Source organism: Podarcis raffonei, chromosome 6, assembly GCF_027172205.1.
Source record: "Podarcis raffonei isolate rPodRaf1 chromosome 6, rPodRaf1.pri, whole genome shotgun sequence".
NCBI lineage: Eukaryota > Metazoa > Chordata > Lepidosauria > Squamata > Lacertidae > Podarcis > Podarcis raffonei.
The window spans coordinates 53,738,394-53,809,628 of record NC_070607.1 but is presented as its reverse complement, the minus strand read 5'-3'; the positions used below and the strand labels follow the sequence as shown (position 1 = coordinate 53,809,628).

Below are 71,235 nucleotides of genomic sequence, written 5' to 3'. Positions count from 1 at the left end.
AGGGGGAACCCCAAAACAGCTGAGTGGGGATTGAACATGCCTAGTAGGCACAGAATGCTGACCAGGGGAATAGTGTGGAAATGGAATGGAATATCCTGAAAAAGGATACAGTTGTCTGGAAGCATGAACAAGAGCAAACCATGCTTCAACTTTTTGTTGCATGCTCTATTTGTGCTTTGACTCAAATGCAAACAGGCTTCATGTGTGAATGTTCCCTGGAAAGCTATAGCTTCACCACCTTTGTTTATTGCAGAGTAAAAGCCAAAGCCAATTCCTCGGCGTGGAGATGAAAGAACTGTTGGATGCCAGGGAAAGGGAAATACAGCATTTCCTCGATGTTCAAAAAGAGGTAAGGTTATCCATGTGACATGAGGAAACAGCACCATCTACTGGAAGCATCTCCTCTGGCTAAAACAAAAGCATCATCCACATGTAGGGTTGCCATATGTCCTCTTTTCCCAAGACACGTCCTCTTTTTCATGAGAATCTCCACAGCTTCAAGGTAAAAGTTGAAGTTGGCAAACGTGTCCCCTTTTTTGCCCTTCAAAATATGGCAACCCTACACACACAGCTGCTTGCAGTGTGGCTGAATATTTCTGATATAGTCAACATAATTCACCAACATCATGACCTCCTGGTGTTGTTGGACTACCAATCCCATCAAAGGATGGAAACTGTAGTCCAGCCATATCTGGGGACACTGCATTGCTTCCAGTTACTCAGGGACCGTGGCCTTGTTTCACTGAAAAATCTCTCACACTATTGTCCAGTAGTGATGTGTGGAAGTGAGAGCTGGACCATAAAGAAGGCTGATTGCCGAAGAATTTATGCTTTTGAATTATGGTGCTGGAGGAGACTCCTGAGAGTCCCATGGACTGCAAGAAGATCAAACCTATCCATTCTTAAGGAAATCAGCCCTGAGTGCTCACTGGAAGGACAGATCGTGAAGCTGAGGCTCCAATACTTTGGCCACCTCATGAGAAGAGAAGACTCCCTGGAAAAGACCCTGATGTTGGGAAAGATTGAGGGCACAAGGAGAAGGGGACGACAGAGGATGAGATGGTTGGACGGTGTTCTCAAAGCTACCAGCATGAGTTTGACCAAACTGCGGGAGGCAGTGGAAGACAGGAGTGCCTGGTGTGCTCTGGTCCATGGGGTCACGAAGAGTCGGACACGACTAAACGACTAAACAACAAAATTGTCCAGGCACAATAGGGTATGATGTTTGATACCCTGAGATAAGGCACTCCAGGAAGAAGAATCCTGGGAACTATAGTTTATGTTTCACAGAACTACCATTCCTAGCATCTTTAACAAACTACAGTTCCTAGGATTCTCCTTTCTGGAAGGGAGAGGAAATGTGCTTTCAATGTATGATGTGAATGCAGCACTTGTTAGCCTCTTTGTTTAGTCGTTTAGTCGTGTCTGCCTCTAGCCCTGGTCAAAATGGCTTCAGTCTCCAGTATGTGAGAGAGAAAGAAAGACAGAGAATGTGAATCAAATGCAAGGCAGATATTTTCAGCTGTTTCATTACTTTTCTACTGACCACCTGAAAGGAGTTTGAGAACCTCATGTCTAAGAGGCTTGCCCATTTTACTTGTAGAAGGGTCTAGCCCATGCAGAAAATAGAAATGTAATAAAGTAAATGAAATGAAATGTCAACCTCACATTTCCTGCAAGGTTCTTCCCCCATTTTTATCCTCACAAGAAGAACCCCATGAATGTAAGTTAGACTGAGAGACAGTGACTCTGTGAGCTTTGATGGGATGAGGGTTTGAATCCTGTTCTTCTTCTAGGTACTAGTCCAGCACCTTAACAACTACACTGCTAGTTTTCTTTTACTGCATTGAACACTTTCTATATTCCTTTCTCAGCTTGAGACACAGTTTCTCAGCCTTAGAGAAAAGCAGCACATGGCCAGTACCCAAACTCAGGAGCTCAAACAAACCAACAAGGCCCTTGAGGACCAGTTACAAAAAACCCTCAATCAGCTTCAAAAGACCCAAAGGCAACTGGATTTCATGAGGGGTAGAGTATCTCAGTTACACAAAGAAGAGAGGTGAGTCCTAACCACCACAGTGTCACCTTTTTTTGGGTGGGGAGGATACACTGGAGAGAACCCCTTTTGTAGCCTAACTTGTGGCAGCTATTTCATTTGAAGGCTTTCCAAGGTTCAATGAACTAGCTTTGATCTGGTGGAAAAGAGAGTGGCTTCCCCAGATACTGGGAACGAAGTGTTGCATCATCAGAACACCTACGGGCCCCTGACATCTGTTCATTCATTCCATTAGTCAGATTTGATGATGAGGTAAAAGCAGAATAGCTCAGCAGACTGGACTATTTGCTGCCCCTTGGAAAGGTTGGTGGTGGTTAGGCTATTTTGGCCATTGCTTCTGGCAGGGATACCTCTTCCTGAGGTATACCTCTCAAAAGATGTCACTTTTCCAAAAAAGCTACAGCATAAATTGAGTGGAGCAGTTCTGCTGTCCCTCACAGCCCCCTTGAGATAATATGCACTTCCTGCTTGCACTGTCCCACTTCCTGTTGGCACCATTGCATTTCCTGTTTGCATCCCACCATCCTCAATATATGCCATTACATGCATTGCGGCACTATTGCTGCTACTAGGCTTGTGCCCCTGCAGAAGCAACACATTTTAGTATACACATAGTGACCATGTATCCCTTCTTTCCTTGGCAGTGGCAGATCGCCAGAGGAAGTCTCTGTCAAGACTGCTCAAAGTCAGCAGGTATTTCTTCATTGTTCACCTTGCATCCTTTGTCACTCAGAACTGCCCCCCCCATGGAGTGCCACCATAATTAGCAGCCTAAGTGTTGCCCTGGAAAGGTGGCCTAGCTATGAGTACTGTATATTAATGCATCTGACATAGTACTTTCAACCAGCAGATAGGATTATGGGAGAATCTAAGCTCTCATGGGCCCTGGGGATAGTATCTAGCACCCTACATGTATAGTAGCACCATTAGAGAAATCCAGTTACATTAAATCAGGCTTTCCCAAGCATCTGTTAACCAATGCACATCTTTTCTTCTGAACCGAAATTGGAGGCACGCTCAAACTATCCAAAATGATTAATGCAACACAATCCTTGGGAAGTAAGGCCCCTTAAGTTCAAGGGTGTGTGTAGAGGATTGCAACCTTAGATCATGCTCCTGTGCACACTTACCTAGGAATAAGTCAATGAGGCTTCTATTGGAGTCTTTTATATCATAATTGATTTTATAAAACTTATATACCACTTGATTGTAGAAAAACCCCTCAAAGTGGTGTGTAGCCATGCATAGGGATTTACAGAGGGAAAAGAGACCAATTTTCATTAGAGGCTATCTCCCATATCTCTGCATGAGTCAGTGTTCTGGACATGCCTTCTGTGCACTGCAGATAGAGGCAAAATCAGAGCAGTGACTTGTGATGAGATTCAACAGGCAGCCTCTTCTAAGTGTGAGCGATTCAGTTGCATGTCTGTATCGGGACTGATCCAGTCTCTCCCCCCCCCCCCCCCACATGTGTGATTAGAAATAGGCAAGGCCAGTGCAGTAGATCATGCAGAGATTCAACAGGCATCCTCCCCCATAAGTGGATACTGAAATTGGTAGTAAGTGATCCTTATTTCTTTTTCTGCCTTTATCCCATTGTGATTCTTCTAAGGGTCATCTGAGTGCAAATGAGATGAGCTCCTCTGAATTGGTAGGCAAATTTGGATACAATCCGAGTGAGGATACAATGGACAGCTCTGCTCAGAAGTAAGTACCAAATACTTCTTTAATACATTTAAGTGAGGAATGCTAGTGGCAGCGGTCTTTGTTGAAGCTGGATCCATGCTCTGGCACTGAAGCAGTTACATTATTTCTGTCTGCAGCCCTGATATTCTCATGACCTTTCACATACAACGCACCCAGAAAGCCAAAAGCATGTTTGAAAAGTATCCTGCGGCCAAACAGATTAGATTAGATCAGATTTACCGTAATATTTGTATGCAGCTTTGCCAATGACAAAGCTGATCTCAGAGTGGTTCAACAACAATAAACAGAGCTTCCCCCACTGACATTCCATCATTAGACAATTAATAATAGTAATAATAATAATGTCCCACCACATTACCAAGACATTGCCATTAAAGGGTTGCCAGCCCCAAGGTGAACCTAGTACATTCATTTGTTTTGTCTGTCTAGCTCTTGAAGAATGCCTCAGAATTAACTCTGGCAGACTTTTTAGCTCTCCCCCATAAAATCAAAATACTGCTTATCAGTGGATTGTAAGGAAGACCTGTGGAAACAGACAGAGTTTAGAGTACGGTTGATCTTGAAGATTCTCATATTCTTTAGCGGTTTAATAAATGCCCTGTTACCTCATTTTTGTGGAATGACTCTTAGTTTACCAACATGTTTCTCTTTGGCCTTTTGCTATACATTACTGCTTTCATCCCTCACTGTGTTTATAAGAAGAAACATGCATGCTAGAAACAGATATACAGTGGTACCTAGGGTTAAGTACTTAATTCGTTCCGGAGGTCCATTCTTAACCTGAAACTGTTCTTAACCTGAAGCACCACTTTAGCTAATGGGGCCTCCTGTTGCCGCCGTGCTGCCAGAGCATGATTTCTGTTCTCATCCTGAAGCAAAGTTCTTAACCCGAGGAACTATTTCTGGGTTAGTAGAGTCTGTAACCTGAAGCGTATGTAACCTGAGGTACCACTGTACTCAGTTTTTACTCTGCGAAAGCAGCAAACATAAGAGCCCAGAAGTCTTGCTGGTGATTGAGTTAGCATTTCATAGGCCCATGAGATCTTGATGTTCTCCAGCAGGAATTGTCCCATTCTAAGGCCTTGTTTCTTACTTTCCTTATCTTGTACTGAATGAGTGCTGCTCTATCCATCATTTCCCCATAGGGCACCTGGTGGTGTGGCATCAATGGCCAAAGCCGACTCAGAATCTAGAACTACTAGAGTGATCTCCATTGAAGAGGATCCTTGGGTAGACTCCGTTGTAGAACCAGAAAAATATTTCCCACAGGAAGTCGTGGACCAAAGCTCTTTGCTTAGAGAGCTGAATGATGCCATAGCAGCAGTAAACAAGGTGTCTGAATCATCAAACAATCCACAAATAGATAACTTTGGTTTTCAGTTCTTGGGCCAAATTAAAGAGAAAGGAAATTCTCAGCAAAGAAAAATGCAGGAAAAAATAACTCCATATGATGCTAGCTCCAGAAACCGCGATCCACAGAAGAGAAGTGCTGAGGCTCTTTCTGGTCGAGCTTCATGGCAAAGAGATGCTCTACTTCAAGAAAGACTAACTTGTGCTCCGGAGGTGAAGAATGTAAACATCTCTGAGCCAAGAAGGGAAGTCAAAACTCTAGAGTCAAAGCAGAGAGGATGTATTCTTGTTCCTGAAGTGCAGTCTTCTGTTTATAAAGAGTTAACAAGTCCAGCCGGTGACTATAAAGAAGACTCGATGCAAGGAAAGACTCTCATTTTAGAACAGGCAATCCAACTTCACGAGCAAGTTTTAAAGTGCAGTGGTATCAGCCGGACTCAATGGCCACCTGCAGATTCTGAGCCGAGAGTGGTAAAGCAATCTCCAGAAATTAAAACATCAGAGAAAAAGATACCTGAGACTCAACACCCATCAGTGGAAGATACGCCGCCTGCTCATTCCTCACCCAGAATATTCTTACCCAAGTTGGATGAAGGATGTGAGCCAGAGATCTCCGTTTTCCAAAACCACCAGTTAGAGAATATGCTCCAACCAGAGATGCAAACACAAACCACGGAGGGTCCAGAAGTAACATTATCAGAAGACAAAAGAGAAGGATGCATGGATTTGCCAGGGTGTAGGAAGAACCAAGAGGTCAGGGTAGAAATGGATGAGGAAACAAATGTCAAAGCAGAAGCTGCAGACTATCCAGTGGATGTGGATGCAAAAGCAACTTCTAAAGACACCACAGCTGTTTTCTTTTGTCCAGACCACATGTATAATGTGCTCTTTGTTGGAGACTCTAATGTTGGCAAAACGTCTTTTTTGCACCGACTGCAAGATGATTCCTTCGATGCAAATATGACTGCGACTGTAGGTATGAATCAATCTTTCACCAGCAGGTAAAAAGAGACACTGTGTCGTCTCTCCCATAGGAGACAACTCCTAGGGGCCAAGATATTTGAGGGAGCCAGGACCCCCCAAATTGATGGGGATTGCCATTCAAATGGTGTGTGTGCAGTGCATCATGTGATCAGTTATGCAGGATGGGGCTTACGTGCCCCCCCCATATTTGATTCAAGTTGGCACCCCTGGTCTCTCCCCACCCCTAGGCTAGATGTGTTTTTATTTCTAAGGCTCCTAGCCCCATGGGGTGTGTTGTCTCTGTTCTAATCTCAGTGAGCATTTGTGTGTGGAGATAAACCTCCTCTTCCCATGCACTGTGTTTGAATCAAGAATTGGGCTCCCCGGTGCCCATCTCTAATTAAGAAAAAATAAGATAGCTAGTTGCCCATGTATTTTTACTCCAGTTTGGCCTATATTTTGGTATGATTAGGCCACTCTTGGACCTGCTTTCCATAAGGAGTGGCAGTGACCCTGAGCTCTATATACAATATAACACTCCAATATTAGAGATTGACCTGCATTTTTCTTATTGTTGGTATTATTTTGCTTGAAGTTATACTTTTGAAAAGAATATCACCAGAGATATTCCATTATTTTCCATAACTGAGCATGGTTTTCTTAAAAGAAAACATTCACTTGAAGGAAAGAGCATGGTTTTAGAATGAGAGGAACCAAGTGGGAGTTGAGCGACTGATTCTCTTGTAAGTCTGTTGCAGGCATCTGCATAACCAAAAGCAAATTAGAAGACATTGTTTTCCTGCCCTATTTGGGGCTGGGGAACACCACCCAGATCACTGTCTGCCTATGCAAGGTAATTGGTCCTAGGGTGCATTCTAAAGGCATGCAATGTCATCGCTTTGCTTAACCTAAGTAGGTATCGGTCCAGTCAGTGTCTAGATGGGTGATTGCCTGGGAACAATACACCCACTAACTTGGGTTCTGTGAAGACAGGTGAGATATAAATGTAACAGAATTGAAACAAATAAATAGTTCAAAGGATTTTTTTAAACTCTCCCTGTGTTAAAACAACTACCCCAAAACCCTTGCTAAGCTGGCAAATACACTGAGTCATACCAAGAATCAGCTCCAGCTTTTCAACAGCCCTTGGGCAAGATGTCCTTGGTGGGCTCTCTTCCCTGAGCTGGTCTACTTCCTTTGCTGTCCCATCTCCCTCTGGGCTCACATTTGTACAACCACCCAGAGAGAGAATGCAAAGCCAACTGAAGGATGCTGCTCTGCCTCCTCACTCCTGTCGCGTCATGCATGCTCAGAGAGGGGAGCGATAGGAAGGACTAGAAGTAGCAGGGCTAGTAGGAGGCTCTGGGGTGACAGTGATCCCCCTGCCAGGGTCTTGGCAGATGCCCAGCTACGCCTACTCCTGATGCCTGACCTCCTCTGTCCCACCATCAGTAAGTTAAATTTAACCAAATGGCCACAAGGGGTCCCAATCCCAATGTAACTTGAGCCATATAGAAATTCAAAGGACTGCAGCAGGAAGAGTATTTTTTATCTATAGGGCATTTCCAGCTCGTTTCCTCCTAGCGTGGCCTTTCGGTTTGAATGTTCTCCTTTTTTTATTTGTATGAAGGTTAGTCAACTCTAAAATGGAAGGAAGTCAAATCCATTACTCCGTGTCAGGTTTTACACCTGCAAAATTCAGATAATAAAACGGAACAAGTTTCTCAGTGTTCTGGTACCTTTGCTTTTATTTATTTTTTTTATAAAGCTTTTTATTAAAATTTCAAAAATTATATAAAAACATGACAAAACAAAAATACAAAAATACAAAAATAGAAACAGACAAAAATAGAGTCGAAAACACAAAAATAAAACAAGTATACTTTCTATCCCTTATTTTCTTATAACTTACTTCCCCGACTTCCTCATACCTCCCCTTTCTGTATTCCAATTTCCAATTTGTTAATTCAGCAAATCCTTTCCCTAAGTTTCAATTAATTTTTTAGCTTTCTTTTCTTTTTACTTATCCGTTACAGCTGAAAACCACATAAGTACTAAACCAACGTCATACTAGCATTCAAGGTACCTTTGCTTTTATTAATCTCCCCAAAATTCAGGGATGGAAGTGCTAGAGCCCTGCTGTGTTTTATTCTTATCAGTACAGTTCCAGCTTGAGCTTTTCAGCTCTTTGAAGTGGTTGGAGATGTGAAGTGAACTTGATTGTAAATGGCTCCAATGTATCCCTTAGGAATGGACTATCGGATCAAAAACCTCTTTGTGGATAACAAGTCCTTTGCTTTACGCCTGTGGGACACAGCCGGCCAAGAAAGGTAGTGTAAGGTGCTGCATCTAGAAAAAGAAAGAAAGAAATTATAAAAATGTTGCAGAAAAAGTACACATTTCTCCCCAAAACAGATACCACAGTATCACCAAGCAATTCTTCCGGAAGGCTGATGGAGTTGTATTGATGTATGACATCACCTCAGAACATAGCTTTGCAGAGGTGCGGTACTGGATGAATTGTATCCAGGTAAGGAGAGCAACTCTCTTCCGTTATTGGTTGGCTTTTGTTTTCCTTCCTTTAGCTCTTGGTGGTTGGGTGATTGCATTGTTGAGTTTGGACAATGCAGTCCTGTGTGTGTTTAATGAGAGGTAAGTCTCACTGTGCGGGTGGCACTGTGGGTTAAACCACAGAGCCTAGGGCTTGCTGATCAGAAGGTCAGTGGTTCAAATCCCCGTGACGGGTGAGCTCCCATTGCTCAGTCCCTGCTCCTGCCAACCTAGCAGTTCGAAAGCACAAAGTGCAAGTAGATAAATAGGTACCGCTCTGGCGGGAAGGTAAACGGCGTTTCCATGCGCTGCTCTGGTTCGCCAGAAGCAGCTTAGTTATGCTGGCCACATGACCCGGAAGCTGTACGCCGGCTCCCTCGGCTAGTAAAGCGAGATGAGCGCTGCAACCTCAGAGTCGTCCGCGACTGGACCTAACGGTCAGGGGTCCCTTTACCTTTACCTTTTAAGTCTCACTGCATTCAGTTATGTTTTCTTTCAGTAAAGGTGCTGAGGATTGCAGTCTTATCCACCTCTCTGTGGTGTTATTCCCATGCCATGGGCTTAGCCAAGGGGGGGCAAGGAGGGGCAGCTGCCCTCCCAAATCAATAAAAATACATAACTATCCGAGGTTCTGCCCCCCTACCAACAAAAGGCCTGCCTCCCTTAACAAAAGACCTGCCTCCCAAAAAACACCAAAAATCCTGGTTACGCCCATGTCCCGTGTGGCTACAACTGTGGACCTGATTAACAACAGTACATGCTGAGTCATCATGAGATACATTTGCTGACTCGTTCTTGTCATGGAAGTTGCAAACTAGAAAAATCCATACTGCTTTTTTTATTATCATGCTAGAAAGTGCATGATTGGTAATTAAAATAGCAAAGGGTCCATGATCATTAGGACTAATAGATGCTGGAAAAGCACAGATGCTGGAACATACATGAGTGCTTTTGCTTGGCTGGAATGTCTCACTGAACTACAGCAATGCTTTTTTTTTTTTTGCTTGTGTGGATGAAGGATGGAGAGTTTTGTGTGTGTAGAAACTTCTGGCTTTTGCATGGTTGGAATGTACCCTGCTATACAAAGGTAAGAGTCAGATCTGTTGCTATGCCCACTCTTGCCTCTGGCCACACCCACCGTGGCCATGCAGTCCCCAGAAGGTTACTCGGAAGGAAGTGTGGCCTTTGGGTTGAAAAGGGTTTCCCATCCCTGGGACAGAATGTTGAACTAGAATCAAATCCTGGGCAAGAAAATTCTTCCACCCATAAAATGGGGGCCATTCCTGGTCAGCCTGAGCTTCACAAGACTGTTATGAAGTTTTACTTACTTGATTTTTTTAGTCACTTTTCTACCACAGAGTGACCCAAAATGACTTAACGTTAAAACCAATTGAAAACATCTAATAATTTCTTTAAAAGCACATATTTTTAAACAGACGCAACTTACTGATCTCACTAAAAGAGGCCCTTAAAATTAAGAGCCAAGAGGTGGGTAAAGAGAAGAGTGTTTGCCTGGCACCTTTGCCTGGCACCTAAAGAAAAAGACAGCACTGAATAGAGCATTCCACAAGTAGGGCCACCATTGAAAAGGCCCAAGCTCATGTTGTTACTCCCCAAACCTCTTGTATAGGGGGCAGATGAAAAAGGGCTCAGATGATAACTGGGTTTATGCCAGGATGTGGCGAGAGGTGACCCTTGAGACCTGAGCAGCATTAGCCTTTATAGGTCAAAACCTGCACTTTGTATTGACCCTGGAAACAAATTGGTAGCCCGTGCAGTCCTGCTAGAATTAATGCTATATGTTTAGACTGTCTGCCCCAGAATTCTATACCACAGAATGGAAACTATACCATCTGCAGTTTCCAAACCACTGTTTAATGAAATATGGGAAAGCTTTTGCCTATTCTAAGAGATATGGCAACTCAGGTATCTAAAATATGGATGCAAAAATCAGTTGAGAGAAAAGGACCTCTCATATTTTCAATGTACTTTGGTTTCCTTAATTGTCAGGAACTAGGAAGGATTATTTTGCAGCCTATCCTATTTGTAGCCTCTGTAGAAATGCAGTAGACGGTCCTTTATTGCTGTCATTTTGGTTTCAGCTCATATTTGAAGAAGCATGTGTGTTTCTTCACAGGAAGGAGCAGAAGATGGAGTTGTCATCCTTCTGCTTGGTAACAAAACAGACTGTGCTGCAGAAAGAAGAGTCTCTTCAGAGGACGGTGCATACTTGGCTAAGGTCTACCCTTAAGCTTTCCTCTTATCTTTGTAATTCCTTCTCCCCTGAGTTTGGCAAACCAAAACAAAGTCAGAATAAATTAAAAGTAATATAATGTAGTGCTGCTTTTGAGGTTGATTGATTTAGGCCAGAGGCATAGGAAAAAATCAAATACACATATATGACTCATGTGTTCACCTATGGCTTGGAAGTGACCACAAAATCATAATGCTCTCTTCTTCTGATTGCTTTTTTTGCTTCTCCTAACTAAATCCAATTGTGCTTAACAACATCAGGATGTAGGAAGAGCCCTGCGGGATCAGGCCCCAAGCCCATTTAGTCCAGCTTCCTCTTTCCAACATTGGTCAACCAGGCGCCTGTAGGAAACCTACAAGGATATTAGCTTAGTAGAACTGTGCAGCTTGTGATCCTCACCAACTTAGTTGCAAGGATCATATGGATTCTTGATTACCAGTCGCAGCTGACAAAAACAACATTTTGAGGGCAAAAACCACCACACAGTTAAGAAACAAACTAACATGCATGGATTTTTACTGGGTGGGTGGAGTTGCCATTAAGATGGTGGTCAGGAGTCTTGGGACCTCATCAAGAGATTGATTCTCTGGTGTAGGTGAACACGTGGGGTTTGCAGGGCTCATTCCGTGTTTTTCTCCATAGGCAATGGCATGGGTGGGACAGAGACAGGCTGCCTTTTATATCTTTGTTAGGGACGCAGGTGGCTCTGTGGTCTAAACCACTGAGCCTCTTGGGCTTGCTGATCAGAAGGTCGGTGGTTCGAATCTGCTCAATGGTGTGAGCTCCCCTTGCTTTGTCCCGGCTTCTGTCAACCTAGCAGTTCTAAAGCATACCAGTGCAAGTAGATAAATAGGTACCGCTGCAGCGGGAAGGTAAATGGCATTTCCGTGTGCTCTGGTACTCATCAGGGTGTCCCGTTGCACCAGAAGAGGTTTAGTCATGACCCAGAAAGCTGTCTGACAAACGCCGGTTCCCTCGGCCTAAAAGCAAGTTGAGTGCCACACCCCATAGTTGCCTTGGACTTAACTGACCACAGGTCCTTTACCTTTACCTTATATCTTTTAAACCATGCACCTTTGTCTGAGTCTTGACTCTTTTATGAAGAGGTAGGATAACTTTGATGGAGAAGTTGATTGGACTAGTATTTTGCATTCCATGGGCATGGATCCTTCCCACTCCCCTGACAGCTCAACATAAGCCTTTGCCCAAATGTCATGAATAATTTGCTCTGTCTGTGGATATGCAGTAGCAAAATTTGCCAAGATAATTTGGTCAAAGATGAGATGTCAGGGGTAGGGTGGATCTCTACAGCAGGAATAGAGTCACGTTTGATCATGTTCATGGTAAAAATGTGTAGCTACGAGGTCAGGTGGTGGAGCTGAAAGTTGTTTTTTCCCCAATTAGGCATAATGCTTTTCAACTACCACTGCTTTAAAGGATGTGCATTTGTTTGTTTTGCTCTCATATTTTTTTTTGCCAGGAGTATGGACTCTCATTTAATGAATGCAGTGCTGCCTTAGGTCAGAATGTGACTGAATCCATGGTCAAATTGGTAAGGTAGGTAACTGGTGGCTCTTCAGCAAATAGCATGGACTTAGTGTGGCATGGGAGCTGCAGCAGATGGTGTGGTGGGGCTGTGTTATTCACCAGATCTCTGTACAGCTGAGTTGATTCAGCATACTGGGACTCGGAGGAGGAGGCGTGCACAGTGAGGATGGCATGGTGCAAACCTGCTGGCAGGAGTGCCAGATTGGCTCCACTAGTGTGTTTGCACCATGCCAAACATGCTGCCATCATGCCGCTTCCTCCTTCCATCCTGGTACAGTGCAGAGACTCAGCCAAATGGAGGTCCACTGCTGGACGGGAGTTGTTTTGTTTGCCATGAACAGCAGCACAGACAATAACCAATGTAGTCACACAGTCATTATAACAGCAATAGATGAGAACATCTTGAGGGGGGAATGTGATTTCCCAGGTACCAAATATAGAACATCAAACATTCTACAAAGGGATGATGCAGTAAATTATTATGCATAAGTTTTTCTTCCGGATAGGAATTTTGTAACACAAGAAATAGCCCATCCATATTTCAGTAAACGGTTTTTAAGGACTGCCTGAATGTGATTGAAATTGTACCTATGTTCACACAGAACACTAAACCTGGGTTTAGAGGTACATGGGTGACTCAGCTTCCACAAGCCCAAACACTGGCCTTACAGTGAAGCATTAGGAATGTAGGCTGTTAAACCTTTTGCACACCCCATTTAGTCCACTTGCAAAGTGCTCTTCTCATTCTACCCCTCTTCCGGTGAACAGACCACACACTGTTAAATAAATTTTAAATGCTTTATGAACACAACATTCCAAAGGTCAGATTCATGCATTTATGCAAGCAGCAGTAGGAGAACAAAGGCAGAATACAAATACGGTGTTCCAAATATGAGCTGTAAGCCTGGAGCTTGCTTAGATACATCTTCCTTAGCCAGTGACGTGGTGCAGAGAGAGAGGGAACAGGAAGAGAAGACTTCACTTCCTTCTTCATTGGAGAAGAGGGGGTGTAACCTAGCTGAGTCTAGGAAACTAAATCTGTGGTCTTTACCCCTTCTTGCACCAACTAGCAGTCATGCAGTTATGTTTGACTGCAATTTCCCACAAAACCATGCTTTAGCATTGTGTGAACACAGTGTGAGAGCTTCTGAAAACCCTCTAGACTTGAGCAAAATACTTAACATGTTTCCCTCTATGTTTATCATGTCAGGTTGCTGAAAACTCATGAAGATAAGTTCAAGCAGGAGATTTTGGAGCTTCCAGCACCATCTGGAAAGAAAAGAGGATGCTGCTCATAACCAAAAGGCAAAAGATGAGATGTTTAAAGCTAATGGCTTTCAACAGATCCTTGTGGCTGTTATGTGGTTAGACATATTTTGTTCCCCCTTGAGTCTGGTGCTCAGTCCACCTTATATAGCATGGGAACCTTGCCAATTCACATTGGCCAGATTTTACATTGGTGTCCCAAGGCAGCTTTCAAACCTTATATCCCTCCAGATCTGTTCTTTGCTCTGTAAACTTTCTTGACAACAGGCCAGAGAAGAATCTCTAGTTCATGCCAGTAATTTCCCCCTCCCAATACCAAGCTAGTTGCTATAAGCAATTATCTCCTGAAAGATGTGCCTTATTATGCCAATAATCAACAAACATATTCTGATTCTGAACAAATTAGTTGTTTGCTCCTTCTCTTTTCATTCTTATATAACTCTGTAAGCTTTGCATATTAATACACCTTCAATTCCTACGCTGTCATGGTTGGTAAATTATTTCTCAATGTTTTGTGTAGCATGATTTTGCTGTTAATAGCGGGGTGGTACTTGGAGTAAAGTATTAGAAGCTGATCTGAGGGCACAGGCAGGTTCATATAGGACGAAGCACTCACTAAAGCACATGGTCCTCAACAGTTTTACAAATATTTTAAAATAATAAGAATAATCAGTATAGATTCACTTTTAGAAAAAAATCTAAGTATGTGGTATTCAAGTTAAACAAGAACAGTTGCAAAGCTATAATGTTTTCAGCTGGAAAACTGTAATGCAGAGCTTTCCAAACTGTGTGTAGCAACACGTTAATGTGTCAGCTGCAGTATGTAGGTGTGTTGCACAAGCACTCTTATAAGGGGTTAGTTTAACCTCTGGTTTGCTAGCAAAACTGAATTACTGTGTCGTGAAATGATGCATGTCTAAAAAGTGTGTCACCAACATTAAAAGTTTGGAAAGCTCTACTGCAATGTTATAGTCAGATCCTCTGCTCCTTTCTACCACCCTTTGTTTTTCCAACATCCATGTATAGCTGGGGTGCTGCACATAGATGAAAAAGGTTTCTTGTAAATGCTATTTCAGTTATGCACAGAAGGCGGCACTTTTCTTGCTTCTAGCTACCCTTTTCCAAAGGGATATAGCAGAAGGTGACTGTCTTACAATTGCTTGATTTTCTCCGTAAGATGGCAGCAAACACAATTTAAAATTCACCATTGATTGTATTAACAAGGTTGGGTCAATCTGAATTTCTTCCAATTTGAATTTCTTGAAATCTGTAAACAACTTAAAAATCAACAACGGTGAAATTAGTTTTCTAATGAAAACAGCTGTTTATAAGCAAATTCCACAAGTATGAAGAAAATCCACATGCTAATCATAAATCAGCCTGTAAACAAGAACAAAACACTGTGTTCAGTGTCTGTTCAGAGATAATGACAATAATTGGAGCATAAATAGTGCCAAGTATGCTGCATTTTAAATATTGTTTTGCTTATAATAATAATTTGTCTCTCGATTCTGCTACAGCTTTGGACTTGCGTTTGCAGGCTCAAAGATTAAAATATCATACCATCTGACAGGAAACATCAGCTTAAAAAATATTCAGCTTTGTGACTCTAAAATATTTTTTGATGACAAGGGTGCTATTTTTGTGGTCATCATAGATTCCCAACTGGGAAGTGAAAATTCTGCAGAAATCTGGCCCTCAAATGAATACAAGGGGAAATGAATAATAAAGTAATTAAAAGAAATGTGAGGGGGCAGCCTTGGACCCTCCGTTGGAAAAATCCCTGGGATGGATTTTTTTAAAAAGTCTTCTGGCATGCACCCCCAACCCTAAGGCCAGGATAAAGATGTTAGGGCAGGGGTAGCAAACATGGTGCCCTCCAGATGTTGTTAGACTCGAGCTTCCATCAGCCCATTTAACAATCAAGGATAATGTGAGTTAGTACAACAATATCTGGAGGGCACCACATTGGCAATCCTTGTTAGAGGCTTGAACAGGCCACTGAACTCTTCATCCCCTCCCTGCCAACGCAATCTCTTTTTCTTTTTCCAAACTTTTCCCACTTAAACTAGAGCAAAGGAACTTCAGAGAGAGTACGCAATCTGAAACATGCTATCACTTATGGACTGAAAGAAAACAGAGGAGCTTTAGCATATTGTCTTAACTGGCCTAACAATTCTTGTGTTATCAACTGTTTGATGGTTTAACTGGTTAATTGTGTAATTATTATCACTGTACTCCCCCCCCTGCATTTCATTTCCCTTTGACCTCACTGTTTATAATTCCTCCCACCCCACCCCATAGCTGCAAGTCAAAATAACAATTTAAGCTTCCAATAAAATGGACTATAACCCATGCAAATGTATGCTATTGTGTTAAGTCTTTAAGATGCCACAAGCCCTATGGAAATCTCAAGATTCTGTACAGCACAGGAACATAAGGGCATAAGAAGAGTCAATGGCCCATCTTGTCCAGCATCCTGTTCTCACAGTTACCAACTAGATGCCTGTGGCAAACCAGCAAGCAGAATTTGAGCAGAAGAGCACTCATCCGTTGCGTGGCTTCCAGCAACTGGTATTTTGAAGCATTGCTGCTGCCTGACCATGAAAGCAGAGCATAGCCATTATGGCTAGTAGCCATTGATGGCTCCATGACTTTGTCTAATTGTCTTTTAAAGCCATCCAGGTTAGTGGCCATCACTGTCTCCTGGGGGAGCAAGTTCCATAGTTTGACTATGCACTGTGTGAAGAAGTACTTGAAACCACAGGTACTTGGGTTTTTATTTTATTTTTACGAACATATATATTTCTGCTTACTTAGGGATTCCTAGGAGTATATAGAAATCACTACCTTCTTTTTGGGTGCCCCTGTTTTCTTTGCAAATAGACATGCACTCAAGCGCCTAATGGAGGGAATGAGGATGATGGTTCTTAGCTATAGCCTACTTTCCTGGAATGACTGAATGAATGTTGAGGCAATCGCCAGGGAACCTGTTTGAAAATGTCATCTACCAACCCTGCTACACCGAGTCCAGGGCTGGCAATGAAGACTGCAGTTCTGTGGCTCTTACTACTTGGAAGTAAGCCCCACTGAATTCAGCAGACTTAACCTCCACATACAGTACAGTGGTACCTTGGGTTAAGTACTTAATTCGTTCTGGAGGTCCGTTCTTAACCTGAAACTGTTCTTAACCTGAAGACCACTTTAGCTAATGGGACCTCCCGCTGCCGCCGCGCTGTCGGAGCACGATTTCTGTTCTCATCCTGAAGCAAAGTTCTTAACCTGAGGCATTATTTCTGGGTTAGCGGAGTCTGTAACCTGAAGCATATGTAACCTGAAGCGTATGTAACCTGAGGTACCACTGTATTTTGCATTAGGTTTGGTCTCACAGAAGCCATCCTGGACGACATTCTTGTCAAGAAGACGAGGAGTGCAAGCCTATTTGTGTCTGCTCAGAACTAAGCCCCCCCCCCCATGAGTTCAATGTAACTTCCTCCCAGATATCTACCTATCCATCTGGGACGAAGCCTCTTCATTCACACCCTAGACCCGTCCTTCCCAACGTGGGGCACACCCCACACAGGGGGGCAATTTGATTTTTAAGGGGCGCAATTCGAGAATGCGTTAATGGACTTTTAGGCTTCCTCCACGTGAATAGGAGTTCACTTTTTGAATAATAAGAATTATATGTCAGAGGAGGGGGTGGGGATAAGGATTTTAGAGATGCTCAGAAAGGAACCACTGCCCTAGACAGATGATGCCAGCCAGCATCCCGCTGCCAGTCACTGTTGAGCAAAACGGGCTCGGCGGGTTCTGACTCAGCTGAGTCCGCTTCCTCGGGGCGCAAGCCCCGCTGACCGCCAGGGTGCGGCCTTCCTCACGAGTAAACGCCCACGTGACGGGGCTGCACCGCACAGCCGGAGGGCCGCTGACCACCAACTGGCGACCATGGGCGGTGGCTTCTTGAACAGCGGCGAGCTAGAGCCCCTGTCCGGAGAGGTGGGGCGGCTGTTCAGGCGCCTCCGAGCGAGGCGAAAGTGCTGCGGGGAATCTGCGGCCTCGCTCCCGTTCCGCAGCCCGGAAGCAGGAAGCGGCAGGCCCAGCCCTCCTCCTCGCCTGCACGGGGAGCGTCGCTCCCATGCTCGCTGCGCTCCGCCTCTCCAGTCTGGTGGGAGCCACCCGGGCGGCGGTTCATGGGGTGAGGAGGCGCGTGGGCGAGGGAGGGCCGCTTTCAAGTGAAGGCGGGAGAAGCCTCCGGGTGGGGGTGGGGTCTCTTGGCCGCTTGGTGGGGATGGGGGGGGGTCTCGTCGGGAGCCTGGGCATGACAGGGGAGAAGGGCAGCCCCAAAGGACTGTCCCAGGCCAGCTCCCCCCTTCGGGTGTGTGGGGGAGCAAAGGCCTCCATGCTCCTGTCAGTGGCCGGTGCTTTCCTCGCGCCCCACAGCTTGGAATGTCAGTGGCGGTCAGTGGAAGAGAAAAAAAGGGGTGTTTTAAGGGGTAGCAGTAAGTTCCATAAATTGTGGTCCAGCTCTCCCTTAAGTGGGTTCTAACACGTACGGTGTTTCCCAATTAGCTAAGTATTTTGGATCCCCTGTTTTTCGAAAGCCAAGTCACAGAACCCCTCCTTTTGTAATTGATAACCCCACGGTAGTTTTTGTTATATGAATGGTGCCACGGACCCCCTGGGTGGGTTACACGGATTCCCTGGGGTCTGCGGACTAGCAACTGGGAAGAACCACTGCCTAGCAGAAATCTGGAAGTTTGTGTTCGACATAAATAAGTCTGTGCTTTTGTCATTTGTGCATGTCGAGGATCATATTTCTTGCAGCTGGTGTTTACAATCTCACCAGTGTTACATAATCCCTGAAGGCGTATAGGGTTAGAATCTCAGGTATGTTGTTGATTTCATACAGGTGAATGAATGAATGCTAGAATGAGTTCCTGTGTCATTTATGCTGAGTCTTGTGAATGTTGGCAGTTTCATGAGACTTTTACAGTAAGTGATGAGGCTTTACCTCTTCATGCATATGCACATAAAGTAAAACAGGGCTGCATTATAGATTTGCAAAGTCAACCATGCAATGTAAATGCCATGCCCCATTTCAATTCAGACTCTGGAGTAGTGTCTCTAAGGCTTCAATCATGTGTTGTTGGGAGAAAGCCAAACAGCATGCCTTACTTCTGAGTAAAGTGTGCTGTTCCCCCTAACCCTAACCCTAACAAAGCTGTTCTAACCATTATGGGGTATTCTTACTTCTGAGTTATCTCTTTAAGTCTGAATTATCCCTTGGCTACAAAAATGTGAGACCAGAACAAATCTGAAGGTCATATTGTCCATCCCTCTCCATTGATGCAGCTCCTTATTCAATTAACAACGGTAGAGGTTAGAACGTGGTACATTAAAGAAGTCGACAGAAAGCAGTGTGTACATCTAGTGACTGAAATCTAGGTGGCTCAAGGGAGCCACAGATGATCTATAGTTTTTCTTTCTTTGCTACAGAGGGCAAGAAAAATCTTAGGTTCTCAAACCAGTCTCACTTGGAGAAAATTTGTTGCCCAAATCTAGATTCTAACTAGGCCTGTTGATGCAATTCTGTAAAATAGGAAATTGTACTAGATTTAATATCTAGCTGAAAACATATTAACTGATGTTTATGATGTATATAGTACCTTATGTAAGACAATTATGTGAACATATATTTAAAAAATCACTTTGTAAAGCATTATCTGGAGGCAATTGACTTAGAGCATGCCTGGATAGCTCAGGCGATTATAATGCCAAAGTTGCAGGTTCGATCCCTGTATGGGACAACTGCATTGCAGGGGGTTGGACTAGATGATCCTCCGGTTCCCTTCCTACGATTCTATGATTCTATGCCAGTTTCCTCATCTCCAACAAATTCAGAGGTTGATTTGACCCCACCCCCTTGTTCCCGATGTAGATCTTTATTCTTCCATTGTTTCTGATGTAGATCTTCACTCACTCTTTCTTCCTTGGGGTGGGACACACACCATTTTGTGGTTTGCCTTAGGTGCCAAAATGTACTGGGCTGGCCCTGCTTCTTTACACACTTCCTATTTTGGGGGGGGGGAATTGTGCTGGGTGTTTCGTTCCCAGGGCTGGAACACTGAATCCAACACAGGATCAGGAATCAGGTCTGACTGTGTGTATGAAGATCAGAGTTGCTGTTGCTGCTTGTTTGTTGTGGAGTGTTGGATCTCACAAGAAAGTCAGAATTCTAAAGCACATCTTTTGCTGGGAAAATGCTATAAAAACAATAGTAATACAGCTGTAAAACCATTGTGTCCTCCTGTTGATACATAGCTCATTTTGGACTCTCTCTCTTTACTTAGAAATTAAGCATTTTTCCCGCCAGTACATGATTGCATAGAGTCATCATACAGCAAGACCTTGAGGGGTACTTCAGGAATGGCTTGACCCTCTACATATTTTCTCCTTTCAGTATCCTCTTGTCACATTTTTAGTTGTACGTGGGATGGTTGGCCTTGATACTAAATTGTTGAGAGTTTCATAAATAACAGAGTACCCTTGCAGTAAAGAAATCGTGAATGAAAGGTTTGATAACTGAATGGTAGTTTGGTGCTAAAACGGATGTTTAACAAATGCTAAACTATAAGAAGGCTCAAAAGTTTACCTGTAAGTCTGCTTGTATATGTTGTTCTTGCTCTCCCTTGACCAGAAATAGGTTTTGTGAGTGAGATCCTCATTTGTAAAAAGTGGACCTTTTGTGAAATAGCTTTTGTGCTGCCTTGAGAAAATAAAACTTCATTGTGTATACCATATTTACTCAAGTCTAATGCACCATCGAATCTAACACGCACCTCAATTTTCGCAATGTAATTTGGCCAAAAAGGTGAGCATTAGATTCGAGTAAATACGGTGGTTTCTGTCTGTAAAAATCCAGCATTTGCTATGGCTTCCCATGTTTTCTTGGAAATTCACAAGCAGGGTGTGAAGGCAACCACTTCCTATTAGGTGCTACTCGTAGTTGTAGGACAAAGAGCCTTGGCCTAGCATGTTTGTAATGCCACAAGATTTTGTGGACTACAGTCCACTTCCTTAGATGTCTATGAAAGCTTTTACCAAAATTTGTTTGTGTACAATTGCATCTAACTAAGTCATTGCATGAGGAAAACAGTGAAACAGCTTCCACTGGTTTAATAGAAGTTCCTCTCCTTCTCCTACCCCCAGCTCCATCAGCTCTGGAGGGTTGGAGAACCCCCACCGTAGATGGAGGAGGGGGGAAGGAAAGAGAGAAGTTATATTGCATGAGTGACATTATTCCACTCGCACAGTGACTTCATCCCTCTCTGTGCCAATTCGTGCATTTTCAATGTAAACAACGATGATACTTTTATAGTAGTCATTATGTGTTTTACTTAGATGAACAAACTAGCCCTATTTTAGAATGTTTAAAATCAAGGATCTGGGTGGAGTTTAATGAGCTATGTTAATGAGACCTCACAGCCAGCTTTGCAATTTTAACACAAAGAAACCTTGCTTAGATTAGGAATTTGCTGTCCTCTCCTATGATCTTCTTTGAGGCACTGGAATATCTTGTTTCTTAATGTTTTGAATTTTCCTTAATAGGATTTTTCACCAGAGGACATGGAGCTTTCTGCCAGCGAACTCAGCATTTATGATAAACTCTCGGAGACCATTGACTTAGTGAGGCAGACTGGTTATCAGTGTGGTATGTCTGAAAAGGCCATTGAGAAATTCATCAGGCAACTCTTGGAAAAAAATGAGCCCCAAAGGGGACCCCCACGCTACCCTCTTTTGATGGTACTCTATAAGGTAAAGCATTTGTGGATGATCTTGTATGTGTGCATGTCCTTATACAAAGTGGACCACAGTTTGAGGTCAACCTAATGGAGTGAAACCTAACGGCCAGAATATATCAAGCGAGATAAAGGCTTGAATCACTGCAATGCCTTTCGTTACCATGCCTGTTGTCTGGCAGGAATGTTAGAAAGAACTGGCACACAGGGTCAAACCTTTGGTGCCTGGATGCCTGACCTAGTTTCGTTGCTGAAAGTCTGGCTGCATATTTTGGCCACTACTGTATTATTAAATGCACAGGGACCACATTATGCTACTGATGTATAGACAAGAGCATGTACTGAGCGATAATGCACTGCAAGTAACATCCCCTCATTGATAACCATATTCACTAGAGTATTTGAGCCTACATTCCTGCAACAGCTTTTGTCAGCAGGCAGTGACACTAAAGCAGGGATGGGGAAGGCCAATGGTCAGGGCTGATGGGAGCTGGAGTCCATCCACATCTGGAGGGCCCCAGGTTCCCCATCCTTGCTCTGTAACTTCATGTTGCAAGCTTTGGTGTCAAAGTGATGTAGCTCAGCAGATCATAACCTACATGATTACCTGAAAGGGACAGTTCTCACTCTGAACAAGTGCCTCTGACTAATCTAATGCTTTTCTTCTCTTGCAGGGCCTGGTTATGCTGGGGTTAGTTTTACTAACTGCGTACTTTATGATCCAGCCGCATACGCTTTCGCCACCTGAAACGACGCTCTCCAGAACCCATGCATGGGGCTCCCTCATTAGTCATATCCGACTGCTGCCTTTACCAATTACCAAGAAGTATATGCTGGAGAGTAAGAGAGTTATTTGCATATTTACTTAACCATAACATATTTGGGGTGTATTGGTGGTAGCACACATGATGATATGCTAAGACAATACATGCTAGGGAAAAATATTCAGTAATGATGCCCCTAGCTTTCATTGCAAAATAATACTGCTTTTTACAGGGAGCAAAATGAGAACTACTACCAAGGTCTATATGAGGTCTGCCTGGAGTAATCACTAATTAACTCATCGACATGCTCAAAGGCTTTGTTTTTGTGTTTACAACAAAGCTTAGCAAATTGCCTCCAGTGGGCATGTTCTGAGACATTACACTCTGCAGCATGGCAACCTGCTAGCATTTTTTTTTTAATGTTCTAAAACTGGTTCCAAACCAGTCACAAATGAGGATAGGCAGAGCCTAACGTTGTGAAGGAAAGTTTAGAAAGCACAGGGATGTTTGCTTATTGTTGGGAGAGCGGTTTAGTTTGTTCTGGATTTTTTGAGAGTGAAAACAAACCAGTTACTATTGGCCCCTTATTTAACAAACTCGTGCTTCATGAAATTGGCGCAGGATTGCATGTACACACAGATTGTACAAGATAATGTGTTGCAAAAGGGAGGTTCTGGGAAGCCAAATCGGACAAGGTGAGGTTTTTCTCTGCTGCTATTAAGTCTCCTCCTAGCATGAGCAGCTTGCCCCAGAGTGGAGTTTCCAGATTTTTGTTTTTCCTGGATGGCCTCTGGCTGCACAACTAACAGGTGCAGCTTTTCCTGGCATGCTTTACTTATCACACAGCTTTACATTTTTTGGAGGGCTGCCAGGAACAAAAATACTTTGGTAAATTTGTCCGCAGTTTAAACTGGACTCAGAAGGCTTGTATTCATTTTTTTAGCAGTTGCATCAGACTTTCACCCTTTACTGCCTCTCAGGATGCAGAGTTCCTGGCTTTACACCTCCTATATCAAGCACATATCCACAAACGATATCACCAGTTATCATTTTTTGTTATTCTAATACATTTAAAAATGTTAAAATCTTTAAGAATTGTTGTATGTTTTCCCACTTGGCTAAATATTTAAATCACCCATTTAGTTGCATTTGGCGTATTTCAACAATGTCCAAGCATATAGGAAGAGCCTGATCAGGATGCTGCTAATGGTAAAGTGACCATTAACTCTGGTATTGCCTGTAAAAACTGCTTGCAACATAATTCTGAGTTTTTCCACTAGTGCCCTAAAACATTCAAAGCAGCATTTGTACAGGATTACTCTTCGCTTAAGGTGGTGCTTTGAGTTCTGCATGGAACTTTGGTTCAGAGTTCAGTACCGGTAAATCTGATTTGAGCAGGTAGGCTATGAAAGGTAGTGGTGCAAATCTCTTCTGTTTATTTTTTTGCGGTAGTGATTGAAATGTACACGTCAGGAAATGTAGCAATCTCGGTCTTTGTCAACAGAAATGAGGAAGCCCCTCCAAGGAAACTCGGAATGAGACTAGTGTTTTGTAGCTGAACTTAGTATTCAGCTGCTGCAGGAAGGTTTCAGATCAGTTAACTCTGAGATAATAAACCACCAAGACTTAGCATAAACCAGACATGGGTGCGGGCAGAACTGTCTAAATTGCAGAAAGGTCATCACAACTGTGCTGCCTTCTCGGGCAGATTTGTTTAAAAACCTTATCATGTCTACATGTGTTGCTTTTTTTTGTTTTGTTAGCTCTCAGTTGAAGGAAATTGTATTTCTGGGAATGCTTGGCACACAAATGGTTGTTTTTCCTTTGTGACAGTTGAGAATAAACAAGGGGTGGGTAAGGCAGAAGATAGATTGGAATGTATTACTACTACTACTACTACAACTACTACTACTACAACTACTACTATTTATTACCTGCCCTTCACCCTAGGGTCCCAGAGTAGGTTGCAATTAAAATATAACATTAATATTAAAACACATTATCACACAATATTAAAAACCAGTTTAAAATGGGTAGTTTTCTAGCTGATTGGCAGTGGATTAACAAAGACTATCTCCAAAATTATTTATTTTTAGCCATAGCAATAACAAAACAACCCCTTCCACCTAAATTAGGTTGTTGAAATAAGGAAAGGTTACCAGAAATGAATTTCTATGTGTGAAAGGATCATGAGCAGAGATCAGTAGTGGTATTGAAACCAATTCCTCAGCTTAGAATGTATATGTTCGCAAAAACCCTTTCCTGCAGAAATAAACAAAGCCACATCCAATTTTTGTAATAGGTCCCTAAATCTATTGAAGATGATTTCCTGAAATCTCACACCCCTTTTAAAAATGGTGTGTGTGTGTGTTTAACCTTTCCCCCTCCAATCATGTCTCATTCAAAATCATACGGTTCAGCTGCTTCTACCTTTGCATAGATTGGGATGCATATTTGCAAGACTAAACAAGCATATGGAATCCCTTGGGTGGGGAGTTTTGACTGAAAAAAGGCCTAGCAGGGAAAGGGCTAAGCACTCCCTATGCTGCTCCTGTGTTTGAAATTGTAGCCTCCCAATAGTACTTTTCATCAAACATACATAGAACATTGGTGTTTGGATACACACAATTTATATGTGATGTGCAGTCTGCCACTCTCAAGTTTTAATCCTGGGCATAATCACTTCTAAGTAAGCTCTGATTTTGTACAATGAGACATACCCTAACAGGCATGCATAGGATTACAGACTGAATTGTTTCATGACTATTCTTACATGTACATAAGAGAGAGGATCCTTTTTTTGCTCAGATTTCCATACTGGGCTTCTATATGCTAAAGCAATGACTTTTCTAGCTCCCAAGTATAATAGCTTATCTGATACTATTTGCATTCTGTCAAAAGCAAATTGAGGGAATGCCATGGAGCCTTGCCACCTCATTCTATTAAGTATCTCAAGGCCTCAAAGGAAGATGAGGGCTTTAAGTGTAGTACAGTGGTACCTCGGGTTAAGTACTTAATTCGTTCCAGAGGCCTGTTCTTAACCTGAAACTGTTCTTAACCTGAAGCACCACTTTAGCTAATGGGGCCTCCTGCTGCTGGCGCGCCGCTGGAGCATGATTTGTGTACTCATCCTGAAGCAAAGTTCTTCACCCTCAGGTACTATTTCTGGGTTAGCAGAGTCTGTAACCTGAAGCATATGTAACCTGAAGTGTATGTAACCTGAGGTACCACTGTAGTTGGATGGGTCTCCTGACATATTTTTAAAGGAAAGACTGATGGACTGTGTAGTCGCAGCTGTTCACTGCTCTCTGATTTTTTCTAGCTTGGGGACTGTCATAGTTTCAGGAATCCTACATTCTGCAAAATCTCCCATCTTAAATTTAGCTCACTGCCGTGCCCTTGCATTAGTTGGTTGATTAGGTCCAGCCATGTAAGTCACTTCCTGCAACTCTTAAGCTGGGAAATGATAAAAGGGAGTAAAGGCTGCTGCCATATCAACGTGTGTTTCATAATGTACAATGCAAAGAGCAAATGTAACTAAGCAGCTTTGCTGGGATGGAGAAGAATCCTGTTTAGAGGCTGACTCAAGCTAGATGTCAAGCATCTTTGAAGAGCCGCTGTTTATATTTTCTGTTGTAATATCACATCAGTACATAATGAAAATGATTAGACATTAAAGGAATTGCTTTGGTAGCTTGAATTAGCTGGCAAATGAAAAGAGGAGGGAGCTCTTTGAAGAGAATCGCTCTTGTTTGCGAAGGCTATTGACAGCGATGGAAAACTTCTTCATCACTGTTGCAGTGAAGAGGAAAGAGGAAAATGTAGTGGGCACTTTATATTTCCTTTGCCTGGACTGATATGGTCACTGGAACTCAACATTCTAGAAACCCTTTCTCCCCCACTTCCAAGAGACTAGATCTGTCCTTCAATCACAGATTTAAATAATGAACTATATAATAATGTACTGGGTGAAACCCAAGATACGCAGGGCTATTTGGAGACATGATTACTCTTAGCACTAGGATGTGGTCCAGTGGGAAGCCCTCCATTTGTTCTTGGCACAGAGAAGTATCTTTAAAATGATGGTAGTGTGGAATTAGGCCAACATTCATTCGTCCCACATTTCTAAATTCCTTTGACATACCAAATCCAAGACTAGAAATGATTATGTTCTTTGCCAGGCATTTCTGCTTCTCTGAAATTGTTTGTAAAAACAGGTCAGACTCTTGGGCTCAGTTTTGGCTGTTTGCAGAGGTGCATGATGTAAAGTGGTGGGCGAAATTCCAGCAGGTCACTTTTAAGCTGGCATATGAGCCACAACTGCCTTGTTAGCAATGAACTGCAACTGAGGTCTGAAATAATATGATTGGAAGAAGCAGTGAGGAGTCTTTCTACATTTCAGAACCCTTGAGCACTACCTCCAAGCTGTAAATTATGAACAAGGGTGCGGTTAGCAAAAATGGTTCATTTGGGAAGATTTGCAGCAACAATATCTATCTTTTTGGCTCTCTAGCTTAGCGTGAGACATGCTTGACTTCCATCCAACATTCAGGGCCCTCTCAGGCTAAATCATGTCTTGGATAGTTTCAGTTGAGTCTGCTATAGAGCATGCACAAAGATTTCCTTTGCAGATTAGTGTTCTTTCCCACCAGAAAATACTGATTCCTCTAGAATGTTGTCCATTAACGTCAGCCCAGCTGCAGCATCCTTACACCATTATGAACTGAACTGTAACTGATGCCCCAGGGCTCTGAATCTCATTGTAAACATCTCATTTTATTATAATCTGAGGCCTAATAACAGGCACATGTGTTGGTACACATTTTTAAAGGTCCAGGCTGGCTTTGTACAGATGGGTGGTGCAAGTTCTTTTTAAACAATGACTTTATCTTGGCTATTCAGTAGTTGAACTGTTTGTTTGACATTTCTTATAGCAAACCAGCTCCATGTTATTTTGGGAATCTGGAAAGTGTAAAACTCTTTTGCATTTTTTTGCATTTAGGGTAGCATGTTATATATATATCTATATATCTGGCCACAAAAGATGGGTTTGTTGTGGGGGTGAACTGTTGGGGTTCACCCAGTGGCAAATAAGGTTTGCCATTCAAACACACATTCTAAGAGAGTTAGCTATTTTTAAAAAAATTCTTGAGCACTGCATTGTATAACTTGTTAAATTATTCTTTCAAGTTCACTAGACGTGCAGAATTGGGTATTTTAACGTACTGCTAATTGAAAACCTGTTTCCAACTCTTAGATGTAGAAACTAGCTATGAAAAGGTTTGCTTATATTTCTTGGTAACCCAAAGCAATTGAAAGAGGTATTAACATGATTTCCCAGGGGATCAAGGAACGGGGCTTCTATTCCATCACCATTCCGACCACTGTCTCTCCCACAGCATAGAACTGTGCAGGATACCCTTGTCTTACCCTCTTTGCATTCTTTTCTTTGAAAACATTGGGATTGAGAGGAGGCCAAAGAAAGTGCAGATTTAGGAGATGGAGTAAATGAAATAAGTAGTAATTCATTTATTTTGAACAAAAGGTTGATATTTGAATGTGAGTGCACATAGTCCTGGTGGTAATTCCACCTTGGTGGTGTTCAGCTTTGCAAAGTTGTGAAGAAGCAGTTTCTTCCTTGCTTCAGGATTGGTATGCTTATTATGTAAAACATGGTAGAGTGATGTGTCCCCTTCTTTCTCCCTCTCTCCATGCATTTACCGAGCATGTGCATTTCATAAAAAATCAGTTTTGACATCTGGTTTCCACTGAACCATGTCTGTTGTTCCAGCTGGGGTAATCTGAGGATGACAACACTAGAACTCTTGTGGCTTGAAATTTGAGGTTTTTTTAAATTGTGCATTTCTTTTTAATTAAATTCTAATGTTTGAGTTTTTCTGTTCATGCTGAAGCCCAGTTTCCAAGTTTTTATCTCCAATCTTAAACGCTAAAACTTCCCCCACAAAAAAATGGAAGTTATGATTTTGAAGTCACTGTTGAATACACATAGCACAAGACACTTTGAATCCTTGCCATAAAATTGACTTTGATAATTAATGGCTATAACACTTAATATCCCTTTGAGGTGGTCATAACAGGAGCACCTTTCAGCTCTTTCTGCTGAGTCATGATATGCCATGATATTCTTAGAACCTCTGGTGACAGATAGAAATAAGAGAGGAGGATGACGGATGAGGTCTCCCCTAAGACTGTGGCTAAGCTAGAAACTGGGAGGTGGGGGACAGACCTGTATCAGTTCAGTGCTTCAAAGCGCAATCCGCTGTTAATTGGAGGTTAAGTCCAATTAAGCTTACTCCAAGAGAAGTGTGCATAGGATTGTTTTCTTAATCTCCCCAGTCTTTTACTCTCAAATGTGAAGGACTCGTACTATCCAGGTCTCTGCAAGTTAGTTTTGGTGACTTGCAGATGCAAAATTGAGTCTCGCTATGTTTTTTCTTAAATGTCTAAATGAAGTCAGAGCCTGTGCTGCTACTTTTAAATGAATCAAAATAATGGTTTGCTTTCCCTGACTAAACCTATTTTTAGTTTTATTCCGATATACATATTTCTCCTTGTAGAAAAAAACAAGTCTGTTGCAATGAGTAGCTTTATATTTTACCGCCACTGTTTCTCTCTTTCCTTGTAGAGTGCTAAGTTGTAAGACAGAGCAGCAATAGCAATGAGGGTAGCAATTGTGAGTATTGTATGGCCATGTTTTGGGATTGAGGATGTCTGCTAAGCAGGGAAAAATCACTTCTGCTTGGAGTAATGTTGGCTGCTGCAGAGCATGGTACAACTGGTGGGGTTTTTTTGGGCTAGTGCAGGTTATTAATGGTTTATGCTTTAAAGGATCTTAGCATCATTTTGAACGTGTGCACCTGCATAAATCCAAGGGAGGCAGCCACATTGCCTGTAGTGATCTCATCTGTTAGTGGAGAACTTTACTCTTCCTGAATCAAATAAATAATTTGGCACAGGATAGCCCAGTACAGGCATGACACTTCTACCTAGTCATGCCAAGAAATGGTGCAGCCTGTTACCAAAGCTATACAGGGCGGATGCATGTTACAGATTTTGTGGGTTGGATAATCAAAGTGTGAGCCAACCCTTAGAGACCATGTGGAGTTGCTGAGCTTACTCAGCTCCTGGTGTGCAAAAACGTTCTAAACGTGATGTTACTTGAGTTTATTTGTAGTATGATTTAACCTATATGGCATGAAAGATAAATATTTTTTTAAAAAAATGAATGTATGATATCAGTGTAACCACACACGCTATTCACCTAATATTTATGGACAAAATGTCCAGTTCTGGTTTGTCTGTCCAGTTTCTATCATTCTGGGGAAAGTTCTTCACACACTTGAGGATCAAAAGGCCAACTTTACACACGCAGTGGGCTGTACGTGCCAGAGAATTTTTTGAACATTTTGAAACATAGCCACTTTTGCTATATCTCATACCGCTTTTGAAACTCTCTTTAAATTTCGAAAGCAATTTGGCATGTACCACAGGGCGCTGTTATTTGCGTATTGTTGGTCTAAAATCCCCTTTGTGGACTAGCTTGTCTGGGCTAGTTGGTTGGTTTTCAGATATTTACATCCCACACATAGGCAGACCCCTGTGGTGGGTAGAAAAGAATATATAAAACACAACAATAAGGGAGCAGCAACTTAAGACGAGCACAGCTTAAAACCACATCCACAGCCAAAAAACAAAACCAGTGACAAGAGCCAACTTGGAAATAGGAAGGGGTGGAGGTGACAACAATTCCAGCTCTGTGTGCCAAAGGCACATTGAAATGAAACAGTCAACTAGGCCTTGAAATGTCAACCAAAGAAGCCTCCCAGGACAGAAAGTTCCCCTGCCTGGGGACAATAACTCTAAAGTCTCTGACTTGCATACCCAGCAGCTGCACGTCTGTCGGTGGTGGTGGAGCAGTATTTCCATTGAAGACCTAAGCGCGTAGGAGATGATGATCCTTTAAGTATTCTGGTCCCAAATTATAAAGGCAATGACAAACATCTTGAGGCTTGGAAACTGACTGGATGCTCCAAAAAGCCACCACCAACAAATTTATTTATATCCCTCCTTTTCCCCTGATGGTGCTTAAGATTTGATAAATTTAGTTACATATATAAAATCTATTAAAACCATACCAATAATTACAAAACAGCACAGCGCCAGCCCTTTAATTAAAAGCAGTCTGTTCCCAGTCAGAACGTGTTTGGGCTAGTTGGTTAGTCCTTACTTTTGAGTGTTTTGCAGTTAACCAGCCAACCTAGGAGGTGTGATAGGTCCATCTTCTCCAGGAAAGGGCCCAGCCAGTGGCCAGTTGTGAGTTCTCTGGATCTAGTCTGTTGTGTCTTAACTTCCCAACTCCCTTAGCTCTTTGGGGTCCATCTTTCCTATCAAATTAGCTTCTTAGCATGCCAAAAGTTCTTACTGCATGCGAAGTGATTTGAAGTGACTGAAAGATTAAAATGGTGATTATATGGATAAAAAAAAAATTAAAAGTGCCTGGTGGTTTGTATGGACAGCCAAGAGAAACAGTTGGTAATGATACAGTACTCTGACCTCAGGACTGAGTGACAGGCTGACTCCCATATGAAGTTGCTGAGCCTCCAAGGAGAGATGCAGAAACTGCTCCTGTCTACACTTCTGGTCAGTAGGGGGAAAACAGCAACACAATTGTGATGCTCAGTGCAGTAGTGAGAAGAACCAGGGAGGAGCAAAGTGTCTGTGAGCTCCTCTCCAAGAGCATGGACATTTATGCTGAGCTAGGGTTTGGCTTAATGTGACGTGTGAACCTGGCCAAAGTGGGACTCTGCTGTCTAATGAGGATCAAAATACCCTCCTTGGTGTTTTGGCACACAAATATACTGCTTAGTAACAGCACAACAGAATCTTCCTCCTTTAGTGGATTTTAAATGATGTGGGTCTCCGTATTCCCTGCCAGATAAATGCAGAATTGCGTTATTTCAGCTTCGCTATCTCTTTGTCATGGCAACAGCAGCTCATTTATAATAACTTCTATGTTAGTCGAAACGAAATAAAAAAAAATCCTTCCAGTAGCACCTTAGAGACCAACTAAGTTTGTTATTGGTATGAGCTTTCGTGTGCATGCACGCTTCTATGTTAGTCTCAGCTTTGCAAATCTCTTGTGTGTGCCTGGTCTTTTTAGACTGGCAGGCAAAGATATACACATCACTGCAAGTTACATGAATTAAGCGTTGGAAATAGCATGCCTATTTTTAAGAGTTGAGAAGGAGAGCCTTCCCAGATATGTGGTATCTTAAGCTGCTTGTTTCAAGGATCTATGTTGCAGTCTTGGTGGGGAGGCGATCCTACTGATGAGAGCCTGTATGCATATTTGTTGGCCCACTGCTTGTAGTTGCAAAAGGATTGCTCTCTGCAAGCAGACTTGTGAAAGTAGGGACTGGTGGTGGGGACACATCTAGAACTGGGTGCTGGCCCTGGAATCAAGCACAATTGCTCTTGAAACCTTAACATACATGTTTTAGCTACAGCATTCCAGCTTGAATATTCTTTTTTGAGAATTTACGAACTGGCTATGCTACAAACAGATCAAGGCCTGCTACACTTAAAGGCCAAATACACCTTGAGTGTGCGCACAGACAGACTGATAATCTGAAAGGAATCCAGAGGAGTATAACTGAGGGTAGTAGAGGAGAGAAGACTACTGCATCAAGCTCCAGTTCAGTCCTCTTCTACACTCCTGTGTTTGCATTGCCTCTGCTCTTTGCTCAGTCTGTTATTCTTCCATGTCACCCTTCAGTCTCTCTCCACATCCAGGCTAGCCTGCTGCCCTCCCTCCCTTTTCCCACTGCACTTTTTATGCAAGTCACACACTTTCTGGTGTACAAAGGAACACCCTCAACAATAAATCTCAGATTGATTAAACAATTTTTTTTAAGCCCACTTGGAATACTTGAGTGGGTTATTCATGGCAAACAAAAACCTCCTGAATCATGCAATTGAGAATGCAAATACCCAGAATTGGCTGCAAAGATAAATTGGGCTCTGTTTGGTGGATGTGATTAATGCACAGCCATACAGATTGCTCTGTGCTTCTATATCTTGCGATGCTAAACATCTCAGTCTTTCAAACTGGGTAAACCTCCTGAAATGGCTTCAAAGACTTTAAAGGCATCAGAAGCATTTTAACGGTCCTCCTTTTCCATGAATTTTGTATTGTCTTCTGTTAGGATGTACTGAAGGATGTTAGGATGTACTCAAAGGAAGCATTGTTGATCACTTGTTACAGAAGGTGATCCTTGAGATCAGGAGTGGGGATCCCCAGGCCTAGGGCCAATGCAGCAGCCCCCCAGCCTCTCTGTCTATTGGGAAGCCATCCCTCTGGCTAATAATATTACCGACCCTGATTTGCGCCCTTCCTGAGTGCATTTGCCTGGCTAGAATGTGCTCTTGAACTCTGATAATGATTTTAGGATAGAGAGGAGTGTGCAAGTGTGTGTAGAACCTATCCTATTGTACGAAAGTAAAATTCAAATTAATTGCTCTGTCCCTTTTTACCTCTGGCCGCACCCACCAATACCATGTGGCCCCCTGAAGGGCTATCATTTGCAACCTCTTTTTCTTAATTCTTTTTGCCCCACTGGATCTCTCTCTCTCTGTATAAGAGATTTTCTGTCATTTAGCCTCTGTGCAGTTGGGAGGTGCACATCGAAGCAGTTGTTCTTGCTTACTAAAACATCAAGAATTTGTATGCGTGCTTAAGAAGAATACAATGTTGTTATCAAGTATCTTTTTAAGAAGGCTCTGATGCAAGTTTTCCAGTAACAAACAAGTCATATTGTGATCTTTCTAGAACACATCCCAGAGGTAACACATGAAACACAGCATTCAGTCAGATACTGCAAGCTTTCCTGTGATCCTCGGATGAAGGGTGGTACAGAAATTTGATAAATAATGATGATAATGAACAAGCCATAAAGAATTAACCACTGTGCTTTCTTCTGTCTCTTGAGAGAATCCCTTTCTCAAAAGTGTAATGATGAAAAAACTCCTCTCTTTTCTTCTCCTGAGATGTCATTCTGTATAACATGATTACAGTTACCTATTTGCAAAAGGAGGAGAGAGACCCTGGTGGGAAATAAGCCACCATCTCTTCATTTCCCCCCAATAAGGGGTCATATGTTAACCATCACTTCCAAGCTACAACAACAAAAAGTCTAACCAATAAAAGACAAAGCCTTACTTATCTTGTTGTATTATACGGTATTGTAAAATGACCATTTAAGCTAAGTCTCTCTAATCAAAGGAGATTGATTCCCCAAAGGGAGTGCTGAAATTTGATTTCCATTGAGGCCAGGCAAATTGCTTATGCCCTGTTTTTCCTATTAAAATTAGAAACAGAATGCCTGATCCTCAAATATAATTTGCCCGTAATTTAAATCACACGCTCCTGTTACGTAAGAATGCTAGAAGAGCCCTGTTGGTTCAGACCAAAGGCCCATCTTCCCAGTGTCCTTTTTCCCCATAGTGGCCAGCCAGATGCCTATGGTAAGCCTGCTAGCAGGACCATATCGTGACAGTGCTTTCTCTGCTTGTGATTCCCAGCAACTGCTGGTATTCAGAGGCATATAGCCTTGGATACTGGAGGTAGTACACAGCCATCATAGCTAGTGGTCAATGATAGCCTTATTTGCTGTGAATTTGTCTAATCACCTTTTAAGCTATCAGTTTGGTAGCCTTCTATGTGCTTTGTGAATAAGTTCTTCCTCCTGTCTATCCTGAACTTCCATCCTTCAGCTTCATTGGATTACTCCAGCTTCTAGTGTGATGAGAGAGGGAGAAAGGCTTTTCTCTATCTACTTCCTTCACACCATGCATACTTTTATGTTGTATGATATCACCCCCTTACTTGCATTTTTCTAAACTAAAAAAGGCCAAATGTTGGACTTTGGATGATAATTCTGGTTACCCTTTTCTGAATCTTTTCCAGCCCCGTGATAATAGTATTTTAGATGCCTCTGCACCATAAGTTTGTCAATATTGCAATGCTCTTAAACCTTTTTATTTTCAGTTCTTTTAACACGGAGTTTGCTTTTTTCACAGCTGCCATTTTCACTGAGGTCTCATTTCTGGTCATTCACCACCAGATCAGACCCTATTGGCATATATGTGAAGACAGGGATTTTTTGCACTAGTGTGCATCAATTACACTTGCTTACATTTGCCATTTTAATGCCCGTTCATCCAGTTGGAAAATATCATTTTGGATCTGCTCACAATTCCTTTTTGTTTGTGCTACCCTGAACAATTTGGTGTCACCAGCAAACTTGGCCACCTCACTGCTCACCCCTAACTTTAGGTTGTTTATGAAGAAGTTAAAAAGCACAGGGTTAAGCAGGGCTTTTTTTCTAGAAAAAGAGGTGGTAGAACTTGTTGACCTATTTTAAGGGGGAATACCCCCCCCCCAAAGTTGTTGAGCAACTTTATCAAAAGCTTTTTGGCAGTCCAAGTACACAATATCTACAATCTCTCCTATCCATATGCTTGCTGACGCTGTTGGATAACACTCCAAGGTTAGTTACATGGAATTTACCTTTGTGGAAGCCATGCTAGTCCTTTATTAGGAAGAGCCACTTACTACATTTGAGTAGCAAGTATGTATCCCTCTTAATGATGTACCTAATGTTATGCATTGCCATCTGGGGGTGTTCCGGGGGGGGGGCGCTCATTCTGAGACAGAACTGTGAAATGCACCATTTGTTTGCTCTTGAATGGGTTGACAGGTGTTGCCCATATCAAGTTTAAAGATTCCTTTTCAATGAATTATCTCATGATAGTCCATGGCAATGACAAGTGTAATGTTTGGAATCTGTTGCTGTTTGCTTAAGTGAATTCTTGGGGCTCACAAACCACTTATATCCTTTTGCTTCAAAGAGTGTCAAGACTGGTGGGGCTTGGATTGTAGACAGAATGTGTCTCAGACTGCCAACTGCTCCTGCTCTGTGAAGAACCATGTGGCTGCTGCTGACCTAGGGCAGCTATCAGAAAAACTACTGCAAACTCAGCCTCTCTTCATCAAGGTAACTTCACAGTGTGGGATGCCTGTCAGAATGTGGCCTACTCCTTGGTTGTACGAGAAAACACAACTCATAAAAATACCATTCCATCTCCTCTCTTTTTCACAAGACAGGACAGTATCGGTCTTATGCTGAAATGAAGCATTTTCAGTCTCTGTACCCTGGATTGACAGATTTCATCATACTGGAGGAATCAGCTGAGAGATGGACCAGTCATCCAGGGCAAGGAGTTCACATTTTCTGGTGAGTTTGAGCTATTCACTGAAGTTGCACACACACACACTTTCTTGAACTTGACCCAAGTGAACTTTCTGGGATGTGTCTTCCAAAGGGCTGGGTGGCTGGTGAAGAATACTAGAAAGGATGATACGGATTTGCTGTTTTTGTAGCTGTCTTATTCTAATATGTAATGTATCATCTTGACCCAAATGGAAAATTGGTGTGCTCAATTTTATTTCCTTTATATATTTATTACACTTATAACCCCACCTTTCCTTCAAGGAGCTTAAGGTAGTGTACGTAAGTTCTCCTTGCCATTTTATCACAACAACCCTGTGAGGTAGGTTAGGCTGAAAATGAGTGACTGGCCAAGGTCACCCAGTGAGCTTCACGGCTGAGTGGGGATTTGAACCCTGGTCTCCCAGGTCCTAGTCAGACACTCTAACCACTACACCAGACCAGCAATCAAATTTATAATGTGGCATTTTGGCACATGTGCCTTGGGATTCTGAGAGGGCCTTTTGTGGTAGGTTTCCTTAAGCATTTAAAAATACCAGCAGATTTCTTTCCAAACATGTTTTGACGGAAAGTTTGGTGTGTGTGTTGCGGAGGTGAAATACACAGAAAAATACAATGGAGTTGGGATGTGAAACTCAACAAAACTATTTTGGTTTCCCCGGTGAAATTCTGCCTCTTAGATGCCTGTATCTTCCCCCAAATGCAGGGGCAGCAGAGGTCCAGTTCACATTGTGCAGGTTACAGACTTTGCAGAAGCCTCTACAGTGCATGCAAGTGGTGCCACCAATACATGCCACTACTTACAGGCCTTTAAAAAGGCCAACTACAGCACTGAGTAACTAATGGATTCAGAGAAGCCCATATTTGGCTGGAATTTGTTCAACCCCCAGACTTTCTGCAGAAATCTCTCCCTACCCCTGCAATTTAGAGTATTTTATTCCAAAAAATGCTGGGTGCTGGTTTTGCCAATTCTTGTTTAAAATGTTGTCTAACAGCCCCATACATTCAGGTTACAGACTCCACTAACCCAGAAATAGTACCTCGGGTTAAGAACTTTGTTTCAGGATGAGAACAGAAATTGCGTGGCGGTGCGGTGGCAGAGGGAGGCCCCATTAGCTAAAGTTGTACCTCAGGTTAAGAACGATTTCAGGTTAAGAATGGACCTCCAGAACAAATTAAGTTCTTAACCCGAGGTACCACTGTACTGAATTGCTCCAGTGTTGAGTATGTGTGTGTGAGAGAATAAAGGGCTCTTCAGTTGCTTGGAGATAAATTCTCAAAGGGAACAACATCACCTAAGTCACTTTATTTAAACTGCTCACTTCAGAGGCTGCTGCTCAGAGGTTGCCAAAGAAACTAGCATGCAGCAACAACTTAAGGCTAAAATCTTAAACCGAAGCGAATGTGTGCATAGATACAGGACCTAAAGATTTTAGGCTTTGAGTCATATTTGGGCACTTCATAATTGTGGGACACGGTGTTGTCTCTCATTCAGTGCTGTTCTTACTTTATGAACTTGTGCTAGACAGTTTGGGTGCAGAATATCAAGCTGTGAATCATGACGGATCCCCACACTGGGATTTCTAAAATGCGTCCCTGCCCTCCCTTTTCTTGGAATGGTGAATAGGCTAGGATTCCCAAACTCTTTCCCATGTGGTTTTAGTTAATGTTTGACTAGGTGACGCCTTCCTTTCTTTCCCTTCATCAGCATTTTATTAAATGAACTTGACATTTAAATATATATATATATTGTTGTTGCATCAGCATCTTTGTTCCCTGAGCATATTGTTTTCTTGGGAGGTGATAGGTGATCTGAACTCATCCCAAGGGGTCCCTGTCTCTAGTTCAAGCTCTGGGAAAATCACATTCTTATGCTTTTCCCCGCTTTTTGGTCACTTTTGCAAAATGGAGGCAATAATAGTGATTCAGGATGACAGAGGTGGATATCTTTTGAAGGGACTTGGCAGCAATGTAAGATGCTAAGCACAGTCTGGTTCTCTAAAATGCCCCATAGGCAAAATCCTCTGAATAAAACTCGGATTCTGCAGGAGATTTTCCCCATCTTCTCTTCACTGCTGCTTCCAAAGACTATTTCTCTGAAAAGCTGTTTTCTCATCCACAACTCAAGACTTCAGGATAAGGTGAGCATTTTAATGCTTCTTGAAATATTTTTTGTGCCGCTTCTCCGAAAGTTCAAAGCAGTTTACATCACAATAAAATGCACACCAAGAACCCAAAAATGAAAGAAAAAAAGGCACCTAAACATCAGCAGAAAATGTTTCCCCAGACAATGGCAGGGTCCCCTTTCTTCGGGGGGAATGCATGCACAATTTTCTGCAGTTGTCCCAATGTGCCTTAAGCTTAGCAGTCTCAGATAAATGGTGGTGGTGATCACTACTTGTCCACATTTCTCCCTAAAAGTGCACATGTAGGTTGCGGCAGTAGCATTGAGCACCTAGTCCATTCTAAAAGGCAAAGTGCTTCAGATGGTAGTTATGGGAAACAGCTCTGTGGTAGTCTGCTCTTCTGCATCTTTGTGTCACCTGGGTTAATTCGGCAGGGAAATGTTCCTTCATTCTCTTGCTTTCCAATAAAGCTCTGAAAGGGCATGGGATAATTTGAAGCTTCTTCATCTTCATGTTTTTCAGACATACAGACTGCAGAGCACCTTTGTGGTTGGAAGTGGTCAGCTTACCTTGAATGTTATCCCTTCTCCGTTGTGCAGAGAACATTGCAAAACAGTGATAGTGGAGCTGGAAGCCGGGGATATTGGTAAATACAAATACAGATGATGTGACACTGCAGCAAATGTTGCATTCTGGGAGCTGTTCATTGCATCCCATTGTACCTTATACTCTGGAAAAAGGCAAGCAGCGGCTTGCGGCTCATGATTATGCCCTGCTAAATGTTCTAATCTTTATTATGCAGCAGAGGAGAAAATGTATTCCACACCCTGTCTTTTGGGGGGGAAATATGAACTCTGAATACACAATGTGGTATTCTGAATTGGCTTTTCCCAACCTGGAAGGATGCCTCGTCATTGTGGGAAGCTTGAGATCAGCGCTTTGTAGCAGTGAAAAGCCAAATAACTGTTTAGGGTAAAGGGCATGATATATTGCGTAACGTCGCTACGCCACTAAGCAAACCCATCTTGATATAGAACACTAGACTTAACATTTGCTACATTTCAAAGAAGAGAGTGTAGAAGTGGGAAAGGAACAGAGAAGGGCTCAGGTGTAAAGAGGTGTGCTAGCAAAATAATTATGGTGATCTACTCTAGTAACAATGAAGGAGTTTTGTGGCACCTTAAAGATTTAGAAATGTGGGGTGGAATCCTTTGCACTCATCCCTTTAGCACAACAGAACATTCCCCTGTCTTCTGCACATGCCCAGAATCCTCTCCAAATGTGCTGTAGAGGGTTGGGGAAACAGACTTAGGGAGCACTAGGGGAGGAAAGGGGGAAATTCTGTTGCACAGGTGTAAATCCTTATGCTAACAGAACGAATTACTTAGCACTACTTTGGATACAATCCATATTGTGTCATGGAAATTCATAGGACAGGATCCATCTTCACTAGGTGCATCTAGTGAAGTGATTTCTGGCTATGAAAGCATGTACCACAATACATTCATTAGTTTTTTACGGTACCGTGGAAGTCTCTGTAAAACTTTAGGGTTCTGAAAAAATAGAAGAACTGACCTGTATGACTTGATGCAGTACATGTTTTTAATCTTTAAGATGCTCTTTTATCAATAGTGCGGGGCAGGAGAAATATATAGAATGCCTTTCTTCGCTGTTAGGCCTAAGGAACAGTCAGAGAGGATTTTTTTTTTAAGGGAAATTCTGTTTCTAATTTAATTTCTATGGGATGGAGTGAAGCCTTCAAGTCTAAGGGTTGCACCCAACATTGCCATTGCAGTTGTGCCATGGAACTTCCCACTCTTTTTCCTGCCGTCCCTTCCGGATCCTCCAAATCTGCTTCAGAGGAACCCTCTAAAGCAGGGGTGTCAAACTCAAATTCATCGGGGGCCGCATCAGCAGTTTGGTCACCCTCAAAGGGCCGGTTGTATCTGTAGGACTATGTGTCCACTCTTTATTATCTCCCCACCCCAACCCATGTACAGTGGATCTAGCAACCTCATCTATAAAGTGCTGGCAAGGTGATACCGCTGTTCTGCAGTATTATATTTTTTGTTTGCATAGTCCTACAATGTGTTTTTAATCTTATAAAGCAAAAGTGTACACTCAGCATCTCTTAACCAACCCGCTTTTAATTGTAACCTGAGCATGCACCATGTTGCTGAAGAATACACATAATGCACAGGTGGTATCAGTCCAGCAATTTCCTACAAAGCCTCAGCAAATTGGAAACATAGGTGAAGGACGAACAAGAAACTGGCCAGTATTGCCCCCATGGACCTGCAGAGCACCTTCACTTATAGCCAGTTATGGCCATGTAAATCTGAGTTGCTAAATGGGAGATTAAAAGGGCACTCTGAGGAGCTTCCAATTTAGCAAAAAGACACCCTCCTTTCTGCAATTGCGTTCCGCCAAAGGACAAAATGAACCTGCCCATTTTGCGGGGCACAGGGAACTTCAGCCCACCCCACGTCTCTCGGATCCATTGGGATCGGGTACTTCATCCACCCGCAAGGGAGCTGGCCAAGGCAGAAGCAAGGCGCTCCCCGCTGCCCCGGCCAAGAGAGGCTTCCCCAGCCCTTGCAACCGGTCGGGCGGCTGCGGCGGCTGACCCACTCGCGGCTCCCCAAGGTCACTTGCCCGCCGCCGGTCCCGAAAAAAGGAAGGCTAAGCGGGTCTGCCAGCCCTGCCTGCTAAGAACCAAACCTGCTGCCCCTCCGTTCCGCTTTTGGTCTCTTCCGGGAGAAGCGGGAGGTGGAAATGCGGCTCCTCACCAAGGCTCGCGCGCGTACTCCTCCATCTTGGCTCCCAGCTTCCGTACCTAACGCGCTCGCTCAGCCGGCTGCCGGCATGCGAGTCATGTGGGTCCCCACACCTCCGCTTCCCCGCGAGACTCCTCTGAGCGCAGCCATTGGTCGTCTGGCTTCCAGGAGCTGAGCCAATAGGAATGAGGAGAAGGGGGGAAAGAGAGCGACACACTGTAGGGAAAAAAAAGCAAGAATAAAAGGTGAAGGCTGTCGGCCGGCGGTGGCTACACGGGCCACAGGACGAGGTCTGGCGGGCCGGATTTGGCCCGCGGGCCTTGTGTTTGACACCCGTGCTCTAAAGGTTCCTCTGAAGATTGGGGAACCCTCAGGAGCAGATTTTGGAGGTACGTAGGAAGTGGAGAGGAAGGGACATCCTTTTCTGTGAGCAGAACTCCACACACACAGCATTGGATACAATCCTAACAGTATAAGCACGTTTTGAAAGGTAAGCTCAGTTCATAGACAAGACTGTCAATAGCATTGTCTTTACAAAGAATAGTAATGCAGATCACTTTTCCAATGTTTTCTCATTTTTCTCCCTAAAGGCTTTGCAAATGTGGATTATTGGACAACAGGCTTTAACTCCAGGGGATCAGAACCTACTGTTGTTTGTGATGGATCTGCCAGTTAAAAACTGTCGAGAGGTGCCTTTTGCTGAGTAAGAGCACTCGGGATCCAAGGCGAAGGAAATGGAACACAAAAGATTTAAGGATGGTTAGCCACCATTTCCAAGGATGTATCTTTACCCCATTGTGTGCACCTGCAGTGAAGGAAGGAATACACTTTAGAAGGGCATCTTCTCTTGAGCTTCAATATAACTTTGGCCTTTCCTTCAAACATCTTGGTAGGAGTTGGAGGTGCCCCCCCTTCCTTGTGTGTAGATTTCTCCTTGAAAGCAGATGTGTTCTGGTGTGGGGTGAGGGTGGAATTGCTCTTTTGACACACTGTACAAGTGTGCAATGCACTCTACAAGTTTCTTTTTCCAACTCTTCCCTAGTGTTGAGATACGCATTCTTGCTGCTTTCTTGGCCTGGGTCAGTTTAGTGCCAGATCCAAGATTTTTTTCAAAATGACTAATAGTTGCATCAAGCAGCCAAATTTGCTAGAGGGTTTCTTCTTTTTTTTTTTAACATTTCAGAACATGCCAAGCACTACTCTTCTGAAAACTAGGTCTTTTTGAGCTGTATAGGTTGGACTACTTTGGTCTCTCATTTAATCACTGCCTAGGAAATTAAAACTTTTTGTGCGTATTTTGCTTGAACACTGTCCAGCTCTTGTTTCAAAGATGCTGATGGGTGGATGCTTTTGCGGGCAAGATTGGAACAAACAGATTCTTAAGGCTTGTGCCATGAATAATCTTGCCCTCTTCTTTCCCCCTATGTTTTGTTAGTGTTTTCTCATGTCTTAATCCATGGTTTTGAATACATGTTGATTATTCTTGAGCTCCTTCCAAGCTTTGTGCGTTTCCTCTTGCTGCTCATGGGCTCATCTGTGCCTTTAGAGAGGATCAGTTTCAAGCATGTGCTGTCTACATTTGTAGTAGTGCTTCCCAGGAGTGAATCTTTTAGGTTCCTGCTGCGTTAAGACAATTTGCAGATGTGTGAGGTTGAAGTCGGATCCCAGTAATGAGGGCTGGGGCATACAATTTAGCATGTTTTATGTGCTATTGGGGATTATTTTGTTTCAACCAAGTTAACAATGCAACTTTCCACGTGAAAAGTAAAAAAAAAAAAGTTAATTTGTAAATATAGGTCAATTTTAAGGAAGAGAGTCAAGCAATCTCTCTATCTTTGCTAGAAGATAAAGTGGGATATATTAATTTTATGATAATAGCAATTAAGGGCCCCTAACCGGGTCCCATTCTACTTGATTTTCTGCAAATATGCAGATTGCATCTTCCCCACCTTTTTTCTGTATATATTCTATTTTGGAAACATGCATAAACTGATTTGCAGTCTTAAGTGGGAGATGCATATGACAGTGAACTTAGCTGTATGTGTGTTTAAAAGATCAGTATATAAATAAGAGGCAGCACTATAGAGACTTGGGTTTTTGGAGGGTTGGCATTTAATCTGCCTCATTCTTTAGTGTTTCACTTAACCAGATGGTGAACCTTCCTCCCACCTCCCTTTTCTGCGTAGAGGAAATTCTCACACTTTTTATTAACCTACTTGAAGTCCATAAAGAAAAACAACAACTCTACATTAGAGCCCCAGAATCATTTTAAGCAGGTTTTTGATAATAGCAAGTTGAGTAGGAAAACCGTACTTTGTTTAATTCTAATGAAAAAGCAGAGGGATTTAATTGAGCAATTACAGAACAACATGTTCATATAAGTTGAAAAGGACCACATTCACATAAGTTAATAGAAGTTTCGCGACATCATCGTTTTACTCTCCTGGCACCTCTGCTGCTGGGATTTACACACTGAAGCTAGCAGGTATCGAAATTCTTATGTACCAGCTTTTAACCAAGGGTTATTGTAGATTTACACAGAGTACAGTTTGCCCTGAACTGTGGTGTGTTGGCATCCCCCCCCCCTTTCAAGTAATTCAAATAGCAACAAATCCAAAGTAGAATTTTACATGATGGAAGATACAGAGATTGATCAACACTTACATGAACAAAGCTTTGATAGTGAAATGCCTGTATTTTAGGGAATTGTGTTAGTGATGCTAACTGCTTAATAGTTGGCAGAGGGTGGGGAAGAATCAGTGTTTCAGTCAACTCGGGGTCTCTAGAGAGGAATAGTTTTAAAGGCCAGTTTATACATACATGTGCTGCACAAGTGTTCCCATAAAAATGCTTTCTCTTTCCCAACCTCAAATGCCAGTCAGGAAAGAGTCTCTTGGCCGAAGATAATGAATTTGTCCTGCATACGGACTGGCTTTCCACGTGCTCTTGGTCTTTGCATAGGTTTCCAGATCTTTGTCTAGGAGGTGCTATGCACATGTCCAAGCCTCATTCCCTCTGGAGTTTACATCATTTGTTTTCAAACTTCCAGTACATTTTCTCCTTCTCTTTCACAAGCTGCAAGGAATTAAAACAAGTAATTGCCCAACAAGAATCAGAGCTCCAAGTTCTCTGATTTTCAACTGATTAAGAGCATTCAATTAGATCAGAGTTTCTCTTGTCTGGTTTTTGGAGTGCAAGCTACCATTCTGAAGCGTTTTTAAGCACCTGTTACCATCCTTTTCGGCAATGGCTAAAGAAGTTGTGTTGGCACCTTTTTGCATTTATGGTTGGAGAACATGGAAAAGAATTTTTGCCTAGATCAGGTTCATTGCGAACTAAAACTTAGCGCCTGTGACTAATTATCTAATGATGCAAATATTAAGCGTAAGAAACCTCTTCTGGAGACAAGTCAGCCTCAACAAAGTAAAACTCTCAAAGTCATTGGTGTTTGTGATGCACAATCAGAATGGAATAGTTTCCAAAAGTCTGCAGGAAGCATGTGCTGAGAACCCTTGGAAGTTGGACAAATTCCAAACGCCGTTGCTATTTGTGATGAAATGTTCTGGTGACACACTTTTTTAAAAGAGAAGCTCAGCAAGGAATAAATGCAAATATTGGCTCTCACTATTTTTCACACCCTTTGAATCCTATATATTGCTTCTGTTGCATGCCATTAATTCTTTCCTGAAGAAAATGTTTTTGGTTCCTTCTGTGATCTTAGCAGTGTACCTTGGCCTGCTTTGCTCTTTTCATCTTCTGAAGAAGCAAACTGTCTCATCTGCTGTGCTGCAATATTTACAGAGATCAATGACTGTCTGAAATTACAGCACATTCCTAAATCCTGTGACTAAAATCCTAAGGAGGGGCTCGTCATGGCGCCATGGGTTGGCAGGTTTAGTTGTTAACGTTGACAAGCCAAGATATGAAGATCATTTGCCAGCTTCTTAGTAATAAAGATTTTTCCTTATGAGCAAATCAGATCGCCTTGGTGAACTGAAGTGACGTGACATAGAATCATAGAATTGTGGAGCTGGAAGGGACCCCAAGGGCCATCTAGTCCAACCCTCTGCAATGCAGCCGTCTCAACTAGATAATACATGGCAGATGTATTATCCAACCTCTGCTTAGAAACCTCCAAGGAAGTAATGTTCACCACCTCTCGTGGGAGCCCTCTTCACTGTTGAGCAGCTCTTACTGTCAGAAAGTTCCTCCTCCTCTTTAGTCAGAATCTCTCTCCTCTTATGTCCAACATGCCCCTCCTCTACATGCCCAACTCTCTCAACCACTCTGCGTAAGGCATGGTTTCCAGACCCTTGATCATCTTGGTCCCCCCTTCCCCCCGCACACATTCCATAATGTCAGTATCCTCCTTACGTTGTGCTCAGAACTGGACACAGTACTCCAGGTGTGGTCTGACCAAAGCAGAATAGAGCGGGACTATTACTTCCCTTGATCGGGACACTCTGCTTCTGTTGATGCAACCTAGAATAGCATTAGCTTTTTTGCTGCTGCATCACACTGTTGACTCATGTTGAGCTTGTGGTCTACGAAGATCCCTAGATCCTTTTCACATGTACTACTGGCAATCCAAGTGTCCCTCACCTCATATTTGTGCACCTGGTTCTTGTCCTGCATAAGTGTAGAACCTTATGCAGTCCCTATTGAAATTCATTTTGTCAGTTTGGGCCCCATTCCCCAATCTGTTAAGGTGATGTTGAATCCCAGTTCTATCTTCAGCGCCATTGGCTACCCATCCCAGGGTGGTGTCATCTGCAAATTTGATGAGCATCCCCTCAATACCTTCATCCAAGTAATGGCAGGAAGAAGTGAATGGGGTGGAGAGAAGCTTATTGGTCATAAGGCATTCAAATAAAGGCTTTCCCAGTTGCCTAGGAACACCTATTTCCATGGACATCTATTGTTTAAATTGGTGTGATTCCCTCCCACCCACCCCCCTCGGCAACCTTCAGACTTAGTTTCAAAAAGCCCTGTGCAATTTTTCTGAAGCAAAGTAGAGCATTCTTAGTCTTTTTCAACAATGATAGAGAGAGCAGAACCCTTCCTGATGCAGAATGGGAGAAAATATTTTGTGTGTGTGTGTGTGTCTGTGTGTGTGTGTTTTTAAGGTATCTGGAGAGTTTTAGATTTGAAAGGGAAGGGGCAAGCCCATTTCATTAAGACTTGTTATGAATTGGGCTTGCAGGATCAGGCCTTCCTTGAACCACTGTTCTGCCAGATGATGAGCATCCTTAGGATTCATTAGCTACACTGGCGTCTCTGGGCTCCCTGGGCCCACAAAGAACAAATCACAAGTGTCAAGAAATTCAGCTGCTTTGTAACCAGTGAATGGCAGGCATTAGCATCTCAGAGTATTGGGCTCTTTTTCTTTGTTTATCTTATGTAGGGAAATGTATAGTTTGATGAAGCCTGAAAATGATGGCTTTTAAAAAGGAAACTATGTAATTTGCTCTTTCATTGAATGTGGGAAATGCTGGGCTTTCCTGTTGTATTTGAGACTTGAACAAATGACTCTTTATTTTTTATTAATGTTTTTTTGTCTGTTCAGGGAATATGGGTAAAATGGCTCACTGTTAAACATTATAATGGCTCAGGGGTAACAGGGAAAGTAACTGTATGTACACATACAGTTTTGGACAAGCGTATACACCAAATTATGGAACTCTGTGTTTCTAATAAAAGAATGTAAATATGCAATTTTATGAACAATTATAGATTAATATATTGCAACCATTTGTAAATACTTGGGAAATGCCTGTAAATAATGTAAATATGTCAGATTTGTATGTTTGTGGGTGGGGTCAATTTCTACTTTTTGCAATTAAATACAGCTGTTGATGCACTTTCCCCCATATGGCTCTTTTTGTTTATTAAAGACACAGTGTCACTAAAAGCCACTGTTTTCTTTGTCCTCCTTCATAGATTAATGAAATCTGTGTGTGGGGATATGTTTTTTAGGAATCTCAAATACACCCTTCCGTGCAGTTCTGAAAAGACAGCATTTCTGCCAATAAATAAATACACAATTTATTTTCCAAGGAAACATAAATCTGGAAAACAAAGCCAAGTTACATTAGCTTGCCTAATTTTGATTGTAGTGTTTGGCTCTGTAGAACTTGGGGATAGTGTTCTTAAAGTTTGGGGTCAAAAAGAAGAAAGGGGGAGAAGTGCAGGTGATATAGTGAAGACAGACACATTTGAATATTAGAGTGGAACACAAGGGGAAAAGATGGTTTCAAAAGCAGGGGCCCTCTTTGAAGAGACAGCTTGAAATCACGGGTAAGTGCCATTCTGATATCATTTAGTTTTTAGATTTTGATTTCCTATTTGTGTGCTACTTTTGTATGACTTGCTTTTGTACCATTTTGGAAAACTGAACAGAGCACGAGAAATGATGGGAGGAATTTCTTCAATTTCAGTTTCAGATCTGAGGGAATATCCATAGAGAGGAGGAAAATAATATATCAATGGTATGTGACCTCAGTGAAAGTAAATGCATTTTTTAAAAAACAAACCCCAAATGCTTTCAAACGTTGGAAATGTTATAATGATTACACCAAATTTATCTCAGGTTGATCCTTGGGTAGAAGGTGGTGTCCTTCAAAGAACAAGTATTTGACTTGCATTTGATGTGTTTTCTTTTGAGCCTTTGTTAGGATGGCTGACAAATGGCGTCTAAATTATTGCAAAATGTGTTTATGGCAAAATTTAGAAAGTGGCATCAGTACCCACTGTTAAGGGGAAACAATAAAGTCCTGTGACATCTTAAAGCAGGAGTGGCTAAACAACCAGATGTTGCTGAGACTCTTAATTTCCATCAGCCCCAACAGCATTGCCATTGGACAGGGATAATGGGATTTGTAGCTCAACAGCATCTGGAATGCCAGAGGTTAGCCACCTGCCTTTAAGACTAACACATTTTTTTTAATGGCATATAAGGTTTCAAGGACTTGAGTTCACTTCACCAGATGCATGAAATGTTATCCTTAGTTGACAAGTACATGTACACATGATTTGAAGATGGAAGGGGAATGGTCAGCTGTAAACAGAGTCATCAGAGGGAAACAAAATGCAAAATAAAAATAAAAATGCAGAGCGTTACAATTATGCTACAGTGCAAATAGATATAAAATTATTAGACTGACCATTTCTAGTAGTGATACAGACATCCTGCCATTGTGGAAGAAGACCTGCTACAGTCAGGCCATGGGTGTTAGAGCTGACCTCGATAAGTCATAATTCAGTAGTTTTATAATGGAGTCTCCCCTTGGCAGTTCTTCAGATCAAGAATGGCCTCCAGTAACCGTCTGGAAATCGTTGCTGTTAAAGAATAGCTGATTTGAAGTTTTAGGTATAGCCGAAATGAGTAAGCTATTGGATAAGGTGTAGGAAAGGACTAGTTGTGTTATTTCGGTTGGTTTTCTGGAAAAGTGAGACACACATGTTTATGTCAGGCATGAGGAACTGCTGGCCAAGATAGGCCCACCAGGAGAACTTGTTTGATTCACAAGATCATTTCCCCCTAGCACTCCCAAGAGTTCTTCTTCAAGTGGGGCTTGCATTCAGTGCCTTTAAAATTTGGAGCCAGGTGCAAGCTCTGTTGGGATCGACTCCACTCAGGACCTCCCAGGTGGAGCCCATCCCTGTGGCAGCGATTGTCTTTTGTAGACATGGCTTGAATCCAAGCTGCGCCTATAAAGGAAGAAAAGAAAGACTCAGAGGCGCAATCTGGATTCCTTTCCTTTGAAGTTCCCCCTCCTTCTGCATTTTTTATTTATTTAACAAATTTTAAATGCCGCTTGATTGTAATAAATCCTCTAAGCAGTTTATGGGAAATATTCAGGTTATCAGTAAAAACAGTTAATTTTAATAATCTTTAAATGTTTTTAACAGCAAGCAAGCAAGCAAGCAAGCAAGCAAGCAAGCAAGCAAGCAAGCAAGCAAGCAAGCAAATAAATAAATAAATAAATAGATAGATAGATAGATAGATAGATAGATAGATAGATAGATAGAAGCATATCTATGGGCCTGGATAAGCTTGCTTAAACGAATGTTTTATGCAGGTGCTAAAAATGATGTCAATAGGCAGGGAGTTCCACAGCGTAGGTCGTGCCACACTAACAGACTGATTTCCTACAACTGTGGAATGAGTATAGCGTGGCAGCGGTAACAGTGCCATTTCCACAAATGGAGCGGTTGAGTGAGCATATATGGGGTAAGTAAACTGCAAGTAAACTGATCCCAACCTGTTGAGGGCTTCCTATACTAAAGGAACACCTTGAACTTGGCCAGTTACAAATCGGCAACCAGTCCAGATCTCTTAAGCCACTTGATGTCATGGGGCCTGTCAGAGAATAGATAGGCGGGCATTTCGACCCACTTGTCACAGTGACCTGCAGGGGTAGCAGAGCCATCCAGTTACCCCGGTTGATGTAATGGAACTTTTGGTTGTCATGGCATCCAATAGGAGAGATGCTTGTGTAGGAAATGAAAGCTAAGAGAATAGAACCTCAACTATTTAGATGTTTTATAGACATAAAACATGACATTGAATTGTGCTGCAAGACAATAAGATACAAATTCTAGGGCGTTCTTGTTGGTCCAGAGAAGTCAAGAGGCATATTGTCTCATGATGCACTATCTCAAGCTCCTAACCTGCCAACAAAGATACTCTTCTGCAGCATTCTAAGCTTGAGCATTATGAAGGTATTAATTAAGGTCATCACTAAGTTGAATCAGATGTACATTATTACAGGCTTCATGTGAATAGCGTGTTGGAACTTTAGTGCAGCCTGAATCTGACTCTGTTTTAGAGATCAAACTTGGAAAACCTAGAACACATTCACTTGTTAGTAAAAGGAGCTTAAACACATTGCACATGCTCCTCCTGGAAGCACCCTCTCCTGTGGATCCAACTGTGAAGGAGCAGCAGAACCCCCACCATCCAATATTCTCTCCCTATCCCATGTTTGGTTTCCTCGGGGCTATAGTGCTGATCTCTAGCACTAGGTAAAATTTTCCTGTCCTAGGTTTTGACTGTGCATAGGGCCATGGTTGCTGTAAATTTCTACGTACACTGAAAGCTCATACCACACTTCTATATACTGCTTCCCCACCTCCGAAGAAAAGCTCCCATCCAATTGCTAGGGAGTCCTCTTGCTTATTGTAGTAACTGGGGCACTGAGTATTGACCATGTGTGCCCCACGTGTCATCTCTCCCATATTTGCTTGGAAATGCTTTTAACTACCTTGTTTGGGCCAGGCTTTGAATGACCCATTTTGCATGAAGGAGGGAGGGGGAGAGAGAAATGGACAAATGTCTGACTTTTATGGTTCTCCAGTGATTAGGGTATGTTGAACTATGCCTGTATAATTTCTTCAAGGCCACTCCCAACATGTGCAGGTTATCCTTGCGGTTCTGAAGCTCCAGTGAGACTCGAGCATCTCCACTGATTGTTGCACATAACTTGTACATGGAGCAATATACAGTGGTACCTCAGGTTAAGAACTTACTTCGTTCTGGAGGTCTGTTCTTAACCTGAAACTGTTCTTACCCTGAAGTACCACTTTAGCTAATGGGGCCTCCTGCTGCTGCTGCGCCGCCACTGCATGATTTCTGTTCTCATCCTGAAGCAAAGTTCTTAACCCGAGGTAATATTTCTGGGTTAGCGGAGTCTGTAACCTGAAGCATATGTAACCGAGGTACCACTGTACTGAAATACATACTGTAGAAAGATAAAAAGAGTGATGTGTTATTTAGATCGCAGTCAAAATAATGTTTAGAGCTTGGGCATTTAATGCATCTAAAAACAGCATTATTATTATTATTATTATTATTATTTGCCTTGATACAATATCAAGCTATTGGATGAAGCTACCATGCATCTGGATTAGCCCACATCTGCCCACTGTGAGTTCTTGGCATCCTTCTGAAACATCTGGCTTTGGTTGTCCTTTGAGGGGATATGATAGCTGCATCCCAGCACTGAGCCAGTAGGACAGTTCATATGTTCCTAACGTTTTATGTGCAGAAATACAGGGCCTCACTGCATGCCTGTCATCTTGGCTCCTAGTCTACAATGTGTCAAAATGCGAAGCACATGCAGCTGTTACGTAGCCACATTTGTTTTTCCCCAGTTACAACCGGGCTTGTTATAGTTGGACCATACATTTCTATGCTAAAGCACTTAATAATAATGAGAGCCACATTTTCATGCGCTTACCTAATATTTGTCTAGCAGGCTCCGTAGAAGACAAGTTCGTCAGTCTGTGGGTGGGAAGTCGATCTATCTTCTAGAATTTGGTGTAACAAATATCAGTTCCAAAACAAACAGTTCTGGATAGGACCCTGAAATGGGGGTGGGGGGACCCAACCCAACCTTCCCAAACCAATTTTCGTTATTGTTCAGAACAATAGCATAGGCAGTGTTAATATTATCCAGATGCATAGAAATGTTTCAATTAAACCACAGTCAGATATAATATAGGGACGCCGGTGGCGCTGTGGGTAAAACCTCAGCGCCTAGGACTTGCCGATCGTCAGGTCGGCGGTTTGAATCCCCGCGGCGGGGTGCGCTCCCGTTGCTCGGTCCCAGCGCCTGCCAACCTAGCAGTTCGAAAGCACCCCTGGGTGCAAGTAGATAAATAGGGACCACTTACTAGCAGGAAGGTAAACGGCGTTTCCGTGTGCTGCGCTGGCTCGCCAGATGCGGCTTGTCATGCTGGCCACGTGACCCGGAAGTGTCTTCGGACAGCCCTGGCCCCCGGCCTCTTAAGCGAGATGGGCGCGCAACCCCAGAGTCGGACACGACTGGCCCGTACGGGCAGGGGTACCTTTACCTTTTACAGATGTAATATTGTGCTGAGTTGATGTACTGTGTTTGTTGTGATCTGCTCTATGACTGTTCTATGGAAGAAGGTGGGATATTAATCCAATAAATGATAATTTGGGAATCTGCAGCCTCAAGAGAAATGGGTGAAGTGCAGGTGCTGCCGGGCAATTGGATTCCTAGGTCGGGGGATGAAATAGAGGAGAGGGTGGCAGCCTGGAAGCAAGATGGTTTGAGTACATAACGCCAGTTCTGGCCTGACTGCACTGGCTGCCAGTTAGTTTCTGGGCCCAGTTGAAAGTCTATATGACCTATAAAGCCTTAAACAACTTGGGACCGCAATGCCTCAAGGACTGCCTCTCCACATATGAACCAACCTAGACCCTGCGATCATCATCTGAGGCCCTTCTTCCTGTGTGTCCTCAGTGAGGAGTCCAGAGGGTGGCAACATGAGAATGGGCCTTTTCTGCAGTGGCTCCCCATTTGTGGAATGCTCTCCCCTGGCAGGCACGCCTGGTGCCTTCATTACATATCTTTAGGTGCCAGGCAAAAGCATTGCTCTTTTTCCAGACCTTTGGCTAATTAAGCAACCTATGGCCTTTATTTTTTTCTCCGTAAATTTTCTTTATTTTCATTAATTGTACATATATACAATCTAGATTACATAAGTTAGTTATAACATTGCTGTTACCAAAATCATATACATAATACAAACTTATTTGGAGCTCCGCCGAGCCTTGGACTTCCCTTCGCTTCATTGGTAAGTATCAGATAGTATCAAAAGTTACGTGTTTTATCTACTTTACATACTTGTCAAACACTGTTAGAGTTATTCTATTCCTGCCAGAGTCGTCAAAGTTCTATACTTATCTCTTATATATACCAGATATTTATTCCAATTTTCATGAAACCTCTGATCGTCTTGGTCTCTTAGTCTTCCTGTTAATCTAGCTAGTTCAACATAATTTAACATCTTAATCTGCCAGTCATTTATGGAAGGTATTAATTCCGTTTTCCAGTTTTGGGCTAACATGGTTCTAGCGGCCGTTGTGGCATATAAAAATAAATTTTTATCCTCTTTTTTGATTTCTTTATCAACTATTCCTAATAGGAAGGCTTCAGGTTTTTTGGGAAAAGTATACTTAAAAATTTTTTTAAGTTCATTATAAATCAGTTCCCAAAAGCCTTTTACTTTACTGCATGTCCACCACATATGATATAATTCACCATCTCCCTTACCACATTTCCAGCATTTCTTAGTCTTCAGTTTATAGATCTTAGCTAGCTTCACTGGTGTAAGGTACCATCTATAAATCATCTTCCAAAGGTTCTCCCTTAATGCCATACACGCTGTAAATTTGATATTTACGTTCCACAATTCTTGCCACTTTACAAAATCGATGTTATAACCAATGTCTATGGCCCACTTTATCATGGCCTCCTTCACCTCTTCGTCTTTTGTATACCATTCTAATAAGAGGTCATACGTCCTTGATAATAATTTACTTTTACCTTCTATGATTTCCACATTGAATTTAGATTTTTTGTCTTCAAAACCTAGCTTCCTTTTGTCTTCTTTTAATAGATCATTCACTTGGTGGTACTGCAGCCACCCCGTGAGCACATTCTTTACCTCTTCGTAAGGTTTAAGTTTTACACCCTGTTCTGTTTTATTAATAAGATCTTCGTAGGTAGCTTTTTCCCTTTCCATGTTAGTTTTTTTAACAGTTAGAACATTTATTGGTGAGATCCACCATGGCGTTTTCTTTTCCAGCAAATTCTTATTTCTTTCCCATACTTGGAATAAAGGTCCTCTAATTATATGATTAAGGAAGCCTCTATGAACTTTTACCTTTTCGTACCACAGGTACGAGTGCCACCCGTACCTGTTGTCAAAGCCCTCTAAGTCCAGAATATCGGTATTCTCTAGCTTTATCCATTCTCTCACCCACGTTAGGCAGGCCGCTTCATAGTATAAACTCAAATCTGGTAAAGAGAAACCCCCTCTTTCTTTTTTATCTACCAATATTTTCATTTTAATTCGTGGTCTCTTTCCCTGCCAGATGAATCTCGCTAGGGTCCTTTGCCATTCTTTGCACTGTTTTAATCCTTTCAGAACTGGTATGGTTTGGAATAGAAATAGCATTCTTGGTAGAACGTTCATTTTGATAACTGAAATCCTCCCTAAGAAGGAAAGTTTTAATCTCTCCCAGATTTCTAGATCTTTTTTGATACCCTTCCAGGTAACCTCGTAATTGTCTTTATATAGGTTTATATTTTTCGCTGTAATCCACACTCCTAGATACTTTACCTTCTTCGCAACCATGATTCCCGTCCTTTGTTCTAAGTCTGTTATATCTTCCTTGGTTATATTTTTTGTTATCATTTTAGTTTTATTCCTGTTAAGCTTAAAACCTGCCACTTCTCCAAATTCTTCTAATTTCTGTAGGGCTTCTGGTAAACTATTCTTAGGGTCTTCCAAAGTTAGTATCAAGTCATCTGCAAATGCTTTTATTTTGAATTCCTTGCTTCCTATCTTAATTCCTTTAACTCCCGGTGATTCCCTTAATTTTTTGTTAAACACTTCTAATACTGTTATAAATAACAAAGGGGATAAAGGACAGCCTTGCCTAGTTCCTTTGGCAATATCAAATACCTCCGATGTACTATTATTTATTATAAGTTTGGCTTTCTGCTCTTGATAAATAGCCTCAATACCTCTTCCAAAACCTTCACCAATTCCCATCATTTTTAAATTTTCCATCATAAAACGCCAGGAGACGTTGTCAAATGCCTTCTCGGCATCAATGAAAACCAACGCCGCCTGCTTGTCTATTCTACTGTCCAAATATTCGATAATATCTATCACGTTTCTTATATTATCTTTTAGTTGTCTCCCCGGAAGGAAACCCGTTTGGTCTTTATGGATTCTTTTATTTAAGACTTTTTTTAACCTTTCCGCCAATATGTCTGCGAACAGCTTATAGTCATTATTTAATAATGAAATAGGTCTATAATTCTTTACCTCTAAGCTGTCCGCGTCCTTTTTGGGGATTAAGGTAATATATGCTTCTTTCCAGGTGTTTGGAATTCTCCCTTCCTTTAATACATTATTCATAACTTCGCATAGCACTGGCGAAAGTTGGTCACTTAACATTTTGTAATATTTAGTTGAGATACCGTCTGGCCCTGGCGCTTTTCCTATTTTCATTTTTTTTATTGCATTCCTGATTTCTTCCTCCATAATTGCCCGGTTTAAGTATTCTCTTTCTTCAATCGTAATCTGCTGTAGTTGGTATTTTTTCAAATAGTCTTCTATCTCTTTATCTGTCTCTTTTCCTCTTTTATATAAATCCTTATAGTATCTCTGAAATATTTTCTTTATCTCTTTCGGATCCTCCACTGTCCTTTCTCCAACCCTTATCTTACATATCGTATTTTGTTTTTTCCTCTCTTTTATTTGCCATGCTAAATATTTCCCCATCTTATTTGCTGATTCAAAGTTCTTTTGTTTCAACATTTTAATCCTCCATTCAATCTCCTGGTTCACTATCATAGAGAATTGGACTTGTAGCATCCTTATATTTTTTTTTTGGTGTTTCTTGCTCTTCCTTTTTTTCTTTTTTTTTTCTAATTCTCTCCTCTATTTTTTTATTAATTAAGACAAATAGAAATAAAGGATGAAAAAGGGGGTGGGAACGCCAGCTGAAAGGAGACCATCAAGACAGGAAAATGGAAAAGAAGGAAAGGAAATTAAAGATTATGATAATTTGATGGCTGAAATAAGGAAAGAATTTAAAAATAATGAACAGTATATTGAGAAAAAACTAAGGGAAGTACAGGTTTCTGTGAATAAGAGATTAGAGGAGGTGGTGGGAGAATTAACAGGAAAAGTAAAAGACTTATCCCAGAGATCCAAAGTGTTGGAAGACTCAATGAAAAGGGTTCAAAAGGACACCAAAGAAAACAGGAAAGATGTGGATAGGATCAAGATGGAGGTGAAGGAGATAAATAAAATACAGGAAGAGTTATTGGACAGTGTGGCGATGACTCAAATGAGACAGAAGCAATCAAACCTGAAATTTAGGGGGATCCCAGAGGAACCAAATGAAAATATACGAGCTAAGATGGTTAGAGAATTAGCAGTTTGGTTAGATATGAAGGAAGAAGACTTAGGATACACAGTTGCAAATATTTTTCGGATAAAAACAAAATCAGCCAAAGCCAGAGGGAAGAAACTGCCAGGAGATGTCCTGGTTATGTTTAACTCACTGGATATAAGAAATGAAATATTAAAACTAAACTATAATCAAAAACTATGTGTTGAAGGAAAGTCAATTATCATATTTAAAGAGATTCCTTCAAGATTTCTTCGCAAGAGAGATATCTATAAAAAATTAACTAACCAATTGAAGAAGAACGGGATCCAGTATAGATGGGAATTCCCGGAAGGGATTTCTTTCTATTTTAAAGAAAAAAGATTTAAACTAACCAGCCCTCTGGAATTGAATAAATTTGCAAGAAGATACGAGAAGGAACTGGGAAGGATGGAAGGGAGGGAACCAGAAGGGGATCAGACGGGGGAAGAGAGGGGTGGAGGTGAAGGAAGCGGAGAGGAAGAAGGGGAGGAAAGCCTAGACGAAGAAAAAGAGGAAGAAGAGACAGATAACAAAGAACAGTAGAACCAACTTAGACTCGACTACTTACTGACTGTACACTAAAAATGACCTTAAAAATTATTTCATGGAATGTGAATGGGCTAAACAATAAAAATAAAAGAAATCAAATTGCTCATGTATTGCTTAAAAAGAACCTTGATGTAATTTGTTTTCAAGAAACTCACATAAAAAAAAAAACACAAAAGAATTCTAAGTAATAAGAGATTAGGATTGGATTTTGTAACATCAGATAATGTCAAGAAAAGAGGAGTGGTATTATATGTAAAAGAAAAACTTGATCCAAAATTAATTTATAAAGATGAAGAGGGGAGAATGATAGTTGTACAGATCACCCATCAAGGAGAAAAGATAAATGTGGTGGGGATATATGCTCCCAATGACAAAAAGTCAATATTTTATTCTGAATTAGGCAATAAATTGTTAGAATGGATGGACCAACATTTGATATTGATGGGAGACTTTAACGGAGTAGTTTCCCCAAACATGGACAGATCAACAAAAAAAGAGGAAGTGAGGGAGGGCAAACTACCGAAAACCTTCTTCGAGTTAGTGGAAAATTTGGGACTAATTGACGCTTGGAGATTTAAAAACCCCACGTTAAAACAATTTACCTTCTTTTCAAATCCAAACCAAAGTTGGGGGAGAATAGATCTTATGTGGATCTCGAAGGAACTGACACAGAGAGTAATTAGGGCAGAAATTCACCCACAAACTCTATCTGACCATAACCCAGTCTACATGGAGATAAAAGGAAAAGATTTTAGATCACTAAGATGGAGAATGAATGAAAATTTATTCAACGACCATAAGATAGTAAACAAAGCAAAAGAGACAATCGAGGAATACTTTAAGTGGAATTTGAATAAAGAAACTCCCCTAGAAACGGTGTGGGATGCGGGGAAGGCCGTCATGAGGGGCTTCTTAATTCAGGAAAATAGCATTTTAAGAAAGAAAAAAGAGAAAAAGAAAGAAGAAATCCTACTGCAGCTCATGGAGAATGAAAGACAGTTAACTATTAAACCAGGGGATGAATTATCAAAGCAACCTATGGCCTTTAAACTGTGTTTGTGTGGGTATTGTTTTAGTTTTTTACTATATTGGGTAGTTTTGTGTTTTTGTATTTTAACCTACCCTGTGAGCCTCTGATGAAGAGCGGTATAGAATAATAATAATAATAATAATAATAATAATAATAATAATAATAATAACAAATTTCAAACTGGGCTTTTCAGAGTGTCACTTCTGCTCTGATTGAAGTCACCTCATTTGTTTTTCTGCATTCCTCTTTTTTCTCTCCATCGCTACTGGAATACTTGCTCACCTGCTTGTTTATCCCCTTCGGCGCATTCACTCACATTACAGTGTCCTGATGAAGTGCTGCAAGCAAGGATTTAAGCGGCTCTTTTTGGTTCTCCGGTTTCTTTTCTGCTGCTAATGAGTTTTCAAAATGTTTCCTGAGCTGTTTTCACTCTGAATATTTCCTTCTAGGTTATATTGGCCAATAAACTTGGTGCAATTTGTTAGTAGTACTATATTGGCGCTGTAACTCTCCCATCGGTTTGACTTCACCCTTGAACACACACTCTTCCATTGCCTCCCGAGACAGACAGGTGCCAACTGACTGGTTGTTAAAATACTCTGTTAAAATTCCTGATGTTCTGAGTTTTAATCCCTGTACTCATTATAGTGAAATTGGTCTGGAGCATAATGGAGCATGTGTGTATAGATGTTGGTAAAGTGAGTTGGTACGGTTATGATGATGATTACAATTTATGAATTGCTTTCTGAACTGCCGTTTCAAGGTGATTTGCATGTAAGATAATTAAAAGCAGATAAAAACACAAAAGCTTTTTTTTTTTAAGTGTGAAACCTTAATAAGCGGATGCTTTTATGCAGCTGGGAGAGACTGTTAAAACACTGCCCCACTCTTCCGTAGATAAGCCAGAAAGATACCATGGTCAATGAAATCAAAAGCTGATGCAAGATTTGCAGAGGAAGGACTTGGGTGTTTTTCTGGGAAACTCAAACCATGTTTGGTCATGGTAGCTGATCTTGAAGCCTTCCTTAATGGTCTCTGTGCAGTTCCACATATAGCGCATCAGGCATTTTAAAAAAAAGAATGCCATGGCTGTGGGAGCAAGCTCCCTCTAGGCACAGCTGGTTTGCCTGGGTGAGAAACGTCTTAAAGACTCTTGCCCATGTTATAGGCTCTTGCCGCCCACTGTCAGAAATCGACAAAGAATGCATGTCATAACAGACTCTTGAGCAACTCTGTGGGAGCAGGCCATCTCTGCAGTTAATTCTTTGGCCAGGGCCACTATGACACCGAGTTCAGTTTCACCCTGTTTGCCCTTGCTATTGTCTCTTCAATCAGTTTCAGTTACTGTGACAGCTCTCACTGGCTACACAGTGAGCCCTCTTGCTTCCACTCGTTTTTGGTACTTACTCAAATGTCTTTCATGTCGATTGCGGTCTATAGTACTCATGTAGCAAGTGGGTTGTGTGGAAGACTTCCCTCTTGGGTTTGGGACCACTAGGAGCATGTCCAAGAAGCTCACATTGAAGACTTTTGTGTTAGACAAGCGTGATAGCATGAGATGCAGGATGAGGGCCGCCCACTTTCACAGAATTGATTTGCCAATCTATTATGTTGTGTGTGTTTGGTGGATTTCTTAATATTGCAAACATGAGTTGATGTTCCTCCCACAGGCAAAATGGTTGTGCCAGTCAAAGGGAAATTTACCTCCAAAGTTATTACCTTTGTTTTTTGAAAAACTCATTAAACTATATATGGGACAGCACAGGTGACCACTCAAAGAATTAGATGCAGGTAAGCAACCTGCCTCTTCCATGAGGTTATGGTTCATTCAGTGGTGAGAAACAACTGGTTTTTTAATTACTTGCAATAGCTGCAGATTATATACCATGGGCATTTAGGCTTCCCATAAGACTTAAATGTAAATTATATGTTGATCTCCGGCAGCAGTTTCTAGATCATCTCTGCATCCCCAAATGGAAACCAGAGTTAGAGGTCATACATTTTCTATTATTGGGGAATAATCAGGAGCTCACCAAGTTAGTGGCTAAATATCTTTATCTGGTTTTTGTCATCGAAACACATTGCAGACGTCTGATCTCCCTGGAGACCTAGAGATGTAATGTTAGACTGCTCTGCCTCTTTCATTCGACAAATGTTTTGTGTCACTGGGAAGGCAGTAATTCTGTATTGATTTGCTATGGATGTTTGTATGTGATGCCAATAAAAGGTTTGATGATGATAAGACTTACAATGTGTTCAAAATAAACTAATTAAAACAATCTCACTACATAGACTGCATTGAAACGAAAGTGATTCCATTCCCTTAGTTAATGAACTTTCTTATTAAATATTATATAAAACGGAGCTTATCGTGACCAGCGATGCCTGTGCACAGTCTGCTTCCCTTTAACTGTACCCCTGATAAGCTCTCAATCTCCTCTATTAGCTCTTGTATTTCAGCTTCAGACGGCTTTATATTAATGTGAAGAAGGTGCCTTTACTGGACAAGATTTCAAGCTACCCTGCATATTCTATCAATCGTTGTAAAAAGACAGGTGTATTTCTCAGCTATAGACAGGGACTGGGCTTACCTATTTCTCATTCACGTATAGGAGTCAGATGGTTTGCAAACCCATTGGGATTTTATATACAATGCAATGACCTGCAGAAGGATAGGAATGGCCAGGTTGTCTTCATATAGCATTACAACAGATAGCCTATAAAAGGCAGTCCATATATTGTTTGGTGGATTATCCCTTTACTGGGATGCAACTGATGTGAATGAATAGTTGGAGGGTTTTGGATATGATTTGATGGGGTGGTTATAATCAGCACCCTGGGGCTACTTCCAACATTTTTCTTTGCTGCACATCACTTTTTATTGTATATAATTTTTAGGTCACCTTGAAACCTTCATGGTATAAAGCAGGCACCCCCAAACTCGGCCCTCCAGATGTTTTGGGACTACAACTCCCGTCATCCCTAGCTAATAGGACCAGTGGTCAGGGATGATGGGAATTGTAGTCCCAAAACATCTGGAGGGCTGAGTTTGGGGATGCCTGGTATAAAGCCACAAATCTATCATCTATATCATCTATCTATCTATCTATCTATCTATCTATCTATCTATCATCTATCTATCTATCTATCTATCATCTATCTATCTATCTATCATCTATCTATCTATCTATCATCCATGATTAGGGTCTTTCCATATGGTTGTTTAACTATGAAAGACTGATTCATTCAATCAATCAATCAATCAATCAATCAATCAATCACCCACCCAGATCTTAGCACTGTACTGTACACTATACTTGCCCTAAACAATGTTAAGTTGCATAAAAAGCAGAAGCCTTGCTTCAGAGGAATAACCTTGTCCCACATCCCACGTTTGCAAGTTTACAAAAATGATTAGTACAGATGTGCATTCCTTTATGAGAGAGTGGGGAGCAGCACACAGCCTTCAAAGAACTCGAAAGGAGAGAGAGATGGAGGAGTCACAACCTGGGTGCAGTTCTGAGGGAAGAGGTTAGCACTACTATCCCATTTGAAGGTGTAGCGAGGAGCATAGCCTAGAAAGCCTTTTTTAAAAGGATATTATTAATGGTGGTGTTGGTGTTGCACAACTGTTCCTCATTTCATGTGATATCCCAGGCATATCTAACCAGTGTCCCCGGCATGCAGCCACATTCTACGGAGCATTCAAAATTCCAGTTAAGTTCTCATGGGAAAAAAAGCTTAATTTTGCTACAGTAAGCAATTACCGCTTTTCCCAGAAGTAAAACTGTATTTCACACCAAGTTTTATCTTCTGGAAATACATGTTGCACAGGATCCAGAAGTAACGACTTCACAATTAATATGCATCAATTGGAAAACACCGTTTGGAAGCACCATGAAGCTATACGGGCTGCTTCCTCTCTCACTAGATATTTTCTAAAAACTGTAGGTTCAGCTCTGTAGATGGCATGTCTTTCCGCCCAAGCCTGATCTTCCATGTCGAGTAACAGCCTCCTGGGTCATGGATCCTCATGTCGAGTTCCCCTGAACTCTTGTGGACATGCAGATCTTGCCATATCTGGTTCAACTTCCAAATGATACCATCAGAGTATTAAAACACCAAATGCCTTTCACTATTTTGCTGTTGCTGTCCTTTATCATTGCTGTCGGTGCAAAACTGCCAAAAGTCTTTCCCTCTGTTAAAAATGAAGGCAGTACTCTGCATTATTTGTAATTTGCATTGCGCTGCAACACACAAGGGGCTCATTGCTGCTCAGACATATAGCTTATCCTTGCCCATTTTCCCCAGCCTGAGCCGTGTAGATAGACAATGGTCTGGAAGGACCACAGGGTTGATCCAAGTCTGATAATGGCTTTGGTCCTGATATTATTATTATTATTATTATTATTATTATTATTATTATTATTAAACTCAGTGTTACTGGCAGCACCATCACATGCAGTCACTGCGTCTGGCATAATTTTGCTGATGAGTGAAGACAACCCTGAGGGTAGTTTTTGAGTTTGGTTGACATGTAAACTATTTGGAAAGTGAGGGGAGGGGTGGGTTATGTGCACAAATGGGCTGGATCATGCTTAGGGTTACTGGTATGCTTCAGCATCAGGTTACAGCACCATGACCCTGCAAGCCAGAGTTCCTCTTACTGGAGGAACAGTTGATGCATCATTTTCATGCACACAATTGATTTCATCGAATGGGCATGGCTCATCTGACCGTCCCTTAAGGACCATTATTCTTCTTCCATCAATGATACTCTGTGAGATGGGTGTGTCCCCTCTATGGCTCCGAAAGGCATTCTAATAAAAAGATAAATTTCCTCCTTGCGATCTTGGGCTTTGGGTGTTCCTTACTCTGGGAAGGGATTTAAAGCTGTCTGCCAGACCCGTGGGCTGTTAAAACAAGACAGTGCCACAATGCTGAGCTCAGGCCTGCAAATTCCCCCCCTCTTCCTCCTCCTCCTCCTCCTGTTGCTCACAGCGATGGAGCTCGGCTGCTCTTTTACAGAGGAGGACAAGAAGTTACTCGTGGACCTGCACAATCAGTATCGAGCTAAGGTTTCCCCTCCAGCTGCAGATATGCTGAAAATGGTAAGTGAGCCGTGGGCAGCCCTGGACTTTGCTGTAATGTGGGGATTCAGAGACTTTCTGTCTTCTTGCTCAGAATATTTCTCTGGAAAGAGCAACTTTGTTTGTTTGTTTGTTTGTTTAATAAAATGATTGTTTAGAGTTTCCCTTTCTTTTGTGTTTCTGCATCTAACTAAGTGACTGAGATGAGTAAGTGCAGAGCTTTTCGGTTCTAACTGAAATGAGCACCTAGACTGATTTTCTCTGTAGATCTCCATGGTGTACTTTTACATGCCAAATATTTGTTATAAGCACTGTGATCTATTTGTGTGTAAGGTGTTCTGTTAACTTCAGAAGTCTGTTTCCTCAAATGAGTTTGAGCTTTGTAGATACCGTAGCACTAAGCATTTCACTGGAGCTTTTCCAATGGAAGGATCACCTGCATTTTATCAGCTTCCTGTGATGAATTAGTATAAGTTAAAGAAGGCAGCTTGGACCCAGCCTCCACAATTCTGTGTCTGGTTATGATATCAAGCAGCTTTGTCATTTTGGGGCAAGTTCCTTTTCCTCTGTTCCCTCCCACCCTTATTTTTGTACTGAGAGCGCACAGCTACGTGGATCACAATTCTACTAGAGCATCATTTGGACTTCTATACATACTGAAAGAAAAAAGAAAATAAAAAAGATCAGGCTGCACCATTACTAGTGAGACCCTGTGTGTTAACATGGTCATCTAGTTTCAACAGGAATCTATTGGATAGTGCCTGTGCCATCATTGTTGACAAGATCCGCAACACCTACTTCTACCCATCTCCACCCCCCACCCCCCGCAAAAAGGTTTTGTTTTAAATTTATTTCTTCATTGCTGGGCTTATTGCTTCAGCTTCCCCTCCTATGATTCAGGTTTGTTTAGGTTCAGGAAAGGGGTGGGAGAACTCACTGCTTACCTGCTTTGCAGTGAAAGCTGAAGGACCGGCACCTGCACGATGTTTTGATGGAGAATGCAATTTATTGGAGGTAGGCTGGCCTGGCTGGGATGTCGAGGGCCTGCTGATTGGACATTTTAAATCTGAGTCCTGCCTCTTTGAACTGGAGGCAGAGGGAGGAACAAGAAATCGGGCTGTACTGAGGGAAGGCTGGGCAAGCACAAGTGAGGTGAGAGAAAAAGGGGTTTCCCCGTCTTTTGGGGGGCAGGAGAAGTGAGTCTTTGGGAGTAAATGAATTGATTGGGGGGGTTGCCAGTGGGAAATGTGGAATTATTTTTTTTGGGGGGGGGAATGATCTGGAGAGTTAATGTTTTGGGCTAGAATTGCACCTCTGCCTTGTACTTTTTGTGGTCTTCAGTAAGTAACTCATCTGCATGTAACCCAGACCTCTTAAGAGTCAAAGTAGATGGAATATGGGAGGTCTGTCAACTGATTTCCCGAATATACACTCTTTTTGAGATTTATAAAGCAACTGTGGGGAGGAGATCAGAGCCGCAGTGTGATTGGGAGGCAGGTTAAACTTTGCTCCTATGCCTGCAACTAAATCTAAACTGCTGTCCTGCCGCTGGTATTAGCCATGGGTGGGGAAGGGGGCATAGGCAAGCCCCTCCCTGGTGCCTGCATTTAAGTGTTGACCCATTGGGATCTCCCACATCGCATCTAGGGTGGCTCCTGCAGTGGCTGGCCAAATGTGTCTGTGATGTTTTCAGAGAGGACGTGGGGGAAAGAGCACATAACTCTATGCTGCCTCTGAACTTAGCTATCCCATTTAGCTAGCATAGCTGGTAGGTGATGCTTCCATGGCTGGAGCAGGAAGGAGAAGCTTTGGAGGAACCTGGGTGATGGGAATGGCTTAGCAAGGTAAGCAGAGGATGACTTTGAACAGCATCTCTTCTTGGCAGCAACGGCTGCCCCCATTATGATACAGTTTTGTGTACAGATGACAAACCTTTTTTCAAATATAAAAATTAACCCAAAGTTAGACTCACATTCAATGTGAGTGATAAGTGACGGGATGACAAATGATCACCAGCCTTAATTGGGTTTATCACTTTTCTCAGCTTCTCTGTGATGAGATTAATCATACAACAGAAAGCAGGTCCTTAGATTCGTGTTAGCTAAGCAAGATATGTAACGATCATGTTTATTTTATTTACGGCATTTGTACCCTGCCATTTAGAAAAAAAAAAGTTCTCAGAGCTGCTTACGAAAATAAGGTACTAAGACAGAGCCTGCCCTCGGGCTCACAATCTCTAGAAAGGCATGACACACAAGGAAAAAGGATTGAGGGGGAGGAGGGAGCACACACACTTAACACATACAGCCAACAAAAATACCTTCAAGAATAAACTGACCCTTAGTTACTTTGTTGTTGTTGCTTAGTGGACCATATTTGCTTGGGGCAGATTCACACACAAGCTAAAATTTTACTGCACGTTCCCCCCCCCACATGGTGACTCATAGCTGAATATATGAACTGTCTCCTGCCATTGCAAAATACTGGAAGCCATGGCAGATGTCACCTGATGCTACAAACATACATGGCTGGATGCCTCCTTTTAAGCATAAGTGTATAGGTACAATATGAGTTAGAAGGTCAATAAATACTGAACTAGTCAGAAAAACAAATTTTAGCTGAATGCTGTTGAATTGTGAAATATGCTGGCTTTATTCAGCATAAAAACCACTTTTAAAAAGACATTTCAAATGCATTGTACGTCTTGGGCATTTCTAGGCTGATACAGATGGATTTAATTTTATTTCACTTTTATACCTCAGCTGTGCCTGTATTAATCTTTTCATGGTTCTTGTACATATGCATATCTTTCTGAAATACTGCAATTGTTTTCTTTAAAAAATACTGAATTTTCTGAATTGTACAAGCATAGCCATACACATCCTGATACGTCTGATACTTTAAGGAGGCTGGAGCTTGAGATAAGATTGTGTAGTTGCCTGTTGCAGGATGCTAAGAATACTTTATTTTAAAAGTAATTAAAATATTCTATATCACTTTTGGGTGGCTTTAGAAGAAAAGAAAATACAATTCAAAGCAATAACAGAATTAAGCCAAACTTTTAAAACCAAGATTAAAATAATGTCAAAACCCAGCCAGAATAAAAATGTTTTTACCCTCGTTCCAAAACAAAACTCACCAGGGATGGGGGCAGGTCTAACCTCCCTAGGGAAGGAGATCCATAACCGGGGTGCTGCCACCAACAAGGCCCTGTCCTCTGTTTTCACCAACCTTCTGGTGGTGGGTTTAGCTTTTCCCCAAAAAAGCCAGCAGATGAGCTCCACCAGGTGTCTGCGGTGAGTGATTGTAGGGGTGCAACCGAAACACAAAAAGAACAGCTCTGATTGAAGAGGATAACTAGTAAGAGTCTAAAACTTTTTAGAGGTTTTCTAACCTGGTGCACTTCCAAGTGTTAATGGACTACAACTCCCATCATCCCCAACCACTGGCCATGCTGTCTGGGGCTGATGGGAGTTGGAATCATGCAACATCAGGAGGGTCTGAGGTTACCCATCCCTGCTGTAAGAATTCTGCCAAGAACCATTCATAGCCCTTTGATTAGATCTGTCCTCCTGCAGTTGGTGTTTGAGTATGTGGTTCTCTCAGTAAGTGGAGCACAAACAGTAATGGAGCATGGAATGTGGTGTGCTTTTTCCTTAAGTGATTTCCTGTAGCAGGTCATGGATTTATTTTTAATGATAGCCCACTTTTCCTCCGTTCTTGAGCTCAGATCAGCTAACAACAAGACATTTAAAATAATACCCTGTCAATAAACCAGACCCATAATCAGACAGCAATATATAATCAATCTCGGCGGAACAATAGCTAGAAAAACATCTGTCTTCTCCTTAAAAAACCACATTTAGCCAGCTGGTGGAATGCATATAAAGATGGGACTGGACAGATCTCAGCAAAGACATTTCAATGCATTGGTGCCATGACTGAAAAGACCCTGCTTCTTGTACCCACCCACCCCACCTCAGTTGTGGCTTCTGATGTCAACCAGAAAACACTGGAGGGAACATGCAGAGAAAGGCAGCTCTGCAGTACCTAGGCCTTGTAAGCCATTTAAACCTTAAGGTAAGAAGTAGTAGCTTTAAAACTGGAAGCAGTTGCAGATCAACAACTACCAGAACAATGTGCTCCATCTGGCCTTCAGCAGGACGTTGTGAAAATGTGAAGAACTACTCGTCTGGACGGACCCTTTGGCTTTTTAGTAGAACAAAACGTGCTGATGTGTATATATTTTGTTTCACTTCTGGCCTGAAGAGTAGGAAAGACCTGCTGATGTTGTGAGGCTGCTTCCAAGCTGAAGGCTTTTGAAATTATCAGGTGTGTCTCAGGAGTCACGTGTCTGATTATACTTGCAATACAGATGGGAATGGTGCTGATGGCTGCTAGTCCAAAAAATGAATTATCGGGTTCTGCTCAGGTGACATGGCAACCGTGGAGCTTAAACAATTTCAGTTATGTCAGCCCCTATGCTATACTTCCTAGATGTATCCTGTGTGGTAGTACTAGTACTAGTATTAGTATTAGTACTAGTACTACTTCTGGAAATGCTCCTTCTCTCTATTCAAAATGTGGGTGCTAAAAGTTACCTCCATCTGCTTCAGGCTTCTCCCTATGCTTTCCACCCCCCTTTAACATCAGAACTTGCGGTCAGTTTCTTCTGTTCCCAATCCCTCCCCCCTTCTCTGAAGTCACACTTTTCAATTTTGTTTGGATCAGCAGAACTGGTTGCCTTGGAAATTTTTATATATACATTAAGCTATGTCTGCCAAACTATATTCTAATGGAACAAGAAAACCAGCTGTTGGATCCTTATATATGGAGTCTGGCTCTGGTTCACGAAAAAGGGAATAATAAACTCAAGCTGGACCTGCCATTTCAGCCCCTCCCAAAAATTATGCAGAGGGCTGCCCCAGAGGGGGAGGAATTAGTGTCCCAGGAACTGACCTTCTGTTCTTGCAACCTTTCAAAGCTATTTTGATCAAGAAAAATGAGACCTAATAGTTTTAATGGTAACACCTTCTCCCCAGAAAACTATAAGCTAGACCAGTGGTTCCCAATTAGCGAAGTACTGTGGGCCCCTTGTTTTTCAAAAGCCAAGCCATGGACTCCCTACTTTTGAAAATGTTTTTCTTATGTGAATGGTGCCACGGACCCCCAATTGGTAACCACAGAGCTAGGCTATTCTCTCCAAGGTCCCCAAATCTGACAGCCTTGTTTTCAAATGGCCAATTGGTGTTGCCTTCAGCATTCTGGGCTGGGCTTATCTTTTAGCAGTAGCAGTAATCCTTTCAATCCTTTTCAAAATTTTATTTTTTCACTACCACAGATGGCGGCAGCAGACCTTCCCTCTTGACCCAGACGCCATGTTTCTTACCATAGAGTCTGGCAAATTGAAGGAACTGGGCTTGGAGACAACCTTGGTAGTTTGGAAGACCCTTCTCAAAATGTGCAGCCAGCCTCCCAAACATAGCTGTCAACATTTCCCTTTTTCAAAAGGGAAATTCCCTTATTCTGAATAGGATTCATCGCAAGAAAAGGGAAAAGTTGACAGCTATACTCCCAAATCTCCATCTTCCTCTGCCAGCACAGATCAAAATCCAAGTGTGAAGTCCACCTGACTTAACTGCCTCCTGCAAGCGTGCCAAAGCTTTCTCCAGGATCAAAAGGGGAGGGGTGTCATAATATTGTTTAAGTGAAGGGCTTTCAGGTCCAGGGCAGTTGTAATAGCCAGTGAAAGAACTGCACGTTCTGTAATACTCTGTGCTACTGTATTATAGCAGGCAGGAAGTGAGGACCTGGCAGGCATCTCTGGTGGTCTTGGAAAGGCTCATAGGTGCCAGGTGCTGCTACCAGCACTGCATTCTGGATAACCTGCGTTGTAGATGCAGCAGCCAAAACAGGAACATAAGGCAGGCATAGGCAAATTCTGGCCCTCCAGATGTTTGGGATTACAATTCCCATCATCCCTATTTAACAGGACCAGTGGTCAGGGATGATGGGAATTGTAGTCCCAAACATCTGGAGGGCCGGAGTTTGCCTATGCCTGACATAAGGCAATGGGGGTGGGGACTGCGGGCCTAATTAAGGAAGTTGTTTTCTCCAAACCATGCCCACATATGACTATCATATATGACATCAGATCTCGTTTGAAGCCAAATCAATCCAGGTTTGCACTTTGAGAAACAACCTGTGAACCGAAATGCAGCTAGCCTTTGAAATTTGCACGTATCTAAATTTTGCTATGCAGTTTACGAAACAGTTTTTTAAAATAAAAATGCATACATTAGGGGAAAGTGTGTGTAAAAATGAATATATTGATGAAAATAGCACACAAGAATGCACAAGATTAGGAAAAAATGCTTGCAAAAATGTGCACATTAGTAAAAAAAATGCATATAAAAATGCGTATATTAGGAGAAATCTGCACAAAAATGCTGATGATTTTTTTATTTTAAAAATCTTCAACTGCTGCAGAATGTGGAGAACTGGATTTAAGACTGGAAAAATGAGAAATGGAGAGAACCACAATTGAGAGAGCCTTCCATCCTTGTAGCAGAATGAGGTGGGAATGAAGTGGCAAGTTCTAAAGCAGTCTTTGACAGCCTGGTGCCCTCCATATCTTTTTGACTCTGTCTCCCAACAGCCACGGCCAGCATGGTTCTGGGAGCTAAGCTTGATGAAAGTGCTAGTTCAGAACAACTGGAAGGCACCAGGCTGATGAAGATGGTTCTGAGAATGGGTTATGTCACTCCAGACTACAGGTGGAAGAATCACTTTTTACAACAGATCTTTGCATAACCAACTCCCTGCAAATAGAAAACTAGCACATAAAGGAACTTGAACTTTTACCCTGACAGGCTACCTTTTTATTGGCAAAAAGTTTTTGTTTTTTTGAAACTTCTACATGTTGATGCATTCAAAAATGGTACTTTCCATGAAGTGATGCAGGGTTGGGACAGGAGAGTCCGTGCTAGCAGCTCAGATTTCTACTGTTCTGCTGTATTTATATGCTAAGTCTCCATGTATTCCTATGGGAGTTTGAAAATCTACATCTGCAATGCAGGACTGTGAAGATTCCTGTTCTGCTTCTGCATGTGCTCCTTGGCATCCTCAAAAGTCATGCAACAAAAACCTCCCCACAGAGGTGTGTCTGGCATCTTCATTACACATGTTTTGGCAAATGCTGAAAACACACCCCTTTATCCTGGCTTTTGACCCTTGAGATGCATATTTTTAGGACCCACCTTGTTTCTGTGCTTGTCAGCTGTTTCAAGCTGTTTTCAGTTATTGTAACCTACCCTGGGACATTTGGGTGAAGGCTGGGCAATAAATTATAACAATAAAATATCAACAACAATAATTATCAATAAAAAAGACTAGCTACCCTCAAAGTTACCTTCAAGAGAAGTTCCCTGACCTACTGCTGGATCCCACTTGGGCTGAATAAAGTTCCAGCTGTTTATTTAAAAACCACAGGAGACTCCGTCTCTTAAATACTTTGATTTACTCAGACCTTCCTCCTTAAAACTCCACCAGATATTACAATAGAATAACTATGGGGAACTTGAATCTCGCTTTGACATCCACCAAATGAAATATTAACACAGAGAACATTAAAATGTTGTTCTTGTTGGCGGCATCCATCTGTCTCAAGAGACAATGGAATGCACTTCCGGGGGTTAAGTCAAACCACTGAAAAATCATAGCAGCACTGGAGTGACCACCTGAGGGTGTATGGTGGTCAAAAGGGAAAGCAGAGCAATACGTTTGGCACCAGCTTCACTGCAGGAGTTGCCGGAAGGAGGCATACATGGCACCATCCAACCATTTTAGGGACTCGGCTCCAGATTTGTGTGGGGTTTACACCAGGGGTCAGCAATCTTTTTCAGTAAAAACACACTGATTCCCGGACCATCTGCGGGCCAGATTGAGAAGGCAATTGAGCTGGATCCGGCCCCTGGGCCTTAGATTGCCTACCCCTGGTTTACACCTTCATCTTTTCTTCTCCCGGAGATATTCCGCAAGGCAGCAGAGGTTTAGGATCAGAGTTTTCCTTCTCCAAAATTCACGTTGTGGTTACCGTAATGCACCCTATCTGGGGCTTCCCTTATACTTGATCCTGAAGCTGCAAGTTAGTACAGGGCAGAGCGGTTGCTCACAGGAGTGTGACCTTTTCTGCATATATTGCCTCTGCTCAGAAATCTGCACCGTTTGCCCATTTGCCAAATTGTCGGAATATTCTGCACGGTTCAAGCTGTTGCCCCTCTGAAAAGGATATTGTAGGACAGGGAAAGGTATAGATAAGGGCAGCCAAAGTGATCCAGCAGCTGGAGCAGCTCTCCAGCAAGGAAAGGTTACAATTTTTGGCACAATTTAGTTTAGAGAAAAGTGGGGACAACTTAGAGGTGTATGAATTCATGCAAGGCTATTGTCTGCATGTCCTGTTTGTGGACTTTGCAGAACAATCTGGTTGGTCATTTTGGGTAACAGGATGCTGGACTAGGTAGGCCCTTGGCCTGACTCAGCAGGGCTCCCCCCCCTTCCTCCACATGGTCATAGTCATACAATTCCATTGTGCATTGTTCTAGCTCTGTGCTGAGATTCCCACCCTTCAGTCTGCATTGTTTTGTAGAACTCCCCAATCCTGCCTGTCACATTGGAAAGGCGAGAGGAAACTCAGTGTGTTGAGTTCAACAAAACCTGCGGCCAGAACAGGGTGGGAAATTCACCATAGGGATGCTGGATTCCATGTCAAGAATAGCTTCACGCTTGGAAGCGAAGTGGAACCAGGACCATTTCTCCTCTGCCTCCACCAAAGCAAATTTCTCTCTCCTCCTGACCAAATAGATGACACACCATTCCTTGCGGCAAACGGCTCGCTCCAAGATGTCTTAGAGGGGTGGGCCTCAGAATTTGTTAGTCAAGGCTGTCTCTTGCTGTTGCTTGACTGTTTTGGATGGCAGCGCAGAAGCCCTGGCAGCTCCTTTGAAGAAGAAGAAAACATTGCCTCAGTTCTGTACTGTAACCTTCCCTAACCGCACTCTCTTGTACGTAAACGCTCTCTGCTCTTCCTGCTTAGCAACTGCTGCTGC

General features: G+C 42.1%; 3 protein-coding genes across 6 annotated transcripts in view; all 3 read left to right on the top strand.

The window, feature by feature from the left end:
* Positions 1-3,680: 3,680 nt before the first annotated feature.
* Positions 3,681-12,032, top strand: LOC128415110 (ras-related protein Rab-44-like). The gene is made up of 5 exons (XM_053390975.1): positions 3,681-3,763; positions 4,909-6,089; positions 8,325-8,406; positions 8,492-8,606; positions 10,764-12,032. Exons 1-5 carry the CDS (start codon positions 3,690-3,692, stop codon positions 10,875-10,877), a joined length of 1,566 nt encoding a protein of 521 aa, XP_053246950.1. The 5' UTR covers positions 3,681-3,689; the 3' UTR covers positions 10,878-12,032.
* A 5,589-nt stretch (positions 12,033-17,621) lies between these two features.
* Positions 17,622-46,388, top strand: C6H6orf89 (chromosome 6 C6orf89 homolog). 4 transcript variants are annotated; one of them, XM_053392960.1, is made up of 9 exons: positions 17,622-17,892; positions 18,563-18,584; positions 21,306-21,512; positions 22,171-22,336; positions 35,191-35,336; positions 35,443-35,576; positions 37,585-37,711; positions 38,219-38,342; positions 41,064-46,388. In XM_053392960.1, exons 1-9 carry the CDS (start codon positions 17,888-17,890, stop codon positions 41,147-41,149), a joined length of 1,017 nt encoding a protein of 338 aa, XP_053248935.1. In that variant the 5' UTR covers positions 17,622-17,887; the 3' UTR covers positions 41,150-46,388. The 4 variants fall into 4 exon arrangements, 3 of the variants coding, with proteins under 3 accessions (XP_053248935.1, XP_053248934.1, XP_053248936.1); XR_008331115.1 differs by lacking the exon at positions 18,563-18,584 and having other exon boundaries at positions 17,623-17,892; positions 41,064-42,118; positions 42,149-46,388; XM_053392961.1 differs by lacking the exon at positions 17,622-17,892 and adding an exon at positions 20,048-20,181 and having other exon boundaries at positions 18,158-18,584.
* A 15,524-nt stretch (positions 46,389-61,912) lies between these two features.
* The window catches only part of PI16 (peptidase inhibitor 16), a 16,903-nt gene continuing 7,580 nt past the window's right edge, over positions 61,913-71,235 (top strand). Inside the window, exon 1 of the mRNA XM_053392958.1 lies at positions 61,913-62,149. Within this exon, the coding sequence (XP_053248933.1) occupies positions 61,976-62,149 (174 nt within the window). The 5' untranslated portion in view covers positions 61,913-61,975. The remainder of the gene's footprint in view (positions 62,150-71,235) is intronic.

What these genes read in the sequence shown, in the direction of transcription:
- C6H6orf89 (XM_053392959.1), top strand. Translation starts at nt 17,833, where the DNA reads ATGCTCGCTGCGCTCCGCCTCTCCAGTCTGGTGGGAGCCACCCGGGCG. An exon ending in CCCGGGCGGCGGTTCATGGG is followed by an intron (nt 17,893 to 21,305) that starts GTGAGGAGGCGC and finishes TTTCCTTAATAG; the next exon opens with GATTTTTCACCAGAGGACAT. An exon ending in TTTTGATGGTACTCTATAAG is followed by an intron (nt 21,513 to 22,170) that starts GTAAAGCATTTG and finishes CTTCTCTTGCAG; the next exon opens with GGCCTGGTTATGCTGGGGTT.
- LOC128415110 (XM_053390975.1), top strand. Translation starts at nt 3,690, where the DNA reads ATGAGCTCCTCTGAATTGGTAGGCAAATTTGGATACAATCCGAGTGAG. An exon ending in ATGGACAGCTCTGCTCAGAA is followed by an intron (nt 3,764 to 4,908) that starts GTAAGTACCAAA and finishes ATTTCCCCATAG; the next exon opens with GGCACCTGGTGGTGTGGCAT. An exon ending in ACTGGATGAATTGTATCCAG is followed by an intron (nt 8,607 to 10,763) that starts GTAAGGAGAGCA and finishes GTTTCTTCACAG; the next exon opens with GAAGGAGCAGAAGATGGAGT.